The sequence below is a fragment of the Leptonychotes weddellii genome, chromosome 7 (genome assembly GCF_054177405.1).
Source record: "Leptonychotes weddellii isolate Sample4059 chromosome 7, ASM5417740v2, whole genome shotgun sequence".
Classification (NCBI taxonomy): Eukaryota; Metazoa; Chordata; class Mammalia; order Carnivora; family Phocidae; genus Leptonychotes; species Leptonychotes weddellii.
Window position 1 is genome coordinate 24,004,134 of NC_138375.1, and position 72,089 is coordinate 24,076,222.

Genomic DNA, 72,089 nt, shown 5'->3' on the forward strand with positions numbered 1-72,089 from the left:
CATAGAAAATCATTGAAATATATCTAGTAAAACTATTATAGGATTAGTACTTGAATTATTTGATCCTAAACTTAGTCTATGCTCTTCTCCTTAGTTAACCTTGGGTCCTACTTTTTTAACTGATTCAACCAGACAACTGCTTTGAATCTCCCCAAACCTCAGCTTTATACAATTCTAAGAAGAGACTGAAAAAATAGCAAAATATGACAACATGCATTAAAAAACTGAGTGACACTTTAGTAAAAGATTTAGTATAAAAGCAATAATCAATGAAAGAAACATTCTTTTCAGCGGGTTGCATTATCTGATCTCTAGACATTTCCAGCTCTAGAGAACCATTAAATTAATCTCCAGGGTTACTGGGTAGCTCAGTCGGTTGAGAATCCAACTTTTGATTTCAGCCTAGCTCATGATCTCAGGGTCCTAGGATGGAACCCTGTGTCAGCCTCCCTACTCAGCAGGGAGTCTGCTTGAGGATTCTCTCTCTCTCCCTCTCTCCCCATCTCTCTCTCTCTCTCAAATATATAAATAAATCGGGGTACCTGGGTGGCTCAGTCGGTTAAGCAGATTAAGCATCTGCCTTCAACTCAGGTCATGGCCCCGGGGTCTTGGGATGGAGCCCCATGTCAGGCTCCCTGCTCAGCGGGGAGTCTGCTTCTCCCTCTTCCTCTGCCCCCTCCTCCACTCATGCTCTCTCTCTCTCGCTTACTCTCTCTCTCTCAAGTAAATAAATAAAATCTTTAAAAAACACAATAAGAAATAAATAAATCTTTTTTAAAAATTCATTAATCTCCAGAACATAATCCAGGAGAATGGGTTGTAATAATGCATAAGTCTGGAACAGCTGAGGATGAGGGATGAATTAAAATGCCCCTTCCACTAACTTCTGCATTCTGGACATAAATAAAGAACCATAACCTGAGCCCAGGGAGTCAAGAAGGAAGGTGCATCATTGGATATCTGTTTTAAGAAAGATCACAGTGTGGAGAATAGTTTAGTTATTGCACAATTTGGAGGACTACAGGCAAAGGAAAGAGATAATTTCAGAAATTTGGGCCCATCCAGAACGAATGTTATGCATCTAAACAGCCTGTAGCAGGAGACATGGAAATGAAAGGATTAACTAGAAAAATGTTAAAGAGGTAAAATTGCAGGATACATTGACAATTGGAGATAGGAGGGGAGTGACTGCTGTGTCCTGACTTGAACAATGATGGTACCTTGCATTGAGACAAGGCATGCTTTTCATTATTTGGAAGAATGATGATGAATTCAATTTTAGACATGGCAAATTCCAAATGCCTACTGAACAAATTAAGATGTCTGAAAGCATTTAGATAATAATAATTAAAACATTGAGTAGCTACTGTATGCCTGCAGTTCCTTCTAAAGAATCACACAATATAAATCAAGCAGGGATTTAAATTTAGTAATTTTGTGTTGGGACCCACAAAGAGGCATTTTTAACAACCCTGTGGGGACTTTGATGTAGGGAGACCACACTTTAAGAAAGGCTACCATACCTGAATATCGCAAGAATAAGGATAGGAATGTGGAAGTTTTTTCCAGTTTTATGAAGTCCTTTTGAAAATAAAGGTCTGGAATTCATTTGCATTTGGCAAAGTGTAATTTTCTATTTTTAAGAACCACATGCTAGTAGGAAAGGTCTTTCTGGAGACTGAGTAGTTCTTAGACTTCAGCTTAATGAGATGTCTAAATGAATATGAAACACATAGAATAAAATATGTGGGCATTTTAAGTGAGGAAAGGAGCACTTTGCAAAACTGTATGGGAGATTTTAATGAAACTCAGGGCACTACAAGAAGTTTGATAAATCCAAACTGTGAAAGTCTTCCCTGCTTTCTAAAGGATATGTTTTCCCTCAAACCATATGGGTGTTACACTAAGAGAAGCAAGCATAAGTCAAGAAGCTTAATTTGATAGGCAGGGTGTTGGCCTTTCAAATTTGTTTGGACAGACATATTGTTCTTTAATGTACCTAGTGTTCTTTTCAAGGGTACAAAGAACAGTCACAAAACTCAAAAAAGTAAAAGGTATATATGCCAGTCAGATGTAAAATCCTAACTAGTGTGTTGTTTCTAGATGGTTCAGGGCAGAGTAAATTACATATATTGACCACCTATTACTACTTTGTCTCAGTGCCCTCTATAAGCTTTATGTCTTAAAGTTCAAGAACAATCTAGTTGCCCTTACCCAGAAGTTCCCTAATAAAAACGCATTCTTTCTGCAACATCAGCTTCTCTGTAAAAAAAAATTTTTTTTTAAAGATTTTACTTATTTGAGAAAGAGACAGAGAGAGCACAAGCAGGAGGAGGAGCCGAGGAAGAGGGACAAGCAGACTTCCTGATGAGCGGGGAGACTGATGTGGGTTAGATCCCGGGAGTTCAAGTTCATGACCTGACCTGGTCAGATATTTAACCGACTGAGCCACCCAGAAGCCCCTCTGTAAAAATTAAAGACAGAAATTGACTTCTAAATGAGGGTGACCTGTAGGAAATGTTAACAGATGAGAAGCCGTCTGGTTTGCCATTCACTGTTTTTCAATTATATCCAGAAAAAAAAAAAAACAACAAATAACTGAGAAAAAAAGGGGACAACAGATACCCTGTTGGTGTGAAAAGACTGTTTTATAATGATAAGTGATAACTGTAGCTTTCTCAAAAATAGAGATTATGACTTTTATGTCCCATAAACATCCTTAACAGTGTTTTATACATACTTCATTTTATGTAATTTATTTTTCCTAATGAATTCAGTATAAAAATTTACTTTTTAAAATGCACAAGAGGAGTTCCCTACTGAAGCAGAAGTTTGCTTTCTAAAGGGGAAAAAAAAAACAAAAAGTACTATCAATACTTCTCCTAATTTATCTGATTTGCAAATTTGCCTTAATGTAGATCAGATTTTCTTAAAGTAGAACATCCCATTATTGTTACTTAATGCACATTAAACACCAAACATTTATTAATAATAAAAGTAAATTGTGAAACAGGGGTTAATTTCATTATCTTTATGGGCTATAAATTATAAATTAGCACCCCTCCTTTATGAATTCATAAACCGTGACTTTAGTCACACTTGAGGATCAGATAAATCAAAGTGGTTGAATCAAATGGAATTCATTGCTCTTGAAGAACATTCTGGTTGTGTCACCAGTGTCATCATCAGTGATTTCCTCTCATCCACAATATTAAGTTCAAGCTACTTTATATGAAATGAGATCACAGAGGGGTGATCTCTCCCGGCTCTTCAGCTTCATCTCCCTTAACTTCCCTGTTTAACTTTAGGCCATAGCTCCCGCACCACTGTCTCTTGGCCTTGTGCCATTGCAACCTTGTTCTGCCTGTAATGTATACACTTTCCCCTTTTATTACAGTGACTCATTCTTGCCTGGCTAGTCCCAAACCACTTATCACCACACTGGGGATGCATTTCCTAATCCTAAACCCTATCTAACCCTACCAGAGTGCATTGATGCTTTTGATACTGATATACTTACCAACTTATTTCACAATTAGTATCCATTTTTTAAAGGTGTCTGCCCTACTAGACTAAGCTCCTTGAGGACAAGGGTTAATTAAAGGCTTGAATGCTAAGTACTGAGCATGGTGCCTGGCAATGAGTTCTTACTAAACTTGTTGTGGAGAAAGGAAGGAAGGAAAGAACAAAGGAATTAAGGGAGGAAGGGCGGGAGGAAGAAAAGAAGGAGGAAGGAGAGAATAAAGGAGTGAAGAGGAAAAGAGAGGAGGGGGAAAGGAAGGAAGGCAGAAGGAGGGTTTGAAGGGAAAGGGAAGAGTGAGGAGAAAGGATTAGGGAAGAAAGGAGAGAGGTATACAGTTCATAGCTTGGATCCTAATGATGAATCTGTCTATATTATGTTTAAGGTGAAGCACATGGACAAAGTTGATCAAGGCACTTCAGATAATTAATATTAAAATCAATAATTCGTTAATTCACACCAGTTCACCTAACTGGTCCCCAAAGCAGCAGATTCAGAATATTGACATTGTTACCCCAAAACCAATAGGCAGGACTCAAACCATCAAAAACTAATATCCATCAAATTTGTTAATCTTAAAGTAAACAGCCTTGGTTGGTATGGAAATAAACTACTTCATATTATAAAGTTCTCTTCTTTTTTTTTTAAGATTTTATTTATTTATTTGCCAGAGAGAGAGAGGGAGACAGAGTGAGCACAAGCAGGAGGAGTGGCAGGCAGAGGGAGAAGCAGTCTCCCTGCTGAGCAAGGAGCCCTATGTGGGAATCGATCCCAGAATGAACCCTGGGATCATGACCTGAGCTGAAAGCAGACGCTTAACCAACTGAGCCACCCAGGCATCCCTAAAGTTGTGTTCTTATAAAGAGCAATAACTTATAGTCATATTTTAGACAGCCATCTAATCTGACCTCTTTATGTTGCTGATAAGTGAAGTCCAAAGAAATGACAGGATATCATCTAAATGGTAATAAATTTATAGAAAAATAAGGATATAAATATATAAATATAATATAAAATAAGAATATAAATATATAAATATAATGCTTAAAATTAGTTAAATCAAAAGATCTAATTATGAATCAGGAAATAACCACCAGATCCAGCCACACTAATTAACATTTTAAAAATAATCTATTTAAAGGCAAAGAACAGGTTTGTTTCACACAAAACTATAGTGGAATCAAAGTACCATTAAATTTCATTGTTGGAGAAAGCAAAAGTTCAACTGGCCAATTTCCGGTGAGAAGCTTAAAACTCAATCTGCTGCATCCTTCCTTACTAAATATTGGAATAGAGATATGTAAAACCAAAATATAAGCACCAACCAACTTTTGAAAATCAACAGTACTTTTGTTTAGGAATTTTTGGGACAAATAATCACTGAACAACTGCTATTTTCAAGGCACTAAACTAGGTATTGCATGGGACACAAATATGAATAAGAAATAGAATGCATTCTTAACGATATGTAATCTGATAGGAAACAATGTGCACAGATGCTCATATCTGTAGCATATAGCAGAGAAATATATTGGAACTCACCTACTCATGAGTCCACAATGGTGGAATGAAACTGGGCTTGAAGTTTGAATTCTAGCTCTCCTACTTAGTAACTAGATGATCTAGATTATTTCAGGTTAAAAATTACTTAACCTGCATCTTCATTTTTATAAAATCTATGAAATAATAATGATGTAGGTTAAAACATATGAGTCTAGTACAGAATGTAGATACCTAGTAATAATGAGAATAATAACATCCAATAGTTATTAAGCACTTTCGTGCCAGGCATTCTACACATTTTAACTCCGTTAATCTTCAGAACAACTCTATAACATAGGGTACTATTATTATCTTTTATATATGTATATATATATGGAAACTGAGACACAGAGCAGTTAAGTAATTTTCTAAAGGACATGCAGCTATGTGTTAAACTGGAATTCAGATCCAGGCAGATTGACTCCAGAGCCTATGCTCAAAATTGTTAGTTGAATGCATTCAATCCCTAAAAGAAAGGAGTCACCAAACCTTTCATAAGAAAATAACTGTTCTTAGTACCCTTTTCAATTTAACATTAAGAACAAAGTGGGAAGACATGATCATCATCAAACCTAAAACCAGGGGTGTTTCGGATACATTTCAGTCTGGTGAGATAGACTCTAGATACAAGACAACAAAGAAATGCTGTTTATTTTAAAAACTACTTCAACACCATGGCCCCTTTCCTTCACAAGCTCCAAGAGAGGCAGGGTGAGCCTGCCACCTGAGCCCTCTCCATCATTCTACCTCTGATGTTCTGGTGGAGGTGGGTGTCCTCTGCCAGGTTCAGCATATGATGTGAAGAAGGAATTAAATGCCCCAGTTTTTTGTTTGTTTGTTTGTTTTTTAAATTTTGTTTTATTATGTTATGTTAGTCACCGTACATAACATCATTAGCTTTTGATGTAGTGTTCCATGATTCACTGTTTGCATATAACACCCAGTGCTCCATTCAATATGTGCCCTCCTTAATACCCATCACCCCGAGACACTTATTATGAAATAAGTACCTCAAAGAAGATTTCACAATTTAAAGCTATAAATTTACCTGTACCTGCCATATTCCTTTAGCTTTTAATAAACACAGAGATATTATTTGCTTCTCTTGAAGCAATTTTCAAGAAAGTATTGACAGTATGCATCTACCACAACAGAATTTTATAAACTGAAAGACCCAATAACTTTATCTTAAATTTACACAATTTATTTTTAGCTTCTCTGTTTTTCCACAAATGTGAAATGATTGATTTTTAACAGAGAAACTTGTGTACTGTTGATTAACAAAATGGAAAAAAGGAAGTTTTATTTATGAATCCCAATTTGGTATCATAATTCCTCAAGCCAACTTAATTAAATAATATGATTCACCAAAGTTTGGAAACTCATGTGGAAAAAAAAGCATGTAGGAAGTATGCTGTGGTTCTATGCAATCAAGAGTCCAAGCAACTGCATCATAAGTTATCTGATCATGTCACAGAATCCCATCATGTTAGAGCGGAAATGAATTCTGAAGATGACTTTGTCTTATAGTCCCCTGGTTTGGTGGTATATTGGAATCACACAGGAATTTCATTTTTTGAACTTTGAGGGTTTTTTTTGTTTTAGAGTTGGGGGGTAGACAGACAGACAGACAGACAGAGAAAATCTCAAGCAGGCTCCATGCCCAGTGCAAAGCCCAACTTGGGGCTTGATCTCACAACCCTGAGATCATGACCTGAGCTGAAATCAAGAGACAGACACTTAACCAACTGAGCCACCCAGGTGCCCCTAAACTTTTGAGTTATTTATTTATTTATTTTTTTAATTTTATTTATTTATTTATTTGAGAGAGCGAGAATGACAGAGAGCACATGAGAGGGGGGAGGGTCAGAGGGAGAAGCAGACTCCCTGCCGAGCAGGGAGCCCGATGCGGGACTCGATCTAGGGACTCCAGGATCATGACCTGAGCCGAAGGCAGTCACTTAACCAACTGAGCCACCCAGGCGCCCAACTTTTGAGTTTTTTAAATAAAAAATTCAAACCTACAGAAAAATTGAGAACAGTATACCCTTCACCTGGTTTTACCAGTTATTTAGTATTTTGCCAATTTGAACTTTTTCTTTCCTGCTTTTCCACATTCTTGTTTTTTATTTTTATTCTTACATCATATTTATTTGCTGAGTCATTTTAGAGTAAATTGCATATATTATGGCTGGAGCGGACACTGTGGTCTGACAACAAGGAAAATTTTGGTAACGAACAGCTTGCAACTGAGTCCCTTTCTGAAACTGTTCTTGGTTAAAGAGATCCGCCTTGACAAAGTTCATACTCTTTTCCCTGGGGCATCTTCTACCCAATAACTGGCTGATGCAATGGTATAAAGTTCTGCCCTGCTTGCCTCAAATTCAAGACAGCCCCTTAAGGCCAGCCCAGCTTCAGAGCAACTTGTGTCACCAGCTGAGTTCTTTGTTATGACAGCATTGCAGTGCCAGTCTCCACCTAATTCTACTTTCTCACTCCCCACAAGTGGTAGCCTCTCATAAACTTTTTGGGGAACTCAACTGTACCTGTGATAACTCTTAAATGATTCAGTATAACTAGATTAGTTACAATATTCAAAAATATTATATAAATCGAATAAGCATAAGAGTAAGAAAATTTGGCAAATTTAACATTGATACCATATTATTATCAAAAAGTCCATACCAAATTTTCACCAATTATCCCAGTGCTATCCTTTATAGTAATTTTATTTTAATTTTTTCTAATTCAGGATTCAATCCAGAATCATACATTCTATTTAGTTGTCATGCCAGTTCAGTCTCCTTTAATCCTAAACAGTTTCTCAACTTTCCTTGCTTTTCCTCACACTGGTATATTTTAAGGGCAGTTATTTTGCAGAATGTCCCTCAATTAGGGTTGATTGTTTCCATAGAACTAGCTTTAGTGTTTGTTCTTCATTATTCATGAATTGGTACTAGAACTCTTCCTAATTCTGAAAATTATACAACTAATTTCAAAAGATCTGAAATTTTCTATTGTCTTTAAATGAATTACTTGCCATATGATAGGTGATCTTGTATTCCACAGTAACTATTTATGTCAAAGCTATGTCAAAGGATCATAATATAATCCTTTTGAAGACATTTAAAGCAATAATCAGATATAATTTAAGTTTATGCTACTAGTACAAAGCATTTAATTGAAGCAACAAGTGGGTGAGTAGTTATATTCTCTGCATGACTAAGTCCACTCACATAGACATAAGCACTATGTTACACCTGACTTTCCTGTCTGAAGGATGACAGATTTTCTTTGACACTAAATATATGATACATCCTGAATTCAGAAATGTTAAAGTGTGAATATAACAATATGCATTTTATGGCTGCATCACATATGTTGGACATTATGCCAAATACTGCATGCATCCTATTTAATATTGTGTGTTATTTAATCTTCATAGCAACTTTATGAGCTAGTTATTAATAATAACCCCATTTTACTGATGAGAAAACTGAGGTTCAGAGAGGGTAAGTGACTTTTCTAAAATCACAAAGTGGGCAAACAGCAGAGTCAAGATTCAAACACAAATATTTTGTCCATTTTCCATCACATTATGCAATTTCCCCAGTGTAGCCTTTTCCTACTACAAGCTTCATAATTCAGATTCCACAGCTTTCATTCAAAAACTTGGGGTAACTACACTACAGTGTGCCCATAAACAAATTTCTCAAGTACCAACTGGGGATCTGGAACTATGTTAAATATTCTGAAGAACAGAGAAAAACAAATGCCAGAAGCATACCAGCTTTCAAGAAATGCAATCTTTTTTTTTTTTTTTAGAAAAGCAAAATCTTGAAAAGACATTTGTGAATGTGCAATGAAGAAAAAAAGCCCACTCTAACTCATGATTAAAGTACTAAATTATACATCGCTGTCCTGAGGAAATCAGGGAAGGAAACATGACTGTAAGCTAAAATAATTAGTGAAGACTATAAGCAAATGATCCCAAACAAATTTTTAGTAATGTGCAGGCAGATATTTAATGACCTTGCTAATGAGGACAAGTGATGAGAGCAAGAAACCAGAAGTTCCTGTGAAAGGAGTCAGGTCTATTAAACTAAAATTGTCACCTTAGGGAAACTGGAGATCTGGTGAGAAAGGGAAAAACATTTAGACTTTGCTATGGCTGAATTGTGTGCCCCCACTCCCCAAACTTTGTATGTTGAAACTCTAACCCCCAATACCTCAGAATGTGACCATATTTGGACATAGGGTCTCTAAGAAAGGTAATCAATTAATATGGGGTCATTAGAAGGAGCCCTAATCCAGTATGACTGGTGTCACTCTAAGAAGAGGAAATTCAGACATACACACATACAGAGGTAAGACCTGTGAAGACACATGGAGAAGACAGTCATCTGCAAGCCAAGAGGAGAGGCTTGGACAGATTTTTTCCTCACTGCCCTCAGAAGGAACCAACCCTGCCTATACCCTGATCTAAAACATTTAGCTTCCAGAACTGTGAAACAAACGAAAAAAATCTGTTGTTTTAGCCACCCAGTCTGTGGCACTTTGTTAGGAAAGCCCTAGGAAACTAATATAAATTCCTCATCAAATTGAGTTTTTGCTAACTAAATTGTGTTTAGTTATATATAAGCAATGCTTATATAGTTATATATGTAAGCGATGCTGACATATTTAAGGATTTCCCCCCCAAGTAAATTCCAACTAGACAACAATGTCTAATATACTGTCTGGTGAATTGGAAAATCTCCTGAATGAAATCACAGCGTCTAATACCCAAAAGGGATAAAGTGAGTCACCACTACTGCCTGTGAATGAAAAATAACTTCTCTCAGAAAACACATGTGAAAAATGACACCATGTGGATTAAAAAGGGAAGCACAAGTGTAAATAGAAAATTGGGTGCATAAATTACAATTATTCTATAATTACAAGATTATAAATCTTTACTCTTACCTTTTTCTTGATTGGAGTATCTCAGCTAGAATTTTTACCATCAAACATGATTTACTTTTTTCTTATGACTTCATATAGTGATCCAATTCTACCATTAAAAATAACCTTGGAAGGGGCACCTGAATGGTACAGTCAGTTAAGTGTCCAACTCTTGGTTTTGCTCAGGTCGTGATCTCAGGGTTGTCAGATGGAGCCCCACGCCAGGCTTTGCACTAGGTGTGGAGCCTGCTTAAGACTCTCTCTCCCTCTCCCTCTACCCCCCCCGACTCTCTCTCTCTAAAAATAAATAAATAAACCTTTAAAAATAACCTTGGGAAGTCCCCCTTTTTGCCAGAAAAAAGGGCTTAGCCCAACTGGATGGTCTGTTATTTCAAGTATTATTTGATTATACATTCTGTTAAAACATCAGCTCACCCAATCTCATTCCCTCTAATCGTCCTCCATTGAGCTACCAAAGATATTTTTCTAGAATACAAATCTGATAGTTCCCTTTTCAGGTCTAAAAACCCACTATCGGTTTCCCACCGCCTACTGGCTGAAGCTCAAAATCCTTAATCTGGAAGAATCTTCAAAGCCTAGACTCATTTCTGTATTTTCAGCCTGTTTATACTTGTCCCCCACCCCAGCACCATATACTTTATTTGCTAAAAATATCTGGTTATACTCCATTCTCCAAGTATTGTTTCCATAGCACTCTATGCATGCCACTATCTTTGTACATTATGTATACAATATGTAATATGTCTGACTCTGTCTTAGATTATAAACACCTTATGGTCAAAAACCAGGTTGTTCATATTTTCTTTCAGTATTTCCTGTGGCAGTGGCACAAGGATAGTAACATTCACTCATTACTCACCTTTTCAGAGAGGCCTTCACCAAATTCTCTAGCTAAGACAGCAATTCTCTCTCCCCAGCCTACACTCTATCCCTTGCCCTGCTTTATTTTTCTTCTTAGCACTTATTAACACCAGACATATTACATATTTAATTGTTTGTTATTATCTATCTCTTCCCACTTGAAAGTAAACTCCAAAAACCCAGAACTTTGGCTTATTCACTACTTTATCCCCAGTGCCTAGATATTTGGCACATTACTGACCCTCAATAAACATTTTTTAATAAGTGAATTCATTCAGCAAATATATAGAGATAGCTTACTAAGTGCCATGAAATATTCTAGAAGCTAGGAATCCAGCAGTTGAAAAAAATGAAAATAGAACTTTCCCACTCTCATGGAACTCAATACTCTCCAGAAGGAGGCAATAAAAAAGAAAAGAAAGATTTTGTTTTATATCATTTCAGACAGTGACAGTAGGTATTCAATTGCTATTTCTGAAATTGAATCAAACCTATACTGATTTCAAGATTCATAAATATCTTGTAAGAATCTTAAATTTGTACTGGGATAGCTATACTTTACCAAAATGTAATATATGAATTGGTTTATTTTGCAAATACTAAAGTCAATAAAAGAATGAACCATGTAAAAGAAAGTCATAATGGAATATCACTGTAGTAATGAAAAATTATATTTTTAAAGATAAAATTTTCAAATATGTTAGATAAAACAAGAGAAGCAAAGTAAAGTTTTATTGTAACCATAACATAAGGGGTGCTTTTATAAACCATATTACATCATAAACATTTATTAGAAAGCAGTTTTGACTGATACTTTTAACAGGACATTTATATAAAGGGACAAAAGTGGGAAAGAATTTTCATAATATGTACTCATTGCTTAATAAGAATGATAATTGGTTTATATGCTACTTGGCAACGCATTAATGTGAGTGATATTAAGGATTTGCATAATTATTTCTCTCTTAGAAAATCGAAGCTTACATGTGGCACTAATTTGGTACCTGATACGTCAACCCTTTTATTTGTTGTTGAATTGGAAATCTGGTCTTATATATGGCCAAAGGAGATTAAATTGTATTTTTAGATTAAAAAAAGAGTCATAACTATAGTTGGAAGAATTTTCAAACATGACCTATTCACTTGAAGGATTCCACTTCTGATCATCTTGGTCCAGAGGTAAAGCGGTATGGAAGAGCCACCTGAAAGCATGGCTTCTGGGAATGTGGATTAGTGACTCAGATCTGGACCTCATTAATAAAGGCCTGGGTTTCCTAGGAGGAAAAGAACTATTATCAGGGACTACTAGGGACGAGAAAGTCAGAGTATCTTTTTAATGAAATATGAAAGGTGAAGAAATTTAAGTAAATCCAAAATCAAACTGTAAGTATAGTAGCATAAACACTGAATTCGGATCATGTATAACTGAAATGCAGAGCATCTATAAATACTACATTTCCAAAATTTTTGATGTTTCATATATTGATGTTAAGTTGATGTTATTTTTCATATTCTAAAATGCCAGGATTTTTAAATTTTAATTTTATTTCTATAGAAAAGAGGAAAGGAGATCTATGAAAAAATTTTTAGTAAGTACCACCCCAATTATTAAAATTTGGCAGAGGGATACTACTACTACTTCCCTCAAGTTTTGTCATGAGAAAATCACAGAAGCAAGAAAGTAATTTTTTAAAGCAATTCAAGGCAATTAATCATTTGAAATACCAGAAGTCCATCTTAGCTCATGAAAAAACAAACATCTATTGTTTACAAATGTCTTCCAAGTCAAAGATCTACGTTTTTCCCCTATAAGTGTACAAATAAATCTTTTAAAGTCAAATGAATATTTTGAAAATTTGAATGTAATACTTAGGATACCATTTTGATGTACCCACCATTTATCCCTTTTTTTCACCTCTCCCTACTTCCTTTCTGAAAAATCAAAACATCTCATATTTCACTAGTTTCACATGGAAGCTAAAAGACCAAATTCAGGACTATGTGTATAAAAAAGAATCACCTGGGCTGAAAAAGTGAAACCCATGATTACTCCACTGGTCTCCCACATCTGGTTGCTGTCCATTATTTATTAATGTTATTTCTGCCACAAAAGTGCTCTGATCTAGTGTAACATACTGGCTCAACACTCTTCAACAGCCCCCACCACCACCACAAGCACCATAGAGGTCCAAAGAGTCTTACCCTTTCCAACCACCATAACCAAAAGAAAGATTCACAAACAGGAAATGACAAGAGCTTCATACCCTCTTTTTTCTAGTCCTCCCCCAACATCTCCCACTGCCTCCACACATTCACACATCCCTAGCTAGAATTACAGTTGTTGCTATTTCAATGGGAAGAAATGATTCTGGGCAGGAAATGAGAATTCTGTTAGATGAGAAGAGCAGTCATTTCATCCCAATATTCAAGACATTCTTTTCTCATTTTCCTATGAATCATACTTCTTCCTTCCTGGCATCTTGTGTATGCATGGTGGTGGGCGTTGGAGGTGGGGCGGGGCACTCAGTGTTTTGACCAAAAAAAAGACTAATACAAAAAGCAACTGAAAATCTATGGGAAATGCAGGAAGGATAACAGGGCTGATGGTCCAAAAATCTAGAATTAGTTCAAACTGACACTTGGTAACTGAGCATCTTATGTAGCCTCAGTTAACAGAATTCACGTTTGTATTCTTTTTTTTTTTTTTCAAAATTAATTCACGTTTGTATTCTGAAAATGAAGGATCCAGGAAATTTAACTTAAACTTACTAAACAACAGACTTCAAAAGTAAAGGCAAAATTGGCTGTTTCTGAACTAGTACTGTGGAGAATAATGTCTTAACATGAGTTTGTAATGGAAAAACAAGAACTAAACTATAAAAATTCGCTGACCTGACAAGATACTCTAATGAATAGATGATAGCCATGTATAGCCATGGTTGAAAAAAAAATTTTGACCAAAAAGAACATTTGTAGCAGGGAGCAGAGAATGGAATTTAATTTTGGAAAAGGGGAATTTATGATTTGGGAATCATCTAGTCATTCAAAAAATAGTTAACAAGCCCCTACCATGTACTAGATACCAACCCCCCACACAAACTCTTACACAAACCCTTCATAAAGTCAAAAATCTTGTTCTCTTCTAAACCCATACTACTCTTTTCCTCCTCTGGGTTTCTACTAGTATTAGATTGCCTTCTTTATACAATACTAAATCCTATCCAAGTCTCAGAATCTACCTCAAATTCCACTTCCTCCCCAAAACATTTCCTGATAATTAGAAAGTACATTGCCCCTTCTTTTTACTTCTATACACTTAGTGTAATCAATCAATTGTGGGTCGGTCATATCTCCATCAAAGAACTTGGTATTTTGTTGGTTGTAGAAGTAAGGGCTAAGCATCCAATCCTGGTATAAATCCACAGAAAGGAAGATCTGTTTCCTATAGTTGCATGTCAACATTTCTTTAAGTTTTATTCTCTGGTTTATTCTTGCATTCCATATGTTAGCATATAAATATATTCTCTCATCGAACTTCCTGGAGAGAAAGTAGTATTTGTGAAATTAAAAGAGTTTAATTTATTAACATTTGTGCTACTCTTAAGAAGAAATTTATAAGGCAGTTTTTATTTTTAAAAAAATGAATAAGTATTACGAAGGAAATGCCATTCAAAGAGAGTGTGTGTGTAACAATGGAATCTGACCTAAATTTTATGGTCTAGGAAAATATTTCAAAAGTGGTTATATACAGTTACCTTCAGCAGCTAGGGTTCTCCACTCAAATCTTCAGAGAACTGGCATGTGTTACTGATAAGTAAATATTTGTTTCTCAAAATATATGAAAAATAGACAAAAGAAATATATACAAGTAAATATGAGATTATTTCATACTCCAAATGGATAATCACAATTTTCATGATGCCAATACCCAGATTTGTTTTAAGAAAGTCTAAGTGAATTCTTATTTTTGTTTAGTTTCAGATCTCTTCCAGAAATTTTCTGAACCACAGCAGACTAACTGGCTTTAACACAGCAAGGATGGGCCCATTGTTCCCATTATTTCAAAAGTCTCCTTGTGCAGAGTGCTGAAAAGTTAATACCTCTAGAGAAAACTAATCAGAAGCACAGCTGTTCAATAGGAATGAGAAGTTATGGAAAGCAGAGACCCAGGAATGACAGCAGCCAGAAAATTATAGATGATTTTGAGCACTGCTCAAAAATGAGGCCAAGAACATTTGGTATACTGGTCAAGTGAATGTCTCATGTCACTTATGACACTGGATCCCCATGATGATGTAACCACAGTGGTGAGGACTTAGGACTGGGTCTTTGAGGTACGAGTTTGTCACTGTGGAAATAAGTGTTGATAAAAAGTAGAGCTAGATGCCATTATGTTTGATATCTATTATCTGTAAGGAACAAGTGACAGGGATCCTGGAGGCTTAACTAAGAGCAAAAATATAACACTAAAACATGAATCTTCAAGCTAACTAACAACATTTTCTGTTTTCTTCTCCCAGTCCAAATCACAGGTCTGTGGCCTGCACATAATCAGACATGATGGGGATGAGCCTACAAGAAAGACCCCATGGGACCATCTGGCCCAACACAGCTGCAAAAAAACAAGCCTCTCTGTCTGGAAAAAGTTGTGATGGACACAGAATTGGAAGGGCTTCCAAGAGAAATGGTGGATTCCTCCTAGGAACATTTGATATGGGCAGAGCACACAGCAGGGGCCTCTCCAACACAGGGCAGGGTATAACAGGCTTTTCCAGTGATGACTAATGCAGCTTATCCTTTAGGACTGCTCTCCCACAGTATAGTGAGGAAGGTGAGCCATCAGTCATATAATTATTTCCATAGATGTATCTCCATACATTTTTTTAATTAAGAAAATTAAGATTTTCTGACACAAAATTGGCCCCACACAGCTCTTGTGAATGTCAACACAATTCAAAGGCTGGAAAGTGAAGAGTAATCAGTATAAGCCAGTTCTGCTGCTTAAATTCAGCCCTGTCCTCAGTTAACATCAGGTCAGCATCAAATGATCTCTAATTTTCTTTCCAGATCAACCATATAGTTTCCTTTTTTGCCAACTTCAAGTAGAGGTAAAAAATAAAGACCACTGGAAAAAAAAATGTAATCATCTCCCTAGCCAAGAGCAAGTGTGAGAAAGAGGATATAGTCACTCCAAAGTCTTCACAGGAAGACCCAAGTGTCTATTCCTTGTATTGGTGCTTCAAGAAATGAAGCCTGATAACAAAGACCATTTGCCAAGACAAGGCACAATTTTCTTTGTCTAGATTTTGTTTGGAGTGGAGAATACGGAGAGAAAAAAAAAAACAACAACAACAGATGTGTGGGATAAGTTCTACATAAATGTATTTGAGAAGGAATCCTCTACTATGTGCAAAGGAGAATCTTATTAGAGAGCAGGAGAGCTGAAGTTTAGGATCTGGGAGTGAAATTCTAACACAGAGTAACACTTGTAAAGGTACAATAGACTGGAATGAACTAAAATGCAGATTACAAAAGCAGAAAGTCCTAGCTAAGACTTTCATTCAAGAGAAGTTAAGAATACTTATATATAAATTCAATTCAATTCAATGATTGGCCATCTACTGTAAGTTTAGCATTATGCTAAAAACTGTTGAGAATACAAAGTTAATACATAGTACATCTCAAAACATTTGTAGTTCTCAGAAAGAAAAATTGTACAGTTTATCAGGTAAGAGGTCCTACTCACTTTTCACTTTAGTAGGGCCTTGGCCAAAATGGCATATTGAAAAGACAGAATTTGGAGTTACCAGACCTGGATTCAAATCCTGACTAAACAATTTATAAGTATAAATAGAGATGGTACTTTGCTTTGCCTACAGAGTGGGTTGAATGAGGGTGATGAGAACTGTAAAGCTTATACACTCTGTTGTTCATAATTGTATCTCAATCTAACTACCTAACCATTCTAATTCTATTATGCCACTCCTCACAACCCCATAAACTAGAAAACATCGAAAGCTGCACCAGCCACTGCACAGATGAAAACTATGAGACTTTATTCTTACTACTGCTTAACGAGAAAGGCAATAAATTCAATGCAAAAACCAAACCGGTTTTCTCTTGTCAAAATCTCCTCAAAAATATGTGCAGAAAATATAGCTAAAATGCTTGTAGGCTGGCCTGGGGAGAAAAAATACATATATGTATTTGGATAATGTTCAAATATAGCACTGAACACACTTTTCTGAACACCTGGAGAGGCGCACCTGAGGAAACTGCCATGGTGGTGGCATCTCACTGGCCTTAAACACCAAGGAGAACTAAGAAAGGAAATAAAGTCTAAATACATGGCTGAAATACTATCTGGGTGTATGGTCTGCAGTGGCCTCAGGAGACCTTGGCTGATATCAACTGATCTCCAGGGTTGAAAACTCAGGTGCTAATTATGAATTCACATGGGAGAGACCCTGGAGATCTAACCATGTCAAATATTTTCAAATTCCAACATATGGTAAGAAAATGAGGGGAGATGAATGAACTCCCAGCCAAATAAGACAAGTTATGTAGCTGCCTATCAGGTCAAAATGATTCCCCAAATGGAAAGGATTCCCAAAATCTCGTCAGACTTATACACTGGAGCCAGAAATTCTCCAATCTCATATTTTAGGCAGACAAGACATGGTCTTAAAAAGAAACAGCCAAAATCTCACTGCCACTTTCACCCGCTCTTGATTCTTCTTTGCCCACCAGATGACTGGTTTTGTGTTGTGTGCTACTCTTTTTGCTCAGTATATAGGTACAGTGCACAGCTATACAATCTGTGAAAACAAAAGACTCATGCTGGTGCCTCTCAGCAACAACTTTTCCCCCAAGAGGGACAGGGCTTGGGAAGAAAAATAAGTGTGCACTTACTTTTCTATTTCTAAATCTGTTACTTTGATGAAGTAAAGTTTGATGAAAATGGACACACACACAGTGATGAATTTTAAAATGATGTAATAAAAGGGCAGTTTAAGAGTGAAATGAGAGAAATTCTGTCCCTTTTGGCATGAAACAATGAACCTGTGGATTATTTATGTTCACACAACTGTAGGTCTTTTGTGCATCTGCAGGCAGGATGACATCCCTATCACCTACCTCCTTGAGTCATTACCCTCCCACCAGTGCACAAAGAATAGAGAGGGAAATTTAGGGAAAATCTCTTCAATATCTAGAGATGGCTCTGATTATAGGACCCACAGACACTAATATGCTTCAATAAGAAACATGAATCTTGAAGCAAATACTAATGAAAACAATCTAGGATTCCAAGTTACAATTAAACATGTTTAAGCTTCAGTTATAATCACCATGGAGATTTTAATTCTCTATTGCAAATTAGCTTAGTTAGTGAGGTCCAGTGGGAATGAAAGTCATGCTTTTCAGCACTTTCTAAACCAAATTTGGATTTAATTAATTTCTTGACTGCAGATTATACTAGCAATTTCACAAATTGTACCAAGACAAAGGGCAAACTCATGTAATTAATTCCCCATTATAGAAAACTGTCCAAAAAGCCTAGACATGTGGTCAGAAGCCTTAGGTTGAGATGCAGGTTTCTGGACCTTAGCTATGTGGCCTTGGACAAGTCACTTAATTTTTCTGAGGCTCAGCTGCCTCACCTGTGAAATGAATATTTAAAATATGTTTTGCAGTGGGCGCCTGGGTGGCTCAGTTGGTTAAGCGACTGCCTTCAGCTCAGGTCATGATCCTGGAGTCCCGGGATCGCGTCCCGCATCGGGCTCCCTGCTCAGCGGGGGATCTGCTTCTCCCTCTGATCCCCTTCCCTCTTGTGCTCTCTGTCTCTCATTCTCTCTCTCTCAAATAAATAAATAAAATCTTTAAAAAAAAAAAATATGTTTTGCAGTATTGTTATAAAGATCAAGGTGAGTCACATATATGAAAACACCTGGTAAAGTCTACCCTGCTATCCAATAACTGATATGTAAAAAGAACTGTTATTGAGGAACCAGCTCAATATTAATATTGATATTAATAATTAATATTAATTATCCCAAGATTGAAAAATATCACATCATAAATTGGTATAAAATACTACTCTATGTAAATATTTGTTGAGTTAAAGAAAGAATATAGGAATAAAGTGATATTTTTGTACTTTTAAGCAGATTTCTTTGAAAGTCAACTTACTAGCCCAGTGGTTTCCAAGTGGTGTTTTTATAGAAGCCCAGAGATCTCTGAAGGGGAAGCTACACAGAGCAAATGAGAAGACATGCAGTTAGAGCTCCAAAATTCTCACCTAACTTCAAACAGAGCATCTTCTGGTATAAATAGAGTTTTTAAGGTTGCAAATGTCAAAGCAAACAAATTCAGCTCATTCAGAGTTCCTTTGTTTGTCTCTATACTTGGATCCTAACCAGTGGATTTCTGCCACATCCCAGCATTTCTTTGACATATCTCTTTTAAAATATAAGGGGAAATATCATTGATGTTATAATTCACCAAACATCCTAAATCTCAGACAAGTCTAAATCTGGTCATTGGTGTAAAGAATAAATACCCTGATGTTTCTAAAGACTTTACTTTGATTCAATGGTTGGAGTCAAATACTCTCCGACAGGCTCTGGAAAGACAAGTGAAAGGTCTTTAACTATTATTTCCTGCTTTTCTGGTACCTCTTGTGTGTGTGCACACATGGCCAGTGGGCTGTCTCAGGAGGCCAACTGGAATCGTGGGAGTACTGAATTGGGAGTCAGGAGATTTAAGCTCAGTCATAGCTCTGGAACAAACTCATGATGCAGTCTTTGACAAATCTCTAGATCTCTAAATCTTTTTGAAAAATAGACTAAAGATCTCCTCAGGTCCTATAATTGCAGAAGTTCTATGATCTATGTATAAATGACATGCTTTAAGGGGGTTACTCTGGAATAAGCCCATAGAGGAACATACCTGTTGTAAGATTTAATTTTGATTTATCTCATACACTGTACAGGATATAAAATATACTAAGACTTCATGAGCAATATAGAAATACTCTGATGACCGGCTCACAGGTTTATCATGATGGCTACAGCTTACTGTGCTGGAAGAACTTTCCTTGGAATATAAAACACAACAGCTTAACATCTTCTTATAGACTTGTTCAGAATGGTTTTGTTTCTTTAACAAAATCCTGGCTCCATTAAAAGAAATTATAGGGACTCATAGATGTTTCTATTAAAAAGATTGAATGTTACTGTATGTCAACTTGAAAATAAACAAATGTTTAAAAAATGGAAAAAAAAAAGAAATTATAGGGTAGTGGCTTGTTAACTACAGAAGTGGGGAGCTATAGAGACTCAAGAATACTATTTCTTTTTAAACTGATGTACAGGCTTTCATTAAAAATAAAACAGCATGGAAGATTTATGAAAATACACAGATTTACTTATTCTTCTCAAGGGCAATGAACCCAAACCAAATGCTATAATCATAAATGAAGATCCTGCTTTGCTCTGTGCTTTATCTTAGCCCTAAAGAAAACTTTCATCTATTTATATTCAGTCTGCTCCTATCATTTTGTTTATTTAGACTTACATGCAACAGTATTTTGCCTACTTATCACTACCAATGCTTACAACTCCTTTTTAAAAGCCAAATTGATGTCAGAAACCCGAATTTCATCCATTTGTTAATCTTTTGGTACCACATTCTGGGAGGTCAGTATCTGGTCATGGTCTTCAGTTTCATATGATATGCAATATTTGTATCTCGTGAATCTGATCTAAATAACCCAGTCTTGGAAATCAATCTAAAGAGGCCATTTTGCTTACAAAAATACTACTTGGCCTACAGAATATGCACTGGTCCGGCACACAGAACTACATTGCCCCTTATCCTCCCCAGTCTCACAGAGCTGCCCATGGAAGAAAGAAATAAGTAGCATTATCTATGAAATATGTTTGAGGCAGTGACATTTTACTACAAAAGAACTGCCTGTCACTATTCTCTATCTTGCATTCTTTGTGTCTTGAAGGTTTTAGGCTCTCCAAGAATTTCCCCTTAAAATTCAGTTGCGTGGAGACAGGGGTAGGGGTTGGGGGTGGGTGGATCATTGTAGCAACTCAAGAGTTGAACTGAAGAATCTGAGAAAAGAAAAACATATGCTGAAGGAAGATGTGTGAAATCACCAAAAATCAACATTGCCTATCTCATAATCTTGCCACCTCATATTATTTATCCCTGCAAAAAATGCAAACCCTTTTGCCTTCAGCAAACACTAGATTTCTAGTTTCAAAAAATAAGCAAAACATCTCCAAATGATAATAGTTGAAGACATGTCTTATTTTCTCCTACTGACTTAGCAATTTTCTGAGATATCAATGAAAAACCATTGTATTTGGCCATTTTGGGAGCTTTCCTCTACACTGGGACAATTAACAATAATTAAGAAAATGTGAATGGTGGCAGATTGTGATCATCCTTTTCCTGATTGTGTTTATCAGAGTGTTTCATTCAGCTCCCACAGTTGGTCCATTAATCCAGTCGTGTTCAAATGGCTTTACAGATAATTACATTCCCAAACTCTCAATTTCCATACATTCTGTTTAGTAAAACTGATCTGCCTGAGAATATGCCTGTAGTGCTCTGTCACAATCTCCTGACTCTTTACAAACGACAGACAGAAGTTTTTACCCACCCAGAATCTTTTACCAGCTCATGGTTTATGACCCACAAATGTCAAAACTTCTGGGACACCAAATGAAGAAACTTTTTCAAATATCTGCATCAGTACTAAGAAAATGAATTATTCTAATGACAGTGTAGCAAAACCTTGCATAAATCGTGTAGTTGTAAATTCTTTGCTTTTGGCAAAATTGGAAGACCAAAATCAACTTGTCAGCTGATAGATCATTAAAATTAATCTTGATGAAAGTTCATCATGTGAATTTTGGCATTTACTACAGAAAAAAAAAATCAAAGAACTGAGTGAATATTTCTATAATTTCACACTAATACTGCTACAACAAACTTCTTCCATTCTCATATATTTATTTGTATGAACAAGATTTATCAGTATTTATGTATTTAAAAATAGAAATAGGGGCATCTGGGTGGCTCAGTGGGTTAAGCATCTGCCTTCAGCTCAGGTCATGATCCCAGGGTCCTGGGATCTAGCCCTGCATCAGGCTCCCTGCTCAGCGGGGAGTTTGCTTATCCCTCTCCCTCTGCCGCTCCCCCCTGCTCATGCTCTCTCTCTCTCTCTTTCATTTGCTCTCTCTCAAATAAATAAATAAAATCTTGAAAAATACAAATAAAATTCATGTCAAATCCTGTTTCATCCAAGCAACAAACAGTGCCCATAGATACATGAACTGGGTGGGAAAAGACATGCCCTATGTATCGTATTAGTAAGGGTATTTCTAATAAAAATTTGCTTTCTTTGTCAATAATTATCAACAATTTTAATATATATTATCTTCTTTTTATTAACCATGCACTGAGAATACTTGTAGTGATAATGCAATCCAGAATAATGTTTTTAAATACTTTGTGCCTTATGGTCACAGGAAATTAGTTTTTAACATTAATTTATTATCATATAATGAATACATATCTTTTTTAAAGGTATATAATAAGTGGTCCATAAACAACATTAAGAATAAGGCTATTGACATTTTGAATTCCGAGAGAAAAATGGAATAAAAATTGAAGTTTTAGGAGAAAGAGATATAAAATTTCCAACTGTTAAGAAGAGCTTATTCCTGCATTTTTAAAACAGATTATTGCATTTTAGTAGAAAATTGCATTTATGTGCCATTGGACACATTCTAAAAAGTGATACAATAGTCTTAATTATGTCAATGTTTACAATACAATGACAATTATATCATTGTAACTATTTCTCTTATAATAAGAATTTTGGATGTCAATTTAAAAATGTGCAAGGAGATTTATAGTTTTTCAAAATTGTTAGAAGAGCAAAGTTGCTTGACACTACTGCATTTGCCAATAGTGAGGTAATTTTGTGGCACATTGAGCAGGTTATAAGCAAGTTTGGAAAGCACAATATGCCCTGAAGGCTCAGAAGGCCCACTGGAACCATCTGCTCTTCTACCATCCAAAATGCCCGGATATACTCAGTGGTCTCTCTGGTATCTGTAAATTGTATGTGATTTCTCTTCCAAATACTTAATTTACATTTTCACTCTGTTATCAAAGGATGGACAGTGTTTCACTAAATCTTACCTGAAATTAATTACTCATTTTAATTTTTAAGCAATGTCATCATCACTAACAATGTGTCATTTGGAGATGGGAGTTCTTAGATGGAACAGGACACTCTCCCAGGAGTCCCTAGTCCCAGTTTAGCCACTACCAGCTAAATGAATCTAGGCTATTCTGGTAAACTCTGCAATCTCAGTCTTTCAAACTGTAAAAGGAAGAAAATATTTGTTTTTCTACATCACTGGGTTTTTGTAAGAAAAGATGTGTTACTTCTTGCCAGTCTGCTAAAATCTATATAAAACTGAAGTTATTTTCATTATTATTATTATTTGACCAAAAATGATTACTGATTATTTACTATGCCTCTAGCACTATGCCAGACACTACTGGGAAACAGAATTTCCATCCTTAAAGAGCTTCCAAACTAGTTGGAGGACATGAGAGTGAGAAGGACGTTGGTATAATAAGGATAAAATAACATATGATAAAAAGCAATAGTGTTGGTTTGACATTCCTCTTGCTCATTTTGTTATTCAATAAGAGAGGACATTCCCTGGCTACCACTGACCAACCACTAGAGAACACATCCCATGAACTTAAGACTATGTTTTCTGCTTTTCAGCATAAATATGAACTATAAGAAAAAGAGAGCTAGCTATGTGCTCTCTTATCATCTCAACTTCCCCCAAATTAAAGGGACTTAAATATAAAGCAAAGGTTTTTTTTCAGTTTATGCATATATTTATATATTATTTTGAAGCTTTGGGCTTTTACTTAAGAGAAAATTCAATGAAAATGTGACACTATTTACAGAAGGTGGTACCCTAAAATAAAAAACATAAAACACAATGAAATTTGCTCCGTTTATTGATTCAACACATCTTTAATGAACAGTGGAAAATACTGGAGAATATCACAGAGCAAGTCTCTACCCTCATGGAGTTAATATTCTAGTGGGACAGGAGAAACAAAACACGTAAACAAAAAATAAGTTACTTCCATTTAGAGAGTGACATGGAAGTGGGTGAGATACAAAGGTCTAAGAAAAGAGTCAACAGGCATAGAGACCCAATATCAAGTTCAAAAGGCTTCAACCAGAAATATACTCAGTATATCCAAATCATCGAGAAATGTGGCTGAAGCATAAGGACAGAATAGTGGGAAATGAGGTCATAGAAGAAGCTTGGGCCAGATCAAGTAGACTTTTGTAGGCTGAGGTATAGAGTTAGACTTTTATTCTAAGTGCACTGGGAAGCCATTGGAATATTTTAAGCAAGAAAATGATATTACTTGGCATATGTTTTTAAAATATCATTCTGGCAGATTTGTTGATATGGAAATGGGTGAGAATATTCTGATCAATATGTCCTAAAAAACAAACAAACAAAAAAACAGCCTCAACAAAAGAGGTCAAGAGGAAAGATGGGAGAGAGGATGGAGTAAGGAATGAGACACCAAGAGAAATGACTGAGGTAGAATACAATGTCAGTCCAATCCACCGTGCCATTATAAAAGCAGTTTGTCCTTAGAAATGGATCTTCCTTTTCTTACTTCTTTCTCCCCCTTACTCTAGATTCCTGAGGTACTCCCAATGACCTTATTTGTCTTCTAGCTGTCCAAATGTCCCCACTACTCATATCTAATGTGCCAAATTAATCAACTATTTCTTCTCTGAGCCCCATAAAAAAAAAAAGTTTATTCTCTCAATGAAGTTTTCTTCAGCAAGGTGTTAAAAGGAAAGGACTCTGATTTTACTAACACTAAAATGACAGTCCTCTAACAACTCCAAGTATCTATGCATCTTAAAAGCTTGTTAAAATACATGAATAGCAATTGAGAAAGTTTACATAACTATGTAAGGGATTTTTTTTAAGATTTTCATTTATTTTTTTGAGAGAGTGAGAAGGCCGGGGGCGGGGGGGCGGGGGTGGTCCGGGGTGTGGGGGTGGGAAGCAGAGGCAGAGGGAGAAGCTGGCTCCCTGCTGAGCAAAGGGCCTGATGTGGGACTTGATCCCAGGACCCTGGGATTATGACCTGAGCCCAAGGCAGATGCTTAACTGACTGAGCCACCCAGGCGCCCCTATGTAATGAATTTTAAGAATGGCAGTAATAGCAAGAATGTGATGAGGGGCACTCTCTCTCTATAATCCACCTCTATCTATTATAGTATCTAGCATAGGGCTTAATATATAGATATTTAGGAGAGAATGAATTAATACATTTTATACAATGTATTGATTTATTGAAGAATAAGAACACCTGTTCTCCTTATAATGTGATTATTTCAGTATATTTCTCTGCTTTTAGTTCCAGAAAACAGAAAAATGTAGTTAAAGAAATTACACTGTTCTACCAAAAAAGAAAGCTATTAATGCCTGACTACCTCACCTAAGGAAAAGTTCAACTAACACTATTCTATGCCATTGATAGCCGAACTTAGTGACTCAATAAATCATAAGTTTAAAATGTAAAGCAAATTATAATGCTAGTAATTTTTAAGACATGAAGAGATAAATAAGGAGAGGGAGTTAGGTTGAAAAAATTTTAAGTCAGCATAGTGATGTCTCAAGTGCAAAGTACTATGGGGAAAGGAAAAGATACTCCAAATTCATTTGGAGATTAACTGTATATTTAGACAGCCCTGATCATCTTGCAGTGACCTATTCAGCAGCACTTACATTCTGAGAGGCACATGGATTCACATAACTACTTATCAGCCAATTCCTTTCATAATTATAGACTGAGACCAGACACTTGTTATTCCTACCAAGATGCTTTAAGTAATCACCTGGTGCAAATCAATAGGAGACATTAGCTCACATTTGGAAGTGTTTCCAAAATAATCACTCCTCATTTTTCAGTATCATCTGGGAAGAAAGAAAGCCACATAAATTTTGGTACACCTGATACTTACATTTTAATGCTAAAACATGTTCTATTTATTTTCTAATATAGTAAAACATTTGACTGCTCTCCAACAGAGGACATGGTCATAAATGGAGCTTTTCTTGATTCAAATCATGACTACAAATATAATTCATTTTACTGTAACATCCTCAATGATGAAGTATGAAGTATGATTTCCTCCTGTACTCATTACCCCAAATACCTTTTCCTCTCATTTGACAGTAGCTATGAAGAGCAGACCTTCCTTTTTACCACCATCTAATTTGCTGTTTTTAGTTACCAATAAATTAGGAAATCATGTTATCACTGATCATTTTTATGAGAAAGTCATCATAAATTCAAACCAGTATTCTTCTTAAAAAAAATTCAAACCAGTATTTCCAATTCAAATATATAACTACAGAGCTTTTTTACTTCTTTGATTTTATGTTTTTATCACTTTATCTTATACTAAAAATACTGATTTAGTAATGACATTAACGTATTTATTAGTGTTATCTTACTATATATTATACACACGTACACACACATATATAAAGGTTGGTTCAAAATAACAGTACTTGGGCGCCTGGGTGGCTCAGTCAGTTAAGCATCTGCCTTAGGCTCAGGCCATGATCCAGGGGTCCTGGGATCGAGCCCTGGGTCAGGCTCCCTGCTAAGCAGGGAATCTGCTTCTCCCTCTGCCCCTCCCCCCCCACTTTTGCTCTCTCTCTCTCAAATAAATAAATAAAAATTTTTAAAAGGCAGTTTAAATTTTTTTTTGCAGTTTGTTTTGGCCATAGGACATATCCCACTAGCAGTGCGTAGTCAAATTATTGTTTTAAAATTACTTGAAATCAATGTGACTAAGCCAGCAATGCAAAAGTAGGTACATTATGTTTCATTTTACTTGTGATTTTAGGGACTTTTTTCTTTAATTCTGTCTTGTAATTACATACAACATTTCAGTGGTTAGGCTGAGTTCGATCTATGAAACCATGTATATTCGGAGGTTTCTAGTTTCTATCCCTACTATCTCTAATCTCTTCCTTCCTTCCCACTAAACATTTTTATTAATTTCTGGTTTATCCTTCCATTTTTCTTTATTCTTTTCTTAAACTTTATTTTCAAATAATTTTCAGTTTTCAGAAAAGTTGCAAAGATAGCAGAGAGAGGTCTATATGCCCTTCATCGAGCTTTCCCCAATGTTGACATCTCACATAACCATGCATTTGTCAAAAATGAGAAATTAACACTGGCACAACTCTAACAACTAAATTACAGACTTTTACTCATATTTCACTAGTTTTTCCATTAACATCCTCTTTCTGTTCCAGGACCTAATCTAGGATATCTCATTTCATTTAGGTCATTTTTATAAAAGTAAGGTAGTTAGAATATATTTTTATTATACATTTATTTATATACCTCTTTCTTAGATAAAAGGGAATACTATACACATTTGTCCTCTTTTTCTTTTTTCTTTTATTTTTTTTTAAGATTTTATTTATTTATTTGACAGAGAGAGACACAGTAAGAGAGGGAACACAAGCAGGGGGAGTGGGAGAGGGAGAAGCAGGCTTCCCGCCGAGCAGGGAGCCCGATGCGGGACTCGATCCCAGGACCCTGGGATCATGACCTGAGCCAAAGGTAGACGCTTAATGACTGAGCCACCCAGGTGCCCTTTCTTTTTCTTTTTTAAATTAACAGTATATCCTGAAAGTTATTCCACAGTAGTATATATAACTATTCTTCATTCCTTTTTATACTAGTTTGTATTCTATTGTATAGATATGCTATAGTTTAATGTCATCTATACACAAAGATTTTAGCTGTTCAATAATAAACTTAATCACTGTGGTGAACTTTTTTGAATAAAATGGTAAATTACTAAAAAACAGTCATGTCCAGAGCCTAATGATTAAAAACCCTAAGTGTAAGTGATCACATGACTAAACCTTAAAAAGAAGTTGATACAACAAACATCACTATTGAATAAGTACAAATAACACGTTTTAACTTTTTTCTTTTACTGCACATGGATCTCTTCTTAGAATAATGTTTCTAAATCCATAAAATAAAATGCATAAAGTTAAAAATAAAACCAATTATAATGAAATACACTTATCAAATCACTAAATTTGTGAAATAGTAATATGTGTGCATCTTTTTTTTCCCAGGTTTTAGAACTTTTTATTGCATATTAAAAAAATTGTGCATTCCAATAATTAAAATCATTTGAACAAAAAAAAAGGGCACTCTGATTAAACTGCATTTTACAGCCTGCAGGACACCCCGGACCAGCCTGGTTTTTACTCTCGATTTCACTGTCGTCCCACCCAGCTTCTTCCTTCACCAACATGCAAGTTCTTTTCCTTCCCTGCCAGCCAGACAGGCAGATGGGAGAGGCAGGCGCCTTCGTTGTCAGTAGTTCTCGATTCTTTGATGTGAAAAGGGGCAGCACAGTCATTTAAACTTGATCCCACCACTTTGCATCTTACAAAGTTAAACAGCTAAAAGAAGGAAAATAAGAAGGCAATGCTTGTGGAATGTACAGTGCATACTGGCGGCGTGCACCTCACTACGATTCGCCTGCTTGCTTCTCCTGTTCAATCGTTTCTTTTGAAGGCAGTGGATTTTTCTCTTGCGTTTCTGACTTCTTCAATTTTGACTTATCGAATTTCTCAATCTCAGCCGTATCAGGTTTGTCAGACATGGTTGCAGAGGAAGCGGAGCGAGGTGCGTGTTCAAGTTAAGTCCGGTCTGTTCAGTGGCTGCTGCCGAATCTATGTGTGCATCTTTATTGATGCATTCAATAAGAAGATCTAGTAGCAGTTTAATAACTATCAGTTCAAAGTAATCATGAATATAAATCATGTTTCAAACTTTCTGTAAATTTTATAATGTGACATGAAAATATTGTTATTCCTATTGTTGACAAAGTCTCATATTGGTATTGCCATTATTGCTGTGGTTTGTAGCTTACATTTTTAATTGAAGGAAACATAAAATTTCAGTTAAAGGTTAATGAAAATAAAGACATAATTGTTCCTCATTCAAGTTCACAGAACCTCCTTTTCTCCCCATAGACCCCAAGTTACAAACCTCTGCCTTAATGTCAAGAAAGAGCAGTGAAAGAAAATACTACCTAGGTATTTTGCTAGTTTGCTAGTTTAAGAAAAGCAGGAAATTACTGTTTATTGAACATCCATTATTTTTTAGGAAAGATAGATGAGGGTTTATATATATATAGGTATGGCCATTAATTTCTGTTATATATGTGTGTATATATGTATGTATATGTATATGTATGTGTATGTATATATGTATGTACAAACATATATATAATAAAGTTGAATCCCCACAAAACCCAATGAGTCTAAAAGAAGTTTAGTAACTTTTCCATTAGTAAGGACAGAGTCAGAAATCAAGGTTTATATGATGTCCACTATCTCATGAAGCCTTATATAGCAACATACCAGGAGTATTTGCCCTTTAACAGAGAAAGTCTACAGGAAACTGTTAGAAAGAAAAGGAGGAGAGGGAGAAAGAATTGCTCTAGTGGTAAAATTTCAGATATGAGAAATGATCCAGAAAGGATATTCTTCTGGGTTCATTCCTTTCTTAAAATCCTTCAGATCACTTTGCTATTTTATATATGTGTGAGATCAGCCTCACACACTATCTTTGATTATCTTCCATGAGAGTGCCTTCTCTATTGCCAACACTCTCTGAATATTTTAATTAAAGGAATGAAATACATATAGAACAATAAGGTAGCTTTTAAAGATCTCTCTTAGTAATCACTGCCGTGTTTTAGTCACATTAGGTTGTTCCTTACCACCATGTTAGAGTAAGGTTGTATATTTAGAGCTCAGAGATCCCAAATGGTGAAACTTGAAAAGCTGGCATTCTGTAAGACAGGACTGGATACACAGTGAGTATTGGAATGCAGGCAGGTGATTAATCTCTCCTGGCTATAGCTGATTCAGCACACACTCGATCTCATAGGCACAGTCACATGTCTACTCACGGCTCATGTTCCAGAAGTGAATGCCTGACATGCACATCTCACCTGAGATATCCAACTGGTGCAGTACTGGATGATACGGCATCAGCGTTATCAAGAAATATCCACATATCCTCTTTAAAGCTAGTTTACTAAACTAACGCTACTAATCCATTAGGTTATAAGCACCAAAAATTCTGAAAAACCCTATAGTCTTCATTTTTTTATGACTTACAACACTATTTTAGCAGCCAAAATGTTTGCATAATAGGTGTTTTGCAGACAGCTTCATTTCATATTTGAATTTTTTAAGTCCATGAGGTGCTTAGCATGGGAAAAAAATTTTTCTGTCCCAGGCTGATTATGTATCCAAACTGAACTATAGCCTGTTGACTTCAGCCTTTGCTTACAAAAGGGATAAAACTCTAGGGGAAAAAGCCAAGTTCTGTCCACTGGCCAAGTCAAAACAAGTAGTCTCCAGAGCTAGTCATCACAGAAAGTCTGTCTGCCAAATGCTTCACACTGTTTTCTTTGGCTGCTGTTCATAGCTTGAGTTTGTTCCAGGACACATGGCCTCATGTCAGTAGCTCACCCTACCACTCACTAACCTTCTGCACAAATCACCTCCTCTACTTCATCAGCATTATACTTCCTTGTCCCCTGTGGTAGATTGTTTGCAGGAATGACCACAATTCCTCCCATCTCATATGCCCTTTTGTAGTGTAACTTTGCCCCTCCTCCCATCAAGAGATGGAATCTATTTCCCTTCTGCTTGAATCTAGGCTGGCCCTGTGACTTGCTTTGACCAGCAGAATGCAGTAGAAGTAATACCATGTGACTTCAAAGACAAGGCCTTCAGAGGCCTTACAGTTTTCATATTTCTCTCTCTTGGAACACTGAGACTACCATACATTAAAGAAGTCCAATCTCACCAAATGGAGGACAAGAGGTCACTTGAAGGAGGACCAAGGTGCCCCAGCTTATTGCTAACATCAATTGCCAGAGGTATTAGGGAGGAGATCTTGGGCCTCCAGCCCCAATCAAGTCATCATAAAAAGGCAATCATGTGATCCCAGTCAAGACCAGCAGAAAAACCATCCAGATTACCAATCCAGAGAATTTTGAGAAATAATTAATAGTTGTGGTTTTAAACTACTAAGTTTTGGGGTGGTGTGTTCACAGCAATAAATAACTGAAAAACTCTCTTTAGCAATCCTTCCTCAGCAACAGTCATCCAGCATCAATCTTTTGTTCAACAGGAAGAAAATCTCAGTCCTTATCAATACTTTTTTTTCACATAATGGTTGCTTTTCATGCCAAGTTATGGACAATCCAAAAATAGGGTTATGGCCTATGTGATTAGGAAATTCCTCAAATAGCTAGCTGGAAATAAATAAATGACAGAAAACACTGAGTGTTTAAGATAGAAATAAGAAATATAGGTATTAAAGTAAAGAAGACCTAGATTGGAACAGCAACTCTACCATTTTTAAGGACTGCATTAAGAGGAATTAACAGAAGTTCCTTCCAGCGCATACAAGTCATCTTTCTACCTAAGCTGACAAAATGGAGTTTTGTAGAGCTTGGCTATGAGGACTACCAGCCTGTCATAGAAAGAGTCTTGAGTCCTTTATTTCCTAAACATTTTTTTTCCTTTTCCATTCTTGGTCTTTTGTCAACTTCACAACTCACATTACCAATACATAAGATAGAGATTATTTACCAGGCTCTATATGCTATTTATGAACCTCATAAATGGTAAGCAAAATTTGGGGGCAGAAGGTATAATGTTTTAATCAGATTCTCAAACAAGTCTTTTGACACCTCCCCCAACCCCTCCAAAAAAGAATAAGAAACACTGATTTAGAAAGTAAAATGCCACTTAAAAACAAAGGTTTTTTTTAAATAGCATCTATTTAAATGTTTCACTTGAAAAGTAGTAACTCATTTATTTCAGGAAAATTCATTAATTTTTCAAGGGATAAACCAACACGAAAGGGCACCTTTCACACAAATAACAAGCATACAAATTATGCAATCAGAACATCTGGAATCCGGAAGACCTAATGCTTAAAAATAAATTCTTACGAGGACTTCCCTTCAAGGAAGGTGGAGTATATGCACTTTTCCCTGTCTATTCCTCTCACTAAATACAATACAAAACCTTTAATATTATATATAAAACAAACATAAAACTGAAAGGTGAAGAGAAGAAGGTAGATGGGCTAGGAACCTCAGGACACAAGTAACAACATGGTGGTGGGTTCCTACATTTTCTTTTTGCCTCATAATATCCCAGACTTGGAGCTGAAAAAGTCAGCAACCCAGAAACACCGATGAATAAAACAGACATAAACAACAATAGCAGCCTGCTGTTTAGCCAAAGGTCCAGGAAAGGAGCAGTCTAACAAGACAAAAAATGTTTAAAAAATAAACATACAAAATAAGAACCACAGAAGAAACTGACCCCACCCACCCTCACCCCCAACCCCACCAGCAAAGGACAAGTGAGGACCCTAGACTTCTACCAGGCTGGAATACACCAGGCTGGAATAAGGCATCCTAATACTCACCACCCAGTTACTTATCAGAGAAGTAAGTAGAGAACTGGAACATTTATCCCTGTGGGCAGTAATGAGCCACCCTCTCATGCACACATTCCCATGGTGTCAGTGGAGACCACATGGGGAGCATGGACTTCAAGCGCCACCCATCAGGAATAGGATACCCCTCTCTCTTCCTACTAGAGTGATATCCTAGAGGAAAGTAAGGATTTACACTACTTTCCAGGAGAAATGAGGCCACCCCGCTCTCTCTGTGTTGTCAGTGGTGGTCAGATAGAGAGCAGTAAGGAGGCTTCCCATCCAGGAAGATATCAGTGAAGATCGATAGAGAGCTGGAACTTCCATTCCTGCTCAGTAGTAATAAGGAGTATTCTCCCTTGAGTACCAAAGGAGCCAGAGTAAAGAACCTAGATGGACTTCTACCCCACCTGGCATGAAAGAGGTGGCACCCCTCCTTCCCTTGGTGTCTGAGAAAACCACGTGAGATTTAAATAAGATCTAGAATCTCTTAACATACCAAATATCTGGGTTTCAACTGACAATCAGTTATCATACCAAGAACCAGGAAAATCTAAAACGGACTAAAAAAGTATACTCAACAGATGGCAATATGAAGATGATAGCAACCTTAGAATTATCTAACAAAAAACAGCCATAATAAAAAATGTTTCAATGAGCAATCACAAATACACTCAAAACAAAATAGAAAGTCCTAACAAAGAGAAAGTCTTAGCAAAGAATAGAAGATATAAATAAGAACCAAATGGATGGTTGAGTAATATTCCATTGTATATATATATTTAAAAATTGAGTTAATTGTCTTTTTATTGTTGAGTTGTAAGAGTTCTTGATATACTCTGGATAATAAACTCTTATCAGATAAAAAAACAGATGGAATAAATTTGAGCCTATAAAATTAAAAAACAAAGGAATGATAAAAGAAGGAACCTTGGCACATCAGGAAGGAAAAAAGAACCCAGTAAGCAAAAACATGAATAAATACACTCTTCCTCTTAGGTTTCCTAAATTATGTTTGATAGTTGAAGCAAAATGTATAGCACTATCTGATGTGACTCAAAATGTATGTACAGGAAATATTTAAGACAATGATATTGCAAATGAGGGAAGGTAATTATATTGTAAATGAAGGAGGTAAGGTTTCTATACTTCATTCAAACTGGTAAAATGATGGCACCAGTAGACTGTGATGACCAGTGTATACGTAATATAATATCTAAATTATTAAAAAAGCTAAACAAAGAGATACACTCAAAAACACTATAGGACATAATAAAAAGGAACAAATTATTGATAAATGCAACAAGCTGGGCAGATGTCCAGAGAATTATGCTGAGTGAAAAAAAAAGCTGATCTCTAAATGTTATACACTGTATTATTCCATTCACAGAACATTAGATATATAACAAAATTACAGAAATGGAGAACAGATTAGTGGTTGCCAGAGGTTAAGGAGACGTAAAGGGCAGGAAGATATGGCTATTATATGGCTATTAAAAAGGACAACATCAGAAAATTTTATGGTGATGGTAATGTTCTATGTCTTCACTGTATCAGTGTCAATATCCTGATTGCGATACTGAATGCTAGTTTTCTAAGATGTTACCATTGAGGGGAATAGGGTAAAAAGTACATAAGATCTCCCTATATTATTTGCAACTACTGCATGTGGATCTACAATTATTTCAGAATAAAAGTTTAACTTTAAAATTCCACAAAGGTGAACAAAAATAAATAAATAAATTTTTCTTGAAGAATTACTATGGTCTTTTGGTTTACTTCTCTTTCTGAGCCAAATTCAGTATCAACATTGAAATCTTATGAAAAGTCCTCAGCTCCATATAAAACTAGGCATACTTGGCTAAAGTAAGAACAAGACAGGAGTGAGCAAATTTTAAAACCTCAGACTAAATTCTGTCTCTTCAACTCTTATTGAAATTTATTTATTTATTTTTATTTAATTAACATATAATGTATTATTTGTTTCGGGATACAGGTTTGTGATTTATCAGGCTTATATAATACCCACTGCTCATTACAACACACACCCTCCCCACTGTCCATCACCCAGTTTCCCTATCCCCCCCACCCCCCTCCCCTCCAGCAACCCTCAGTTGTTTCCCTCTCTGGTTTCATCTTGTTTCATTTTTTCCTCTCTTCCCCTATGATCCTCTGCCTTGTTTCTTAAATTCCACATATCAGTCAGATCATATGATAATTGTCTTACTCCAATTGAATTATTTTGCTTAGCATACTACCCTCTAGTTCCATCTACATTGTTGCAAATGGCAAGATTTCATTTTTTGATGGCTGCATAATATTCCTCTGTGTGTGTGTGTGTGTGTGTGTGTGTATCACATGTTCTTTATCCATTTGTCTGTCGATGGACATCTGGGCTCCTTCCATAGTTTGGCTATTGTGGACATTGTGGCTATAAACATTGGGGTGCAGGTGCCCCTTCGGATCACTACATTTGTATCTTTGGGGTATATACCCGGTAGTGCAATTGCTTGGTTGTAGGGTAGCTCTATTTTCAACTTTTTTTTAAAGATTTTATTTGTTGCGGTGCCTGGGTGGCTCAGTCATTAAACGTCTGCCTTCAGCTCAGGTCATGATCCCAGGGTCCTGGGATCGAGTCCCACATCGGGCTCCCTGCCCAGCAGGAAGCCTGATTCTCCCTCTCCCACTCTCCCTGCTTGTGTTCCCTCTCTTGCTGTGTCTCTCTCTGTCAAATGAATAAATAAAATCTTTTAAAAAAATGAAAAAAAAAGATTTTTGCTTATTTGAGAGAGACAGGGATAACAACAGAGAGCACAAGCAGGGAAGAGAGGGAGAAGCAGGTTCCCTGCTGAGCAGGGAGCCCGATGTGGGACTCGATCCTAGGACCCTAGGATCATGACCTGAGCCAAAGACAGATGCTTAATGGACTGAGCCACCCAGGTGCCCTATTTTCAACTTTTTGAGGAACCTCCATACTGTTTTCCAGAGGCTACATCAGTTTGCATTCCCACCAACAGTGTAGGAGGGTTCCTCTTTCTCCACATCCTTGCCAACATCTGTCATTTCCTGACTTGTTAATTTTAGCCATTCTGCCTGGTGTGAGGTGGTATCTCATTGTGGTTTTGATTTGTATTTCCCTGATGCCAAGTGATGTGGAGCATTTTTTCATGTGTCTGTTGGCCATTTGTATGTCTTCTTTGGAGAAATGTCTGTTCATGTCCTCTGCCCATTTCTTGACTGGATTATTTGATTTTTTGGGCATTGGGTTTGATCAGTTCTTTATATATTTTGGATACTAGCCCTTTATCTGATAAGACACTTGCAAATATCTTCTCCCATTCCATAGGTTGTCTTTTAGTTTTGTCGACTGTTTCCTTTGCTGTGCAAAAGTCTGTATCTTGATGAAGTTCCAATAGTTCATTTTTGCTTTTGTTTCCCTTGCCTTTGAAGACATGTCTATCAAGAAGTTGCTGCAGCCGAGGTCAAAGAATTTGCTGCCTTTGTTCTCCTCTAGGATTTTGATGGATTCCTGTCTCACATTTAGGTCTTTCATCCATTTGGAGTTTATTTTTGTGTATGGTGTAAGAAAGTGGTCCAGTTTCATTCTTCTGCATGTGGCTGTCCAATTTTCCTAACACCATTTGTTGAAGAGACTTTCTTTTTTCCATTGGATATTCTTTCCTGCTTTGTCGAAGATTAGTTGACCATAGAGTTGAGGGTCCATTTCTGGGCTCTCTATTCTGTTCCATGGATCTACGTGTCTGTTTTTGTGCCAGTACCATACTGTCTTGATGATGACAGCTTTGTAATAGAGCTGGAAGTCCGGAATTTTGATGCCACCAGTTTTGGTTTTCTTTTTCAACATTACCTTGGCTATTCAAGGTCTTGTCTGGTTCCATACAAATTTTAGGATTATTTGTTCCAGTTCTATGAAAAAAGTTGATGGTATTTTGATAGGAATTGCATTGAATGTGTAGATTGCTTTAGGTAGCATAGACATTTTAACAATATTTGTTCTTCTAATCCATGAGCATGGAACATTTTTCCATTTCTTTGTGTCTTCCTCAATTTCTTTCATGATTATTCTATAGTTTTCTGAATACAGATCCTTTGCTTCTTTAGTTAGGTTTATTCTTAGGTATCGTATTTAAAAACAAATACTAGAAGTTCCACCATGGAAAACAGTCTAGAGCACTGTTTTGAGAGTCCTAAGCAGGACTCTCCTTGCTTATGTGCTATCATAGTTTATGTCTGGAAACAATAATAGCAGTAGAATTCTACCAGGTAAGCTACACCTGCCATTACAACTCTTAATTGCAAACCAGTTCTACCTCCATAGGGTGGGCCCAAAGTCGTTAGGTGAATCTCTACCCTTAAACTCAGCCACTGGACTTGCAAATACCATTTTCATCCATCATCCACCATTTTCATCCATCATCCATCATCCATCCATCATCCATCATCCACCATCCATCAAACTTTCAATAGCTTTCTTCTTCCTATAGGAAAAAGTGCAAACTTCTTAGTCTAGTTCAAGGCCACCATTTAGCCCCCACCCACTTCTCTAACTGCTCTTCTACTTGTCCCCACAAAAAAGCCATTCACCTTAGCCAGAATGGTCTGTTCATTTATCCCAAATTTCTGCTCATTTTCCTGCCTGTCTTTTTATCACACTACTTCTCCTACCTAGAAAGCTTCCCACTCCTCCTCTCTACTTCACTAAGTTCTACTCTTCTTTCAAGACCCACCTCCACTCTGAAGCCTTAGAGATGTCTCTGTCCACTAAACCTCTTTTCTTTCTGCCATTAAGTCATTTTTCCACGTTTTATTTTCCAACATATGTATTTTTTGTTATTTATGGTTTTTGTGCCTAAATCCTCTCTCCCTACTTAGCCTGCAAAATACTCAAATGGTCTTTTATCTCTATAGATCTCTGAAAAAAAGAAAAACACACACACACATATATGTTTATGCTGATGATGGCAAAGATTTTAATATTAGATCTTGTGTGGAAATAACTTGCTCTCCTTCTGGACTTCAAATTCTTCAAAAGCAAAATGAGGAAGGTGAATTAGACCAGTAGTTCTTAATCAGGGGTATACATTAAACTCATCTGGGACTATCTTTGAAAACAACCATGTCTAAGTTCACCTGTCCCCAAAAGATACAGATTTAGTATGTCTGTGGTGGTCTTGGATTCTGAATTTTAATACTCACCCAAATAGCTCCCCACTCTACTTGAGAACCACTGTATTGGATGATCTCTAAAATCTCTTCCAGGTAATATTATGTTGACTTTGTGTTTTCATTAAAATACATTTTTGTTCCAGTAGCTTTAAATTGGTAGTTTAGCTGATTGTGTATTTGATAAAGGCATGAGAATCAGAATTATCTATAGGTATAAAACATTAAACTCTCAACTGAAAAACATTCTAATTCAGTGAAGTGTTATGGTTAGTGTCAAGCTCTGGAGTTCCTTCTACTAGGGCTCAGATCTCAGATCTGCCACTTATTAGCTATGTGACCTTAAAAAAATGACTTAAACCCTCTGTTTCTCTCTACATTTATAAAATGCAGACAATGTTAATACCAACCTTATAGGGCTACTATGAGGAATAAGTTAGTTAATACATGTAAGGCAATCTTATTTAGTTCCTGGAACATATTAAGCTCCAAATGTACTTTAACTGCTGCTGAATATAAATCCTTACAATCCCATTCACTTGTAGATATCCTACAACAATGGCTCCCAACTAATAGTTTGGGGGAAACCCCAGAGAAACTGCATCTAAATCCCTAAGTGCAGCTAGTGCTGTCTCTTAATACATAATATATTTTGCTCATAGAAGTGCTTCTATTTTTCAAATATATGTGTTTTATGACTAATAAAATACTAACTCAAGTAAACAGTGCAACTGAATTTAGAGTTGTTTTTTGTCATTATATATTTTCATAGTGAACACACATTAGAAATATAACTATTATCATGCAAAGTTTCTTCAATTTATTTTCTCCATTTAAAGGTTTCAAACAGACCAGGAAACACTACTCACAGAATATCAAATTACTATCATCATCACTTCCTAAAACTATTCATCATTCTGTCTCAGAGTTTAGGTAAAGTGACTTACAGTCACAACAATGATACACAGGAAAAAAGGTTTACCAATAAAACCATAAAAGATAATATATAAACTGCTAAATATTTTTATTTTGAAAGGGACAGATTTGAAGAAAGAAAAGGAAAAATATGACTATTGTATAATGTGCTATCCAATAAAACTCTTACAGTCTTTCAAGCAGATTTTAGTGACTCCTTGGAATTCATAGTTCAATAACTGAACACTTGAAGAAAGAAAAACCAAAGAAATTAGCATTATATTGCCATACCATTACTTCCATAATTTTTGTGCAGGCATCTCAGGACATAGACAAAGCTGAATGCACAACTCTTTCTTGTTTAAGTGAACAAAGGGCAAGGTGAGGAGGTACATAGCTCTCTGTTAAGTATGTTCTGGCATCTTGCAAATGGAAAAATTATAAATAACCAAGACATAAATTTAGAAGAAGAAAAATTAACTTTTTTTGACAGAGAAAAAAATGATGAGTAAGCTGGATTTCTAGAAAATTGTTTTAGAAAACCAGATTTTTACTCCATTTTCTACTTAATTTTCACATATTTTTTTTCAGTGCAATATTGTAAGACAGGCAAAATATCACTTAAATCCATTTTTAAGAAATGAAGAACTTCATTTACAGAGAGTTTGATTACACACGATTGTCCAGTTGCCCAATGCACCCTTGCTCTAGAGCTTAATGGTGAAAAGGGAGTTCACACTAGTCTAAATATTCCATCCTGCTTATGGGAATCTCTTTTATTTGCTTGTTTGGTTGGTTGGTTGGTTAGCTATTTGGTAAATGCAAAGTGATCCTGCAAACTCTCTTTTAGTTTTGATACCCAAGGCAGACCATCTAAGTTTATTAAAACAAAACAAACAGTAGAAAAACAAGGGATGGGAGTCTGAAGACTATTTTGGTGGTAAACTTGAACAAATCACTTAATCTCCCCGGGCCTCATGTACTTGATTGTAAAATGCAGAAGTTGGCTTGCTCAGGAATTGCTAAAATCTATGACTCAACAATCAACAAAGCATAGCTTGTAAACTGCAGGTCTCTTCCCCTGGATCTGGAGATGTGGCAAAGACAGAACCTTCCTAAATAAATACAACCCTCCTCACATAACTACGCTTTCTCAGGCTAGGCCTGTCAGCATGTCATTTGGGGTACATAGAAAAAACTCTGATGAAACTAGGGCAACTAAGACCCAAGAAATGATTACAATATAGTGATTCTATCCCTTATAAAAGGTTGGCTTTTGGTTTTCTCAGACTTCAGGTTGATCTATGATGAGTCTTCTATGAAGAGATCCATAATGTCTCAAAGCAACATAGCTACATTCCCTTTAATCCATAAGTCATACCTTTTGACAAAAGCCATCATGGAAGGAAAGAAGTACAGCACATTCAGCACCAGCTGCAATTAAATTCAAATTATTAAACAAATGTTAGAGACAGTGGTGCCATCTAGCTGCTAGAACGGCAAGATGCTACTTTTTTTTTTAAGATGTTACTTATTTTTATGAACTCCTATAAGAAAGCAAATATTGTGAACATTTTATGTAGGCAGTGAAAGACATAATCTTTCTTTCTTATGTTATATCTCCATATACATGTAAGGAAACAGAGGCACATAAAGGGCAAACAGTTTTACCTAAAGTCAGTCAGCTAATCACTAGCAGAACTAGAATGAGATCATAGTTCTTTTTTTTAATTTTTATTTATTTTTTTAAATTTTATTTATTTTTTATTATGTTATGTTAATCACCATACATTACCTCATTAGTTTTTGATGTGTTCCATGACTCATCGTTTGCGTATAACACCCAGTGCTCTGTTCAGTACGTGCCCTCTTTAGTACCCATCACCAGGCTAACCCATCCCCCCACCCCCCTCCCCTCTAGAACCCTCAGTTTGTTTCTCAGAGTTCATAGTCTCTCATGGTTTGTCTCCCCCTTCGATTTCCCCCCCTTCATTTTTCCCTTCCTGTTGTCTTCTTCTTTTTTATTTAACATACAATGTATTATTTGTTTCGGAGGTACAGGTCTGTGATTCAACAGTCTTACACAATGCACAGCGCTCACCATAGCACATACCCTCCGCAGTGTCTATCACCCAGCCACTCCATCCCTCCCACCCCGCATAGTTCTTTTGATTTCTAGACTTTAGCTCTTTCCACAGCCTCACTGCTAATGAAAGAGAGGTCCCTAGGCTTCAAAGCATGTCCCCTTTTACCAGACACCTCTCTCCACATCAAATAAGTAATTGTATTACAAAAGTACTCTCCCTTTCTTACACATGTGAGAAAAATATCCACTAATCAACTCTCTGAGAACCTATTTCTATGAAGATCCCACAGAAAAGAAGCTAGAGTAGCTAAAATGAGTGACCAGACAGATCTTGTTTCCCACTTGAAAATCCCTAGAACCAGGTTCCAAAACCACCAAAAAACTTGGCTGTGCCATATCAGTATTACAGAATTTCCCTCTTCTAACACTTGAGAAGGTTCTCTGCACTGGAGTAGGAGCATTCCATTCCATTTTTCTTCTAGTCACCCTAACACTGCTGCCATCAAAGCCACTGGCAGGAGAAATGGAGGACAATCTTGTTCATTGTCATAACTCCTGACATCCTCTCCCCAGCTTCACATCCATGGAGAAGCCATTCTCCTGGAACAGAGCAATAGTTTTAACAAAGTTCCCCAACAAATAAACACCTGCACTCATATACATGTATCACTACTATTTTCCCTGAGGCTCAAGAGATATAGATATAGATATAGATATATAGATATATAGATATATATTGAATACCAGAGCAATATTTGTTTTTTGTAACTATTCAAACAATATAGAAGTGTTTAAAGTGTTTAAATATTTTCTAACTCCCTTATCCAATCCCATTCTCTTGACAAAATCAGTGTTAACAGCTTGATATACAGATTCTTTTTATGCTTGTATAAGTATACATAAAATATACATATTTATAGTGTTTTCTTTTTTATGTACATGAAATTATACTGACCATTTTACTCTGATACTTGTTTTTTTAAATTTATCAACATATTCTGGATATCTTTCCATGTGGATACATAGAGCTTTAACTAATTTATTATAATATAGCAAAGTAAGTCCATAATAGAACTTTAAAATTTTTTTATCTTGGTAAAATACATATAACATAAAATTTACCATCTTAACCATTTTTACTATACAGGTCAGCGGTATGGAATACATCTAATGTGCAACCATCACCAACACCTATTTCCGTAACTCTTTTCATCTCGTAAAACTGAAGCTATACCCATTAAACAATAACTCCCCATTCCCTCCCAGCCCCTGGGAACCACAATTTTACTTTCTGTCTCTATGGTTTTGGCTATACTAAGTATGTCATATAAGTGGAATCATACAGTATTTGTCTTTTTGTGGCTGGCCTATTTCATTTAGCATAACAACCTTAAGGTTCATCCATATTATAGCCTGTGTCTGAATCTCCTTCCTTTTTAAAGGCTGAATTATATTCACTTGTATGTATAAACCACATTTTGCTTATTCATTCATCTACTGATGGACACTTGGGTTGCTTCTATTTTTTAGCTACTATGAATGGTGTTGCTTGAACATGGGTGTACAAATATCTTTGAGATCCTGATTTCAATTCTTTGGGGTATATCTATCCAGAAGTGGAAATGCTGGATCATATGGTAATTCTGTTTTTAATTTTTTGATAAATCTCCACAGTGTTATCTACAGCAGCTATACCATTTTACACTCTCACCAACAGTGCACAGGGTTCCAATTTCTCCATATCCTCACCAACATTTGTTGTTCTGTTTTTTGATAAAAGCCATCCCAATAAGTATGAGGTAGTATCCCATTGTAGTTTTCACTTGCACCTCCCTAATGATTAGTGATGTTGGGCATCTTTTAGTGTACTTATTGGCCATTTGTATATCTTCTTTGGAGAAATGTCCATTCAAGCCCTTTGCCCATTTTCAAATTAAGTTGTTTATTTTGTTGTTGTTGAATTTAAGGAATTTTCTATACACTATGGATATTAGTCACTTATCAGATATTTGTTTTGCAAATATTTTTCTCATTCTGAATAATGGCTTTTTATTCTGTTGAGAGTGTCTTTTGGTGCACAAAATTTAAAATTTTCATGAAGTCCAATTTGTCTATCTTGCCTTTCTTTTATTGCTATGTCTTTGGTGTCATAGCCTAGAAATCATTGCCAAGTTCAATGTTGTGCAACTTTTGCCCTATGCTTTCTTTTAAGAGTTTTATAGTTTTAGGTCTTACATTTGTCTTTAATCCATTGTGGGTTAATGTTTGTATATGTTAGATAAGTGTCCAACTTCATTCTTATGCATGTGGATATCTAGCTTTCCCAGCACCATTTGTTGAGAAAATTATCCTTTCTCCCAATGAATAATCTTGACAGCCTTGTCAAAAATCATTGACCATATAAATGAGGATTAATTTCTGGGATCTCTTTAGTCTATTCCATTGGTCTACATGTCTATCTTTATGCCAGTACCACACTATTTTAATTACTGTAGGTTTGTAATAAGTTTGGAAGTCAGAGGTCCTCCAGTTTTGTTTTTTGGGGTTTTTTTTCAAGATTATTTTGACTACTTGGGTTCCCTTGAAATTCCATATGAACTTTAGGATGGTTTTCCTATATTGGCAAAAAATGTCATTAGGATTTTTTAAAATTTAAATTCAATTAGCCAACATATAGTATGTGATTAATTTTTGATATAATGTTCAATGATTCATTAGTTGCGTTTAACACTCAGTGCTCATTACATCACATGCCCTCCTTATTGCCCATCACCAAGTTACCCCATCCTCCCACCCACCTTGGAAAACAGTATGGAGGTTCCTCAAGACTTTAAAAATAGAGCTACCCTATGACCCAGCAATTGCACTCCTGGGCATTTACTCCAAATATACAGATTTGTCTTTGGGATTTTGATAGGGATTGCACTGAATCTGCAGATCACTTTGGGTAGTATTGACATTTTAACAATATGAAGTCTTCCAATCTATGAACATGAGATATGTTTCCATTTATTAAGTCTTTAACATCTTTCAGCAAAGTTTTGTAAATTTCATTATATAAGACTTCCCCCTCCTTGGTTAACTCCTAAGTATTTTATTCTTTTTCATACTACTCTTAATGGAATTGTTTCTGTAATTTCCTTTTCAGATTGTTATTAGTGTATAAAATGCAATTGATTATTATGTGTCATACAATAAAGCTGTCTTTAACCACAATGTATTCATTTTGTTTCTATTAATTTTGTTTCTAGTTTATTTTTTTTCTTTCCTGCTTTTTTTTTTTTTTGGACTATCATAAAGAACATTGCTAGATCCCCGTATTCATCTATTTTTGTGTTCTGTTGTTCTTATTTCTATAAAATAGATTCACGAAAAGTGGTGTTTCAGTTACCAATTTTATATAATGAACTACCCCAAAACTGCTCATAAATTTAAAATTTGGGCAGGACTCAGCAGAACAATTCATGCAGCTTCACCTGGGGTAGCTCCAACAGGGCCAAAGGATTCATTTCCAAACAGCCATTAGTTGGCAAGTTGTTACTAGATGTTAGCTGGGGGCTCAGATGGGACTGTTAATCAAAAATTTCAATTCCTTTCTACCTGGACTCTCTGTGGACTGCTTAGGCTTCCTCACAGCATGGTGACTAGTTGTAAGAAAAATTTCCCAGAGACAGGAAACAGGAACTGCTAATTTCTTCAGGCTTGATTCTGGAAGCTGGCAGTGTCCCTTCAACCATATTCTATTGGTCAATCAGTCATAGAGCCTATAACCAGATTCAAGGGAAGGGAACATAAACTTCACCTCTCAAATGGGAGGACTAGCAAAATAATATGCAACAAACTTTAATTTACAAGTAAGATTGGTAAGAGAAACAATAGAAACAGTTTTAGTATGAATAAATACTGCTGGACTCTTTTCCAAAAGGGTTCATTCATGGATTTAACAAATATTTGAGGGATGTTACTTGGCAGGAACTGTGCTAGATATAGAATAAGACAGTGATCAAAGCAGACAAAAAAACTTTGCCCTGATAGAGATTAATTTTAGTGGTAGATAGACAACCAATCAGTCAATGAACAGTATGTGATGAGCACTGGGTGTTATATGCAACTGATGAATTATTGAACACTACATCTGAAACTAATGATGTACTGTATGTTGGCTAATTGAATTTAAATTTTAAAAAATTTAAAAAACAGTATGTCAGGTGGTGATAAATGCCATGAAAAAAATAAAGCAGGGAAAGAAACTAGGGAGTATCTGAGAAGAGAAGGTAAAATTTTAAATGGGTTGGTCAGGGAAGGTTTCAATCTCAATTTAATAGAAAATAGCAGGTGCAAATGGCAAGATTTCATTCCTTTTGATGGCTGCATAATATATATATGACTATGGACTCTGAGAAACAAACTGAGGGTTCTAGAGGGGAGGGAGGTTGGGGGATGGGTTAGCCTGGTGATGGGTATTAAAGAAGGCACGTACTGAACGGAGCACTGGGTGTTATATGCAAACAATGAATCATGGAACACTACAACAAAAACTAATGATGTAATGTATGGTGATTAACATAACATGATAAAAAAATAAAATAAACGTCTTTGGGTTTTATACAGTAAATCCTTTTTTGCTAAAGTCTATAACTTAGAAAACATTTGCTTTGGGAAAAAGTCTACAATAAACCATCTTGGGTCAAAAGCTTTGTCTAGTATTCTTCTAAACGAAATCCAATGAAAGTATATTAGTGAGTTTCACAGTTTATCTGTGGCTTGCCAGCAGGTTTCAGGAAAATGGCATTCACATCCTTTAACTGATTTCACGATAATTTCTCATTTGATAATATTTCAACTTCTAACATCTTCAGACCCCTGAAGTTGAAGTCAAAATGCTTTAAACAAAATAGCATTAATTCAACTCATCAAGAGACTTAATAGCTTTTTTCTCCTAAGACAGGAATATTAGTGGATATTTCCCAACTTCTCTCCTTAGCATACTGTAAACTGCAGCTTGTAAAAGACCTGCTGGTTAAATATCTTTAAATGGACTTTTCTATCAGGCCTTTATCAGGAAGTTCTTTGAAAAATTTTGTAAATCAAGAGCTTAAGAACTCTCGCACCATCTTTATTGGTCAGAAAGAAGTAAAAGATGCATCATAGTTTCCTATAGAGAGGACCACTTCCTAGGAATATTATAGGCATTCACATAAGCAGAATTCACACAATTCACTCAATAAAATACTTTTATTCTACCTGAGCTATAAATGTGAGCCTACAAGCTTTAAAGCTGGGAAAGTATGTTTTTGTAACCCCCATTCCCCACCCTGCAACCATGTACACACATATGCACTCACATACTTTTCTAGCAGAGCACTCTATACTTTGTTGAAACTCAGTAATCATTGTTCTTGTCCTATTTACTATCTTTTATCAATAATCTGGTTAGACTTAAGACATATCTATATCTATATCATTGCTTTTGTCCTATTTACTATCTTTTATCAATAATCTGGTTAGACTTAGAAGGCATATCCATATCTATATCTATGGATAGAAGAGTTTGATTATAGGTCCTGTACAAGATTTGGTGAATCATGAGCTAAAACTAATAATAAGGTAACATTAAATACAGCTGAATGTAAAACCTGTATTTACATCTAAAAAATCAATTGCAAATTCCAGTTTCCAGTTCTGTATGTAAGGAGCTTGGAAATTGCCATTCCATCCTAACAACAAGTAATAAGCTGAACAAACTGAAAAATCAACAACTCTTCTGGATCTGCAAGAGAGAAGAGGACAGAGAGCAAACCATTGCCCCCAAGAGTGGAGAGACTGACAGGCAAATATAGGAAGCCAGAGGTTCCTGCAATGAAAAAAAACAGTATCAGGGTGGGAAAACCTGAACTATAATTGATGAATTGCTGGAGGCTCAAAGCAGACAAATCAGAATTAAAAACTCCATATGACATTCTGGAAAAGGCAAAACTATAGAGACAATAAAAAGATCAGAGTTGTTGGATGGGGGGATTTGGGAAGAGGAGATGAATAGGCAGAGCTCGGAGGATTTTTAGGGCAGTGAAAACACTGTGATGATATCATGTCATTACATATTTGTCCAAATTCACAGAATGTACAACACCAAGAGTGAACCCTAATGTAAAGCAGGGACTTTGGGTGACTATGATGTGTCAATGCAGGTTTATCCTTGGCAAAAAATGTCCCATTCTTTCTTTCATCATTCTGGTGACTGACGTTGGTAAGGTAAGGTTATACAGGTGTAGAGGCAAGAAGTATATGGAAAACTTTGTACCTCCCTCTCCATTTTACTATAAACCTAAAAATGCTATAAAAATTAGTCTTTATTTTTTTTAATGGATTTAAGGATTTAATGAACACCTGTGATTTAGCGGAAGGATGTTACACATGAGAAAGAACTCTATGAATTACATAACCTAGTTCCCAACACTGCAATCTTTATCCTGAGCTACCTTTAAAGTAATTTTTGCTGTTAGCCCAATTAATCACATGGTAGTCAACATTAAGGCAATTATTTTCAATGTATTGCATTTAAACAAAATTAGTCTTTAAAAAGAATCGACTGCAAATATGGGGAAGAAAGACCTTGTTTAACATAGTTCTTATGAAATGTACATGTAGGTTTTAGTTAATTATGGACTTCCTGTATGAAAAAATGTGATGTGATTACCAAAATGAGAAATAAATTCTTAGGCTTCATATTTAATACGGAAGAATAGTATCCTGATCCAAGGAAGTAATTTTCTCATTTTTCTCTGATCAGAACACATTTATAGCATTTTGCCAATATAAATTTTGTGCCATATAAATAAGATGTTGAAAACAATCACCTACTCAGTTACTGAAATATATAGATCAGTGGTTCTTAAACTTTGCTGCACAATTAGAATCCCTTACTTAGCTTTTAAAATTCCTGATGCTCAGGCTGCTTCCCACACCAATTAATCTCAAGGGGTGGACTGCAGACAACAATGTTTTTTCTAAAACTCCACAGGTGATTCTAATGTCAAGTTTGAAAATCAGGACGGTAGATACCATTCTCTTCTATCCACTGACCATCTCCCTTCCTCCCTCCATCCCTCCTTTCCTTTCTTCCTTTCTTTCTTTCCTTCTGTGTTTCTGTCTTTCTATCTTTCTTCCTTCCTTCCTTTTCTTTCTCCTTTCTCCCTCCCCCCACCCCGACCCTTTTCTTTCTTAAGTTCAGGCCCCCCAAAGTTTTTCCTGAATTACTGTAGTAGCCTAAATAGGCTCCTAGATTCTAGGTTTGCTTTAGTTTAACCCACTCTCCCTTCACCTGTGCCAGGGTGATCTGACTAAAAAGCAGACATAATCAAGTTGCTTCCCTGCCTAAAATACTTCAATGGCTACTCACAGTACTTAGTATAAAGTTCAAACTCCATTAAGCACACAAGATTCTTTATGGTCTGGGCCCTGTCTATAATCTATAAATCCTTCTCTGGTCTTCTCTCCCATCACTACACCACATGCTGTTTTCATTCTTGCCATATTTCACTCGAATGTGTCATACTGTTTTTATATCTCTATGCTTTTGCTATTGTTCAGTTCAAATATTTCTCTTCCTTCAAGTCCCAATTTAGATGACCTTTTAAGAAAACGAAATGTCTTTGATACATCTGCTATGTATTCTATAGTATCTAGTATATACTTTTATTTAGTGTTAATGATGCTAAAACATCTTTTCCATTGTAGCCTAAACTTTTTGAGTTTAGTGTTTAATTCTTATCTGCCTTTGTACCTTCAATGAGAAATACAATACTCAGCACAAAATAACTCAAAAAGTTTTGTGGATTGAAGGAATGAATGAATAATGATAGCCCCCCAAATTATGTTGTATAAATTGACTATGATGTTTGCTCTGTAAGAAAGAAATCTTTGTGGGACATAGTAACCAATTTTAAATGTGTAAAAGAAAGAGTTGTTCCATTTGGTTACAGAAGACTGTCTAGAATAAATGAGTAGAAACTATAGAAAGCATATTTCTACTCAATGTATAATTAGATCTTTTATAAATAGGATGGTTCACTTTCAATAAAATGTTCATTTTCAGGGCTCCTGGGTGGCTCAGTTGGTTAAGCTTCTGACTCTTGATTTCAGTTCAGGTCATGATCTCAGGGTCCTGAGATGGAGCCCCCACAGAATGCTTGCACTCAGCATGGAGTGTGCTTGTCCCACTCCTTCCCCTCTGTCCCCCACCTCTAAAATAAATAAATAAATAAATAAATAAATAAATAAATAAATACAATATTTGAAAAATAAAAAATGAAGTGTTCACTTTCAATGTAACTGTTCAAGCAGAGTTTGAATATATTTTTCACCAAATGGAAGAAAGATAAAGAATTTCTAAGATTCCTCCCAACTCTAAGATTTTTTTTTATTTTAAAATGAGCATTTGATAAATAAATCATAAAACATTTTTTAGTTAGAGGAACTATTTTCCAAGATGAATGAAGGCTAAAGTAGAAAAAACTTGGTCATTACAAAAGCATCCTTTATTGTATATCTAGCATTAAGATAAGAGTACCAAGGTACTTAGAAAAAGTTCCACTGCTGTTCCAAGCTGTTGCTGAAGTTCCATAAATCTAGTAAAATTCTGAGAGCAAGTGGATCAGAGAAAACAAATAACCACATTTATATCAACCTCCTACCCTAAACCTTAAAAGCTTTATGCATTGACAATGGCTAATTAAGAGAATTAAAATATAAATCAAATAATTTATATTCTAACTCCTTTACTGTCCAAGAATAGCCATCTCTTCTGATGAAAGAAAACCCAATAAATTACATTTAGAAAGAGCAACTCAATCACCCAAGCAGCTCCTGGCTGCCACCAAAAAGATCAGAGGAAGTTATTATTAGAAACTTGGGAAAGACATATTGGAAACCACAGCAAAGACCTTGAATATTTAAAAACTCAAATAGTTTCCATCTGGTTTTAAAATCCTAACCAAATCTGCCCAGACACTGAATACATGAGGAAAAAAGATAAATCAGATACAAGATTAGTAAATAAGAGGTATACAGAAAAGGAAACCCTTACAAAATGTTGATGTAGATACTGAGAAACTGAAAATGGGGAATACAGAGAGCATTTTTGCTAGGGAAAATTACACAGTTCACTTTTTCTGACCTATAGTGTCCTGCATTTCAAAAAAAACTTTCCAGGGCGCCTGGGTGGCTCAGTCGTTAAGCGTCTGTCTTCGGCTCAGGTCATGATCCCAGGGTCCTGGGATCGAGCCCCACATTGGGCTCCCTGCTCCTTGGGAAGCCTTCTTCTCCCTCTCCCACTCCCGCTGCTTGTGTTTCCTCTCTTGCTGTATCTCTCACTGTCAAATAAATAAAATCTTAAAAAAAAAAAAAAAAAACAACTTTCCTAGCAAATCAAGTAAGAAAAATGCTTTACTTCACCATAAATATTTATATGTTAAAACACACTCTAAGCCCCATAACAAAAGATTTTAAAACAGCCAGGCCCTAAAAGAAATCTGTATTTAGCTCCTCCCTAAAACTCAAAAAGGACATCTCAAATAAGCATATTATTAAAATATCCCCAAAGAACCATAGAACACTTGTCAGAGGCCTCTAGATGAGACTCTAGCTCTCCATATAGTGGCTTACCTTGCCTTCATTTACATGGGTTTTTTATGAAGCCCCAGAAGCTCTCTTCTAGGAAAGCTTCTCCCCTACAGGTCAAAACCCCTACCCTCTCCTGAGAAGTGTAGCGTTCTTGCACATTCACCAAAAGTGCCTATAGTAAGCTTAGCACATAGTCTGTTCTCAATAAAAGCTTGTAGAATAAATGAATGAAAAAAATCAACTGAGATAAATGGATGTAATCAGGCCCCAGTGCCCTTTCCTTTTACGCAAATTTAAAACTTTTAGATACAAATGTTTTAAAACTCAAATCAGTATCCTCTAGCACAATACAACTGTAATACAATCCCTAGAATATCTCCCTTAGCACATCTTTGAAAAATTACCTTTTAAAATCATTAATTATTCAAATACAGAAATTCTACTATGTCTTCAAAATTATTTCCGAAATTGGGGTGCCTGGGTGGCTCAGTTGGTTAAGCGTCTGCCTTCGCCTCAGGTCATGATCCTAGGGTCCTGGGATCGAGTCCTGCATCGGGCTCCCTGCTCAGCAGGGGGCCTGCTTCTCCCTCTACCCCTACCCTCTGCTCTCTCTCTCTCTCTCTCTCGAATAAATAAATGAAATCTTAAAAAAAAAATTATTCCTGAAATGTGTTACTCAGCCTCCTAAAATTTAAGACAATGCTAGTGAACCTGAAAAACCTGCACATGCATGTTTTTTCAAGTTCTTTTTCCTCTTGTAGACACTATGAATTTTCAGTAATCCATCCAAACACTTCCCCCAGTCTGGGCTCCTCTTGGGATCAATAAGAGTACTTTTTATCTGGCCTTTCATTAAGGTTGTCATCATGACAATGAATGTACTTTTCCTCTAGCTGATAGAACTAAGCTTTACAGAGTGTCGAATATTTTTTGAAGTAAACAAATAGATTTCCAAACTCAGTTCCTCCTGTAGTTGAAGCATACCATTAGATAAAGTGATTCTCTTTACATATACTGAGTTTCCCTCTCCTATACCAATCACAGGTACACCTTAATAAACTTCCATTAAAACCATGGCTACAAGGAAAGATGAGTAAGACAGAGCACATGAAATTCTTTTTAGGTTTATGGTGTGTTTTCCATTATCTTCACATAGCTTTCTTTTAGGGCCTGGCTGTTTAAAATCTTTTGTTATGGGGTTTGGAGGGTGTCTTAAAATATAAATATTTGTGGTAAAGGAAAACAAAGTCATACAGTTTTACACTCAAAACTCTTCCCTGGACATTATAAGCTTATTTATTGCAGAGTTCTCCTCAGTGTAAGGAAAGAAGCAAGGGCATAAGGTATATCACTAAAATACCAAAGGATAAATAGCCCAGCTTACATTATATTCACAGCCACTAGCATTGCTGCTCAGGGACACCTAATTCCCCACAGGCAGTTTGCTAATGATTTTCCTATCTTACCTTTTTCAAAGCTCTATAAGCCCCCAAACTACAGTAAGATCCCACATTAGTTGAGGATAAGATAGAAATTATGAGCAACTGAACTACAACTGAACTCCAGGGCATCAGTTCCTTTACTCCATCCCTCTTTAAGACATTCTTTAACCACTGCCTTTGGCCACTGCCAAAGCTATTAACTTAAACTTACACCATCCAGACAACCTTGTTCCCCAAGCAACCAGTTTGGACAATTGTGGCCTGTTCTGTCTCAGCAACCTCAGCTCCCAGCATAACTTGCTAGCCATTAAATTGTTCCTCTAATATCTCTCCAGGGGCCAAGTCCAGGCTGCAAGCAATGTAAAGGCAGTCTACTGGAAAGAGTTGAATACAACAGAAGGCAAACTGGCTCAAGGTCAAAAAAAAAAAGAACAGAAAACAAGGGCTACAAAAGACAGTGATTACATTCATATGTCATTTTTGTAGTTCTTTTCAGTCTTTGTTCTCAAAATTGTAAAAAATTATATTTTAAAAACTATCCAGACCATGGCCCCCTTATTCTTTCGTTTATTCGGCAACTACAACATGGTTATGAAACACAAGGTATGTATAATGTATATATTATATGTATTCCAAACCCATTTTAAGAGATCCAGAGGCAAACAACATACTGAATTGTACCGTGTATGTTAAGACAGAGAAATCTCTATGATGGAGTTTGTCAATTAAGTAAATTATTGACTTATCCTAAGCCAAAGCTAAACACAAGTTCTAATACGCTGGACATATCAGTGTTTTCCTCTTATCAAAAAGATATGGGTACAATCCTATCCAGCAATAGCAATGACATTCAAATATATAATTATGCTTGAAGAATAGAGAGAACTAAAAACCCCAGATACCTGACAGAAATGTCTAGACGATTAACTGAATTTCTCATCCTATTCTTTCCTCTCATTCATCATTTTTCGCTCATCACCATTAAACCCTCCTCAAAGAAGCAATTATCCTACCTGACTAGCCTGTGTGTGATTCCCAGTTTATGCTATAAACTTTTCAGATGTTTTCTCTTAGAGAAGAATTGTTTTGTGAACAATGTGTTTATCCAATGCCCCACATATGAGTTAGAATTAATTTTTTAAAATTTATTTTAAAAGAACTTGAGTAAGATGTTAATAAGGAAGAAAACTGGGTAAGGAGTACATGAGAACTCACTGTACTATCTTTGCACCTTTTATGTAAGTCTAAAATTATTCCAAAATACAAAGGATATTTAAGAAGAGACAGTGAGAGAGAGACCTTCTCAGCCACAAATGCTGGTCCACTTTCATCAGGCTGCAACAGAGGTAGATTACTTTTATTTTCTTTAACTGTTTTTATCTTATTTTGACATTAAGGAATATCAATCTCATAAAAGGAATTATGAAACATTGCCTTTTCTTTGTTATTAAACAATCTGTAATAACATATTTATTACAAGCATGTATTAATGATTTTCAAAATCTGATGTATTATTATATAATAATGTAAAGTATACACTATAGTAAATTGTGTTATGAGAATATATTTAGTGGTCTTAACTAACCTGTCTAGACCCTCATCAAAACCAGAGCAACAAGTACTGACAAATAATTTTATTGAACAAAAAAAAACCTTTGTGTCCTAAGAAAGAACACTAGAATTAATATTTCTACCACCAAACCATTTATTATTCCATCCAGACAGACACAGTTACCTAACTGCAAGCATGAGAAGCTGACAGAAGTTAGATGCCTCTTCAGATGTTTAGTTGATACCACACTAATTCTCCAGACCACAATGGTAGCTCTCCAGTTTCCTTCCCTATTAAATGCAGGGGTTGGGTCAGATTATCTCTAAGGTCCCCGTATGCAATAACATCCTATGGCAATGCCTGTGTGCCCTGGGCTCTCTCTGTCACAGTCCAAGTTTGCCAGGACTCTTGGCTTCACCTACCTCATGCTCTCAGAGCTAGAGGTCATCTTAACAATCTCCTTTTGGCCAGGACAAATCATCTCAGTGATTGAAGAAAAGCAATGAAGTGAGTTAGGCCACTACGTGGAACAAAATTTTCTTAATGTTAGGGAATAGCAGTTTTGCCACTAACTTATTTTAGCTTCTATTTGGTAAGAGTGTACTCAATGCCTACTCATCCTTCAAATCTTAGCTACAGCATCATTTTTTTAAACAAAGTGTCTTTTTCCCTCCATGAGTAAGTTAAATCTCTCTTACATTTAAGTTCTCATGGTTCAGTACCTCTCCTACATACTATTTATCAATCACAGTCACAATTTCACATTTATTTGCATGACTATTCAATCGATGTGTCTTTCTCTCTCCAAGCTCTAAACTCCATGAAAGCAAATACTGTGCTTATCTTTTCTAACCATCATCAGTTATAATTAAATTTAAAATCTTAAAATCTTCGGTCTTTAAAATAATGTTAACTATTTCTATGCTAAGAAAAACTTTATGATTTTTCTCTCAAAGCAAACAAAAAAGCAGAGCTAACAATTATGGAGTGACACATACATATCTTTATTGGAGCTTGGTGTAAAGAAACCTAGAGAAGAATTACAAACTTGGGTTCAGGTTGCAGTTCCACCATTAACTAGCAGTATCTATGGGTAAGTACTGGAAAGTTTAAGGCTTTAGTGTCAGATAGAACTGGTTTTAAATCCTGACTCTGACAAATTAGTTGAGTGACTTTTAACAAATCACTCAACCTCTTTGAGGCTCAGATTTCTTCTCTATAAAGGGGGCAGGTAAAAATGGTAACAGTTAGGGGCGCCTGGGTGGCTCAGTTGGTTAAGCGACTGCTTTTGGCTCAGGTCATGATCCTGGAGTCCCTGGATCGAGTCCCACATCGGGCTCCCTGCTCGGCAGGGAGTCTGCTTTTCCCTCTGACCCTCCCGACCCTCCCCCCTCTCATGTGCTCTCTCTCTCATTCTCTCTGTCTCAAATAAATAAATAAATAAAATCTTTAAAAAAAAAAATGGTAACAGTTACAATAACAGCAGGAAAGGAAGGGAACATCCAAACTGGGTAAATAAGGAGAATTTAATGAAGGGATTATTAACAAAGGTGTGGGCAAGGGAAGGTATGTGAATAAGCACTGGTGGAACATCCCAAATCTACCAAAGCAGAGAGCCATAACTGCCTCTACCCTCCTCCTTCCCTGACCCCAGATTGGCTGGAAGAAGAAAAAAGTTACCTGATGCCAGAGAATTATAGGTAATGCTGTAGCTATAGCAGAGGGCCTTCAAAAGAGCAACACAGCCATGGCCAACACATGGCCTGGCAAATAAGGAGCAAGGAGAATAAAGACCACTTCCTTTCTCACCTACCACTCTCTGATCTCTGACCTATGTGTTCCATTGGCAAAGGAGTCTAGTTAATGAGGTACACAGAGATAAGCCTCCCAGTGTACAGAAGATGAAAAAGAGTGAAGAGCAAACTTTAAGGACAAACAGAGAGACCTAGCACAAGTCCCTGTCAATACTTCACAAATTGAAGAGCTAATGAAAAAAGACCATATGCACGAAGGTGTCCAGCACAATGCCAGCCACACAGAAAGCACTCAATTAATGTGAATTCCCATTCCAACATAGTTTAGTTGGGCCTTCATGTCACCAAAAGTCAAATGAAGAAACTGTAATCACAGAGAACTCCATGGTTCCTTCAAACTCTAATTGCTGTTAACTATGTTCCAAGTCCTCTTACTTTTATAAAATAGAACCCTCATTTCAGGCAAGTTCTTCCTTGTGGTTAAACAGAAGTCTTCATTTGGCTGTTTAACAATATTTGAGAAATCATCCAGCAAAGGAGCCTTCCATACCTAACAGAAAGCTTTCCTTTAGAAATCAAGAGTGGAAAATGAAGACTGTGGTAGATAGATAGACAATTTGGCAAAGTTATCTTAGCTAGAAGAAATTACTTGTAAAATATTTTCCCTATTTTCATCAAAGCCTGCTCCTCCCTTAGCAACACGCTTTTTGATTCTAATGCCTTAACAGAAGCTGAGTTAACACAATGACTGAACCAGAATGACTCATCTTAATTGCATGGATATCTAGAATAACATGATTGGATTTATCCTATTCAAATAATTTGAGATCAGGAAATTAAAAGAGAAAGTAAGTCCAAATGTTCTTGGGTAGAATGGAGAGCAGAAGACACAAAGAGAAAAGGAGTATGTCTTATCCTGAGCTTTGATCAGGAGAGATTTTACCCCAGTAAAAACTAGTTTTTTCCTCCTCTGTATATTTGTACTTTGTTCTGAAACTGTTTTGAATTGTCTCTTGAAACAGGATGTTTGCTCTCACAGTTTACTACATCAAGCAAGCATACCCCTTTGCAACTGCTGTTCCCTCTAGGGAATGCTCTCTTCAACAACCCACCCCGACACTCCCAAAAATATCCACAAATCCATCTCCCTCAATTTTTCACATCTCTGTTCAAACGTCACCTTATCAGATAGGTCTTTCCTGACCATCTTATCCAGATAGCAGCTCCATCCTATCACTTTCTCTCTGACCTTAATTTTTCTCCACATTACTTATTGCCCCAATATATATTTTATTTGTCTGTCTCTACCTATTTAACTGCCATGAAATCAGGGACCGTGTCTGTTTTGTTCCCAGGGCCTATAACTGTCCCAGTAGATAATGAATAATCAAAAAGTTATTTGTTCTTGGCTGTAGAAAGGCAAAGTATACCAAGGAAAAGGGATTCTGTACTTTTTGTTGCAGTATACAAAATATGACTATAAGATACATGATTGATTTTTAACACACACACACACACACATCAATACCTACACATACAAATGTATATTGTCTTGTTTAAGGTTTTCAACTTGGGTAGCTATACATATATTTACACTAAGTTGCCATTACTTAAAATTTGTCAGAGTTTCATTTTATCACAGACATCAGATCAGATTCTTTTGAATAGTGTCAACTGTAGCAAAAATTCATTCTCTAAAAGTGAATTTTAGGGCGCCTGGGTGGCTCAGTCGTTAAGCGTCTGCCTTCGGCTCAGGTCATGGTCCCAGGGTCCTGGGATCGAGCCCCGCTTCGGGCTCCCTGCTCAGCGGGAAGCCTGCTTCTCCCTCTCCCACTCCCCCTGCTTGTGTTCCCTCTCTTGCTGTCTCTCTCTCTCTCTTTCAAATAAATAAATAAATAAAATCTTTAAAGAAAAAAAAAGTGAATTTTATTTTCTTACATAATCCCAAATGACTCAAAGTAAGGGATGGCAAGTGAAGTTGATAAGCAGGTTGGGTGATACTAGTTGTGGACATTAAGGGTTACTCTAGGACATTACTTTAGGACACTAAGGATTATATTAAACATTAAGGATGACTATGAAATAGTAAGAGCTTGATTTTTCAGAAGTTGAATCTGAAGACAATTACCCCATAAAAGGAGCTACAAACATTTTTATACAGTGGCCATATCATCAGAATCAGTGCATTATCCTTCAGAGTAACCACTCTGAGGGAAAACTGCCACTTTAATGAAAATATACCTACTTTAATTTCAAAAATTATCTCATTGTCCCCTCCCCCATAGATGAATCTCAGATTTTTTTCCCTAAAGAGTTAAATGGGAGTTTAAAATAAACAGTTTCCATGAATTTCACTCCCCATGAACTCTTAGAAGACATATTTTAAGGTACACATCCTCATACTGTGTTTTCAATTTATGGGACATTATTTTCCTTCTTCCTAGCAATCTAAAGCTGTGTCAGAGGACTCATGATTAGGTCCTGCAGTGAGAACTATCAGAGAAGAGTCAGTCCAATAAAATGATCTCTTGTGTTTATAGATATTCACAGTTTATACCAGAACTTGTAAAATGAACCAAAAGAAACAGTTCATTTTACAACCCTAAAACGTTCCTGGGAAGTATTAGCACTTAGAATGAACCAAGCCAAACTAGGACATCCCAGCTAGTCACAAATATATACCATGTTGATTACAAAGCTGAGATAAAGCCTTGGATAGCCTAAAACTTGAAAAGCCCATAAGCTAATGGTATCCAAAATTCTTGGCTTGGTTATTAAATACAGCATGAATATCCAACTAGTTTCTAGCTAGTAGACCCATGAGATTAAGTGATCACTTGTTTTTTTTTCCTAAAACTTACTATCAAGCATAAACAATTTATGGTAGGTGTGCCCCTAAAGACATCAGGAAATGCTTTTTAAAAATAGGCCTTTTGGGGGCGCCTGGGTGGTTCAGTTGGTTAAGCAACTGCCTTCGGCTCAGGTCATGATCCTGGAGTCCCGGAATCGAGTGCCGCATTGGGCTCCCTGCTCGGCAGGGAGTCTGCTTCTCCCTCTGACCCTCCCCCTCTCATGCTCTCTCTCTCTCATTCTCTCTCTCAAATAAATAAATAAAATCTTTAAAAAAAAATAGGCCTTTTGGATTTGTGGTAAGTCAAATAATGCCCTCCCCTCAAAGATATTAGGCTTTATTTATTTATTTTTTTAATTTTATTATGTTATGTTAATTACCATACATTACATCATTAGTTTTTGATGTAGTGTTCCATGAGTCATTGTTTGCGTATTAACACCCACTGCTCCGTTCAGTATGTGCCCTCTTTAATACCCATCACCAGGCTAACCCATCCCCCCACCCCCCTCCCCTCTAGAACAATCTCTGGACCCTGTAAATGCTACCTCATAAGGATAAAGGGTCTTTATAAATGTAGGATCTTGAGATGTAGAGCTTATTCTGGATTATTCTGGTAGGCCCTAAATGCAATCACATATATCATTATAAGAGAGAGCAGACACAAACATACAGACACATAGGAGAGAAGGAAGCAATGTGACCACAGAGGCAGAGATTGGAGTGATAGAATCACAAGCCAAGGAATGCCAGCAGCCACCAAAAGTTAGAAGGGGCAAAAAAGGAATTTTCTCCCAGAGCCTCTGGAGGGAGCACAGCACCTGCCAACACCTTAATTTCAGCCCAGTGAAACTAAATTTTGGACTTCTGGCCTCCAAAACTGCAAGAGAATAAATCTTTGTTGTTTTAAGCCACCTAGTCTATGCTAATTTGTTACAGGAGCCGTAGGAAACAGCTTTATTGAGATACAATTCACACAGTATATAATTCATCCATAAAGTGTACAAGTCCTTGGTTTTTAGAATATTCATAGAATTGAATATTCTAAACCATCACCACAATCAATTTTAGAACACTGTCATCACCTCAAAAAAGAAACCCCACACCCACTAGTCACTAACTATTTCTCCACAACAAACTGGGAATCAACAAGTTTTCTTGGATCTATCAGTGAATTAAGATCACACAACAAACCACTGGCCCCAAATTCTGAGAAATAGACAGGCAGATACAGAGAATTGTAACTTACCGGAGCAAGAACCCAAGAGCAGAAACTTCCATGGAAACCAGTATCAGGGTAGAAAAATCTAGACTATACTTGATCAATTACTAGAAACTCAGTGTGGACAAACTTAAGAGCTAAAAACTCCTGGGAGGGACAGTCTTACGGGAAGAGAGATCTCCTTCTCTTTTGTGAGTATTCCCTCCAGGAGCCCCATAAGGTTTTCACAGAGATGATTAGAGAAAAATCCCCTCATGCTTCCATCAGGGGGAGAAGAAAAGTATTCATTTTGAAACAAGCCCAAGCACTCTGTTCTTAACAAAATAATCTATTTCACTAGAGCCTAAGAGACATGGAGGATGGGAAATATCCCAGCTCCAATCCCCTCTAGCCTTTGATGTGGAGGAAGGGAAATATATAACTGCAGCCTCTTCTAGTCTTCCTGTTCCACCTAAGTGTATGTGTGTGTTTGTGGAGAAGGGATGAGGGAGAGACATGAGAAGCACTTTTAAAGGTCACAGCCCAGGGGCACAGGCTCACTAAAAATCTAAGACATAATCATAGGACTACAGAATGCTTCCCCTTCCCCCACACCTTACCACCACATAAATAAGGCCTATATACTGAAGTTCCTTTTACCCCATATATTATGTCCAGTTTTCAACAAAAAAATTACAAGGCATATTAAAAGGCAAAAAACACAGTTTAAAAAGACAGGGCAATCATCAGAACCACACTCAGATATACCAGGGATGTTGGAATTATCATCAGAGACTGGGAATTTAAAATAACTATGGTTAATATGCTAAGGGATCAAGAAAATGAGAAGACAAGCCACAGACCTGGAGAAAACATTTGTAAATATGTATCTGACAGAGGACTGATATACGAAATGTATAAAGACCTTTACACTATAACCAAGTGGGATTTATCCCTGGGATGCAAGGTTGGTTTACATACGCAAATCAACCAATGTGATGTACCACATTAACAGACTGAAAAATAAAAACCACATGATCATCTGAATAGAAGCAGAAAAAGCATTTGACAAAATTCAACATCCATTCATGATAAAAAATTTCTCAACAAAATAGGTATAAAAGGAAATTTCCTTAACACAATAAAGGCCACTTATGAAAAGCCCACAGCTAAAATTACAATCAGTAGGGGAAAAATATGAAAGCTTTTCCTCTAAGATCCAGTATAAGGCAAAGCTGTCCACTCTCACCACTTTCATTCAACATAGTGCTGAAGTACTAGCAAGAGCAATCAGACAAGAAATAGAAGTAAAGGCATCCAAATTAGAAAGGAAAAAGTTAAATTATCTGTTTGCAGATGACATAATCATGAAAGAAAAAAAATCCAAACAATGAATAAATATATATTAATGTGTTCAACCTCATGTCTAATCAGACAAATACAAGTCAAAACCAAAATGAGATTCCACTATACTCCAAACAAATTAAGAAAATTTTAAAAGTCTGAAAATATCATGTGTTGAATGAGGAAATGGAGCAAATGGAAACTCTCATACTATACTGCTGGGAATACAGATTGGTACAACTACTCTGGGAAAGCAAGTGGATGGACATTATCTACTAAAACTGAATATATACATATCTATGATCCACCAGTTCTGCCCCTGGGTACACTCCCTAGAGAAACTCTTGCATATCTGCATTAAAATACATATATAAGAACGTTGGCAGCAGTCTGTCCTTAACAATCCAAAACTGGAAATTTGGAAACAACAAGGTGTCCATCAACAGTAGAATGAATAAATTTTAGTATATATCAACAATGCAATACTACACAGCAATAAAAATGAATAAAAACCTTAACAAGATGGTTGGCTGTTAAGAACAAAATATTAAGCAAAAGAAACAGAGATGACAATAAGATAAATAAAATATGAATCTATTTTCATGACGTTTAAAAATGTGCAATACTAAAATTATTACTATTTTTTAGCAATATACATCATTCAAGTAAACTTCTCAGACTATTTGGTTTTAAGCGGGTACCAAAGACTTTTTTCTCTTACATTTTACACACAAGGGAAAAGCTACCTACAGACCTATTCAAATATTTTTTTCTTTGTAGGTACATTTTGTAGAAAAAGAGAATGATTAGGTAGTCATTTAGTCTAGATAGATAAAGATGACAGTCTGGCTAAAGGTAGTAGATTTTTGACTGACAGTCAAATGAGAACCAAACTGATGGGTAATTAATTTCTGAAACAAACTTTAATCTCATTAAAGTCCATAGAAAATTGTTCAAGGGCTCTATCAGGAACACTAATCTGCCAAGAAAGTTGTTGTAAAATACATCATACAGAAAGGTTCTATTCCAGACCAGAGTTGGGAAATTTTTCTTTTATAGTACATAATGTACAAAACTAAAAGAAAAGCAAGGAAATCATTGCCATAAAATGCAGGACAGCAGTTACTTCAAGCCAGAGTGAGGGAGTGGTACTTGAGTAGAGACACGTAGGACATCTAGAGCACTGCTGGTTGCAATTACTTGCATGGCTTTCTCTTCTTTTCTTTGTTCATTAAATTGTCTTTCATTATTAAACTGGAGTACTTTTCTATATACGCATTATATATCTCAATTTCAAAGAAAATAATAAAATAAAGGGTAGATGAATATCTGAGACACAGAGTGATTATAAGTGATTTGCATATTTCACACCCACATGAAATATGTTACATGAGTACCAAACCTTATATAATAGAGTCTTAGCATAAAACTGCCTTCTCTAGTCCTTCTAAAAAGCCTTCACATTCTTTCCATCCCACAGTGATTATTTCATCATCTGTTCTCACAGAACTCATTGTTTAAACATCTCACTGGCAATTAACTATGAAGTGTCTCACAACCATTTCTATACTATTAGGGTTAGGGCCTTTCACATTGTATGCTGTGTCTTCTAGTTTATGACTTGGCACACCGTACCCTCTTGATATATACTTATTTATAAGAAGCAATACAGAGTCTAAGTGTGTATCCCACATCAGAACAGATCATGTTAAAGCAGTGTCCCAGTATTTATCATCATCATTTCTAAAACACTTTTCTTGAATCCAGCTCTGAGTGTTAGAAATGAAGGCTCATGCCCTTCTTCCATCAGTCAGAAAACACCCTTACTCTTTCTACAAACCCAAAGAATGGTGGCCACATGAAAGCATTTGTTATCCAATTATATGGCAGCTCCTCTAGGGATTCATTAAGGTCTTTGAGGCTTAAAAATTGATGAACAATTTCTGTGCAGGGGGAAAAAAAAGCAATACCTTGGAGTCTGATGTAGAATGAGGACACAATTACTTTATTCACACTCTCCTTATGAGGGGTGTACTTAATTCTGATCATGAACTTCTTTACTAATATGAATTTACTTTGCAGTTTCCATTCAAAGCACAAAGCTCATTCTTTCAACAAATACTTAAGTATCTACTACATGTATGTCACCAAGCCAAGACATGATGACATGACATCCTGAATGCTCTTTTTCTCCTTGCCAAACATATTCTCATTTATTGATCGTCATTATCAAGGGAGAAACACAATTCATATGTTAGCAAATAGTCCTTTTCTTTGTAACATGATATTGCAAGCAAGGTATTAAAATATAATAGCTATAACATTTCAGGGTGAAGTGCTAGACCAAGATGCAAATTTTAAAAGGTGGTATTTTTAAAAAATGGTTATAAAACTCTGGAATCCCTCACTTGCATCTAGGGCATTAAAAAATGGAGGAAGAACAGGGCTTGGGGAGAAAGATTTCCCCAAAGGATACCCAACCTCTTTTCCTCCATGAAAGAGATGTGGGAGAAGTACTAGCCCCTAAAACAAAGTCTAATGACAGGGGCTTCAAGGATATTTATTACTCAGAGAGAATTTCTTAAGAAGATTCCTGTGGAGAAAATTCTTGGCATTTTATGAATCCATCCTCTTCTAAGGGGAAAGTGAATTCCTCCGTCTTGACTCCAGTCAAGAGAGATAGAGGACAAAGAGAGCACTCAGAGAATTATCACTAATCTCCTTCTGTTAGAGAGGAAACCAGTGAGCTGGTGTCTGACTGGAAATTCTAAAGAGCAACAGAAAGGTAGGCTTGCAGCATTGGCAAAGGGAAAGTAGTTGCTGCTGCATTTACTGTGTTTCCTGGGACAAAGATGATGGAGGGATTCCTATAATCTAGATATGGGACATATACAAGTTAATAGTCCGCAATTTAGGTCTGGACAAAAAGAGCTACCTGGAAGAAACTGAAAACAAACAAGCTTCAGATTCCCAAGTAGTTAATTAATTCATCTCTCTGCTTCTGCCCTTGCCCCAGTCAGTATATTTTACCACAGGTCAATGTTTCTGTTAAAACGTAAGTCAGATCATGTCACCCCTCTGCTCAAAATCCTCCAATGGCTTCCATGTCACATGAAGTAGAAGCCCAAGCCCTCACTAGATCTCTGAGGTTCTACACAATCAGACTGCATGGCCCATGCCCTTATTTCCTCCCCTGTCCTCAGCTCTCTGCAAAGTAGGCACATTGACCTCTTCCTGTTCCTCATGGTCATCAGGTCCTCTGCACTTGCCAGGCCCTCTGCCTGGAATGTTTCCATGCCTTAGAGTCTTTACATTTTTCACAAAGCCTTCCCTGAGACCCCCACTTAAAATTTCAATGCTTCCCCTAACACTATTTCCCTTTCCCTATTTTATTTTTAACTCTCATCACTGCCTAATTTACTATGTGTATGTATGTGTTTATATACCTTGTGTATAGATATATATTTTTATATATATGTATACTATATATGCAGATTATGTATATTATATATGTCATGTATATATTAGGCATAGATGTATATATACATATTATATGTATATATACATATATATGTATAATACATACATATATATATTATGTATATATAGGAAATAATACCTACAGTATAATTATATTTGTGTGCGTGTATGTGTGTGTGTGTAAAATTATGTCTCCCACTAGAACCACAATTTCCATAAAGGCACGGATTTTGTCTTTTTCTCATTGTTATGTACCACTGTTATGTACCAGGACTTAGAGCAGTGCCTAGCATAAAGTAGTTGCTTAATAAGTATATGTTGACTGAATGAATGCATTTTAATAAAATTTGGGCGAATGAAATATTTCTAGCTTGTTGTTCCAAGAGGAGGCCAAAAGGGAAAAAAAAATCAGAACACCCCAGAGGAGGAAGTCACCAAACCCACATACAAATTTGCTGGAAGCAGTAGGCTTGAGCCTTTTTCTCCTTCCTCTTTCATAAGCCCAGTGTATAGATTTCAGTCAGCAATGGTTATGATCTGTGATTTTCCCCTCCTGGGCTGGATGAAAACTTAAACAAGCCAGGAAATGTCTGTACAGACATAAAAGCGAAAGTAAAAATCTAGGGCATGAATCATGTGGGACTGCTAAATATAATAACTACCATGATTTCTAAGTAGAGTTAAGAATATATATTTTTCTTTGACTCCAAATTTTTCTAGAAATGTGTTCCTACCTTTAAAAATCCTGAGTCCATGGGGCACCTGGGTGGCTCAGTCGGTTAAGCTTCTGCCTTCGGCTCAGGTCATGATCCCAGGGTTCTGGGATCGAGCCCTGCATCCGGCTCCCCGCTCAGCTCCCTGCTCTGCTTCTCCCTCCCCCTCTACCTGTTGCTCTCCCTGCTGGTGCTCTCTCTCCCTCTCTTTCCTTGTCAAATAAATAAATAAATAAATAAGAAAATAAAAGTCCTGAGTCCAGAATTCAAGTGTTAAAAAGAGGCAAAGTTACAGGTGGCAGAGGAGTGAAGAGCAGAAAGACTGCAACATTAAAGTGGCCTTCTTACCTCCCCTTCAACATGACTTCTATAGTTCCTTTCAACATAACCAAGAAAACTTCCAAGGTTTTAAGAGAAATGGAGCAGAGTATATTAAAATTAGCTGAATAATATATAAACAATATCTCAGATCTAAATAAACTGCTTAAAACTTAAACACTTATGCACACATATGAACACACATTTGCACATGCTCACGAGCACACCGACAAGCATATTCTGAGGACCCCTCATTCTAACAGGTCGCAAGGAACCACAGCCTTAAACTTCTCAGGCTCTCCCAAACGTCAAGGCCCACTTTACACAGGAGTTCATTCACTCTACCATGCACCCTATTTCAACCCATTTCTGCAGAGAGAGGACAGCAGCAAATTGAAGTTACCAATGAATATGCTGGAGGTTTACCCAAAGCCAGAGAAAGTCTCAATTATACTTCAAAAACAGTAGTAACAGTAGTAGTAGCAGCAGCAATAGTAATTACAATAGTAAGAGGAGGAATAGAACAATAACTATCCCTCTTGAGCATTAGTGCAGATAAATGGTTCTTTTTTTTTTTTTTTTTTAAGATTTTATTCATTTGCGAGAGAGAGAATGAGAGACAGAGAGCATGAGAGGGAGGAGGGTCAGAGGGAGAAGCAGACTCCCTGACGAGCAGGGAGCCCGATGCGGGACTCGATCCCGGGACTCCAGGATCATGACCTGAGCCGAAGGCAGTCGCTTAACCAACTGAGCCACCCAGGCGGGCGCCCCCAGATAAATGGTTCTAATGCATGATGTCATTTGAATCCTCACATTCCCTTAAAGTAGATTATGGGACTCAAAATATGTATTTCATAAGAAACCACTGTCCAGTGTGGTTTTAAATCATGAGCTGTAACAATTTAGCAAATTAGAGAAATAAAAAGAAGATAAAAAGAAATACTTTTAATGCAATCACAGTTTTTTATTATTTTAATGAAGTACTAAACCTTCCCTGCATATCAATGAGAATAAACAGTCTGAATATACAAAGACCTCACTGCAAATTGTTAGCAGTGAATTAGGAAAAAGGCTACAATGTCCCTGGACACATTTACCTACACAGTGTAGGCCATCAATAAGTATTTGATGAATGCATAAATGAGTGAACAAATAAATGAGTGAATGAAAAAACAAACCAAAAAAACAGCACTCCTCTTTGACTTCTTGGTTCCCTAAAAAACATAAGACTCTTTATTCCTCTTGAGTAATTTCTCTTGCTAGATCTGTCTGTCTCTACACACAGCAAACTCTCCAGTGTTTTCTGGATAATAACAGACACTCCAGAGTCCTCTGATGTTCAGAAAGAGCCAGTCATCCCTTCCATTCTGTTCCTGTTGCCACTACCCTCATTCAAATTCAAATCCATATCACAAAGTCATCCACTTTCACCCTACACTCCAATCCATCTTCCACACTGTCCCAGATTAAGCTGTCTTTTATATCACTTTGCTTACATCATAACTCTCAAATGACTCTCCATTGCCTATACAAAGGACAGCCTCTCTACTCTGACATTCAAAACTTTCAATAATCTGACATATACCCACATTTCCTCGTTTATCTCCTGCTGCCTCTCAACATGTACATTAAATCCAGTGATTCTTGGCAGTGCATAATTTTGCAAAGCCTACTACACTTTACCTCTGTTCATACCTTTGTTCGCACCATTCCTTTTACCCATAAATATCTCCACTCAGCTTCAGCTATGAAAATTTTATCCATTTTTCAGATTCCAGTTCTAATTTTCCTCCTTCAATATGTAATCTATGATTGACTTGGTCACAGAGACCCTCCACCCTGTTATCCATAAAGAAAGCTTCTGAGATTAAAAAACACATTGATTTTGCATAACTACAGAGTCAAATATTATCCAGTTCAATGTTTCACTAACTGTGCCTCAAAGTGTCTCAAAATTCTTCAGAAAAAAACAAAATCAAAACCAAAATAAAACATACAAAAAAATAGAGTTTCTTGTCAAATAGCTTTGCAAAAAAACTCTATATACTCTTCTCTTGGAGATTCACAGTGAATATTAGCATATCAAAGGCTCTGAGAATCCTGCCATGAAGAAATGTGATTAACTTGGTTTAATCCAGTATTTCCCAAGTATATTTGACCAGATTCTCCAGTTTTCATATATATCAATAAAGCTTTCTTAGAAAGCTAGTTTTCCATGGATCACACTCTAGGAAAACACTAATCTAATGTTAATCTAATACAAGTCCTTCAAGGCAAGAGATGATGCAATTAAGCTCCAGACAAGTGAAGTAACTGAATAAAGACCATGAGTTAGTTTGCAGAAGAGCCAGTACACCCCCAAGTCTCTTGCCTTCCAAACCAATGCTCTCTCACTATATCACTATTATCAAATATATGACAGCATGAAATTGTATGCTTGGTATTTTTATTTTATATGTCACTAAACGTCTTAGACATTGAAATCCTTTTAGCAGTAATTTGTTTTGGGAGGAATATATTATAGGCAAAAAAAAAAAAAAAAGCCATATTTTAGCCCAATAAAGAATCTCTATATACACACAAAAAGAGAAATTAACCAGGGAAGCTAGTGTCTGTATAGTGTCTAGGGATTAGAATTCATATTACCAAGTTGAATTTACAGAAATCTAAAATTCTGGGATACCCCATGGACAAGGTGGTTAAGAAAGATAAATCTAGTGTCATATTATACAAATAGACGCAAGCATAAAATAAATAAATAAGTAAATCCTTCCCAGGGTTCACTATACAGTATTTTTCCCTTACTACAAGCCTCTGAGTAAAAACAAAAACAAAAGCAAAAGCATATTTTTGTTTAATGAGATCTCAGCTGGACCAATCATTTGTGACAAATACTACTGATTGCCTACTCAATACCTTCCCCTTCCATTTTTCCTTCTTGATTTGGTCAGAGAATGTGTGCAGCCATGTTTTTAGGAAAGGTGAGCTCTTCTCCCATTTCCAAAAGATAAACCATGATTTGTCTATGCCAATCTTGATCATTCTCACTGTATTTCCCAGTGGATTGAAAAGTGAGAATATAGCCAATATATAAGGAAAGTATATTGGGGATTTTGAAGAAGATTTTTGCCCCTAATAAGAGACAGGGGTTGAGTTAGGACAACTTTTCATACCATCCTGTATTCCTCTAATGCAGAAGTAATGTCTGAACCATTGAAACCATCTTGACACCATAACGAATAAGCCTAAAAACAAAGACTAATATGCTGAGGCTGGCAGAACAGAGGGTTCTCAGGAAAAAAAAAAAAAAAAAGCACTCTCCCCTCACACAGTACTTATTCTCTTTTCCTTCCAATCCTCCAGACCATGCACCCTGAATCAAGCTCTCCCTACCTTCTTTCTGTTTCTGCCTTCACTTCTAGAAATGGATAGTTTTCCAAAAGTCCCCACTGTCACCTTAATGCAAATATTTAAACACTTAAGATCACAAATTTGCTACATATACCAATATCCACCACTTCTCCAACCTCCCAGACTGGAGTTCTTTCTCTTCTTCCCATATGTCAGCACCTTTTGGAAAGAATATTTTAATGAAAGCAACAAAGACAAATTTACAGTTTTGACAAAGGCCACCCTGCTTCCATAAGACTCTTTGATGACAGAGTATCCTAAATCTCCTCTTATCCACTGAACTGCTTAGCATTACATTTATTAGTGCTCCATAACTATTTTTTAATTAATTTATAAAAAAGTAGACCCAATTAATTTATCCCAAGAAAAAGAAAAAAAGGTCAGGAACATTTGGTTAATTTAACATTTGATTAAATGAAAGGAACTGCCTAAATAAAATGAAAGAAATAAGTTCTATCGATGCAAGGGTATTTCAACAATAATTTCAGAACTGACATGTTTCTTTTTTCTTTTTTATTATTATGTTCAGTTAACCAACAATTTGATAATATGGGGACCTTAGTTACAACATCTCATATTTGTTTAGTGTTTTGTGAGTTAGAGAGCCTGTATCTATTACCTCATCTGAGCATTCTTCATGTGATATATCATTTTTAGGTATAACAAGTTTGTACAACAACATTGGTAAACAATTTTGAGAGATAGCATATGATCAGAGTTCACTCACAAACATATTTCAATTATAAGTTGATTTGAAGCTTTGAAAGAAAAAAGAAAGAAAATGAAAACCAAAAATATATAAATTCTCCAGAATGGAGTCCATTGCATTAGGCAGGCCAGATCTGGGACACTTTTGTTTATTTCTGCATGCTGTATTGCAAAAGGGACACTGTCAAAACAATGTATCAGACAAAGGCAACCAAGACGTCTGGAAATGATCTTAAATGAAAAATGTAAGAACTGGAAATGTTTAGCCTATAAAAGAAAAAATTTCAGGGATGACATCATAGACATCTTTAAACTCAAGGCTGTCAAGTGAAAAGGTGGCAAGATTCTTTCCCTCATGGTTCTGATAGCAGAACTAGTGTCGATGAGCAGAAGTTAAAAAGGCAAAGTGATCAACATAAGAACATAGAGGATTTTCTAATACCCTTCTCTTCCATTGTTCTCCAATATTCCAGGCTATTCAACACAAAGAAGAAATTTTCTAAAATCTGAAGTTGTCTAATAACTATCTGTGAACTAATTACCTAAGGACTTTCTGATGCCCTTCTTCAGGAATGCTGTGAGAGGAATTTTTATATTGGCAGGATGAGCCAGATAACTAACATCCATAAACCCTTCCACTTAAAGACTCAAGGATTCCATGTTTTGAGAGCAGCCCAGGAATAACTGATCAAGCCCCACTCAATTTATTTGTGTTACCAACTTATCTTTCAAAGTACAAGATAACTAAATATATAATTTGCAAAAGATATGGGTAAACAACTAAAATCTAACCTCTAGTGATTGGTAATGAGCATCCTCAGAACCTAGAACAATACCAGGCACAGAGTAGGAGCTCAATAATATGTATGATTTAATGAATGATGTAACTATCTAGAAGTTAGGTAATTCTGACAGGTTTCCAAACATTTTCACACAAGTTAGCTCGTTGAGCTTCAGCAACAACTCTATGAGGCAGAATAGGCAGGTTAGTATGTCATTTCATACACCTTATTTTGTTCCCTCCCCCAAGTATGCTCTTCTATTAACATTATGCTTTTAGGTTTCATCAAAGATTGTTAAAAGAAAAATTCATCACAAGAACATCTTACATAAAATCATGATTGAAACATCACTGTCCATCACACCCCTCACACAAGAAACAACATTATAAATTCCTCCTGCAATTAATGACAAGAAAAAGTTTGCCTTGCCATACTGGTTTGTCTGCTCTGCCCTCCCTCCCTTCCTCCTTTCCTTTCTTTTCTTTTCTAAGTAAGATAATGGGGACTCTATAAACAAACACGGTTTCTTTTTTCCTCAGAAATTGCCAGAAAGTTCAGTCAACCTTGTGGCTCTAACTTTGACATCCCAAATTCCTAACATAAATCTTTCCAACATTATAACACACCAGGACTTAGAAACTTTTTTTGTTTTTAAAGCAATGGAATTTTTGGTTTGAAAAAAATTATTACTTGGAATCTTGATACATAGAACAGATAAGAGTACAGCTGTTAAGAACAGACCTCAGAGCCCTCCCAACCAAACCTCCCTCAAAAATCCTCTACACACAGGTGGCCCTAGATGGCAATGACTGTCATTTGAAAACTACTGCTCTACATATTTTTAATTATTTTAGCTGCCTTGTTTTGTGCATTTTTATTAGAAACCACATGAAAATGTTCCAGCATTAGGCACATGAAAAGTGTGTATATTTCTTTACATGCTTACACATGAGACAATGGAAATGTTAGACATTAACAATAGGTAGCCAATGTATGGGGCCAAGATCATAAACCAAAACTACTTTAGATTCAAGCAATACCTAGGTTAAAATTTCAGCTTCTCACTGTATAAGGGTGAGAGTTATTTAACCTGTCTTGGCTAAAATTTATACACATATAAAAACAGTTACAATAGTATCTATCTTACAACATTGCTTTGAGGATTAAATGAAATAAAGTTTGTAAGTAACTCTACACAATACTTGACATATAATAGGGACTTATTATTATCTTCATTACTTTTTGACACTTACCCCTCTGGGCTGGTCAATATGTTATGCCAATAGGAAATTTTTTAAAAAGGGGGATGCGGGATATACTAAGTCTGGAACGTGGAAACGACAGGGACAACATATAGCACTGGAAAGCAAGTGCAGGATAAGACTGACCAAGACAAAGAGTTAGCCTGGTGTTCATTAATAATGTTGAGGGAAAGGTATAATTGCCAAACTTAGCTAACAAAAGAAACTATGTCATCATAAAAGGCAGAAAATGAGGCTAACTTAAAGAAGTACTTAAAGATTTTGTCACTAACCCAATCACCATCAAACCCAACAGATAAGGGAAAGTTTTTACTTTCTTTTTTTTTTTTAAGATTTTATTTATTTATTTGATAGAGAGAGACACAGCGAGAAAGGGAACACAAGCAGGGGGAGTGGGAGAGGGAGAAGCAGGCTTCCCGCTGAGCGGGGAGCCCGATGCGGGGCTCGATCCCAGGATCCTGAGATCATGACTTGAGCCGAAGGCAGACGCTTAACGACTGAGCCACCCAGGTGCCCCGAAAGTTTTTACTTTCTTGAGCCTTGTCCCAGATGTTTTACTTTCAAGGAAACACATTAAATTGCTTGTATGTGATGAATTACAACTTCAACAGAACCACTGGGGAAAACATTGAAGAGCATTTGTTGGCCCAGCCCAGCAAACTGTCCTCCAGCTCCTCTGTCAGACCCCTCCAACAGGAAATCTTTTTAAAGCAATGTTTTAGCTCTACCACTGACATCTACCTATAAACTAATGTGATGTTTGGCACGGAAGGTTGTTTATTTGGGTGTGTAAAGGTTCTGGCTGTTAACTTGGAGAGAAAAGTTATTACTCTACCTCCCTTCAGACACCATCCAAATACTTGTTTGACAGGGTGAACACCCACTACACACAA

General features: G+C 36.3%; 1 protein-coding gene and 1 long non-coding RNA gene across 2 annotated transcripts; both read right to left on the bottom strand.

Moving 5' to 3' along the window:
• Positions 1–18,818: 18,818 nt before the first annotated feature.
• Positions 18,819–30,511, bottom strand: LOC145722546 (uncharacterized). Its single transcript, XR_014146877.1, has 3 exons — positions 30,057–30,511; positions 25,884–25,962; positions 18,819–19,137 (listed from the first exon to the last, which is right to left on the bottom strand). It is a non-coding gene; the product is annotated as an uncharacterized LOC145722546 (long non-coding RNA).
• On the bottom strand, positions 28,163–29,208 carry LOC102737377 (thymosin beta-4-like). The gene has a single exon (XM_081825970.1). The coding sequence runs from the start codon at positions 28,695–28,697 to the stop codon at positions 28,563–28,565; it is 135 nt and encodes a 44-aa protein (XP_081682096.1). The 5' UTR covers positions 28,698–29,208; the 3' UTR covers positions 28,163–28,562.
• Positions 30,512–72,089: the final 41,578 nt, after the last annotated feature.

Excerpts from the sequence above, each read along its gene's own strand:
- LOC102737377 (XM_081825970.1), bottom strand. The coding sequence starts at position 28,697 with ATGTCTGACAAACCTGATACGGCTGAGATTGAGAAATTCGATAAGTCA.